Source organism: Balaenoptera ricei, chromosome 7 (assembly GCF_028023285.1).
Source record: "Balaenoptera ricei isolate mBalRic1 chromosome 7, mBalRic1.hap2, whole genome shotgun sequence".
Taxonomy (NCBI): Eukaryota; Metazoa; Chordata; class Mammalia; order Artiodactyla; family Balaenopteridae; genus Balaenoptera; species Balaenoptera ricei.
Window position 1 is genome coordinate 116,406,746 of NC_082645.1, and position 61,431 is coordinate 116,468,176.

The 61,431-nt window shown below is 42.1% G+C and overlaps 1 long non-coding RNA gene across 2 annotated transcripts; it reads left to right on the forward strand.

Annotated features, from left to right (window-relative positions):
* Positions 1–30,354: 30,354 nt before the first annotated feature.
* Positions 30,355–40,379, forward strand: LOC132369315 (uncharacterized). 2 transcript variants are annotated; one of them, XR_009504328.1, is made up of 3 exons: positions 30,355–30,558; positions 32,230–33,186; positions 39,133–40,379. It is a non-coding gene; the product is annotated as an uncharacterized LOC132369315 (long non-coding RNA). The 2 variants fall into 2 exon arrangements; XR_009504329.1 differs by lacking the exon at positions 39,133–40,379 and having other exon boundaries at positions 32,230–32,858; positions 33,078–34,990.
* Positions 40,380–61,431: the final 21,052 nt, after the last annotated feature.

The following is a 61,431-nucleotide window of genomic DNA, read 5'->3' on the forward strand; positions in this document are numbered from 1 at the left end:
GTGGAGGGAAGGGCTGGATTGTAAAAAGTAAATCAGGTGTCAGTCTCTTTATGGGAATTTCCCTATAAAAAATAATGGTACTTCCCTTCTGAAATCAGAAGCAAAAAGTCGTATTGGAATGTCCACACAGAAACCTGTACCTAAATGTTTGTAGCAGCTGTATTCATAATAGCCAAAAACTGGAAACAACCCAGATGTCCTTCAATGGGTGAGTGAGTAAACACACGGTAGTACATCGATACCATGGAATAGACTCAGCAATGAAAAGGAGTGAACTACTGATACACACACAGCTCGGATGGATCTCAAGGCAATTACACTGAAGAAAAAAGCCCATCTCTAACAGGATATTGCTATAGATTGAATGTTTGTGTTTCCCCCAAAATTCATATGCTGAAATCCTAACTCCCAAGGTGACAATATGAGGAGGTGGGGCATTTGGGAAGTGATTAGGTCATGGGGACAGAGCTCTGATGAATGGGATTAGTGTCCTTATAAAAGAGACCCAGGGAGCTCCCTTGCCCCCTCCACTATGTGAGGACACAGCAAGAAGACAGCCATCTGTGAACCAGGAAGAGGGTCCTCAGCAGACACCAAATCTGCCTGAGCCTTGATCTTGGACTTCCCAGCTTCTAGGACTGTTTCTGTTTTTATAAGACACCCAGTTTATGGTACTTTGTTATAGCAGCCCTAACAGACTAAGACAGGTACATACAACATAATGCTATTTACAGACTAGTGGCTGCACGGAGTTAGCGGGAGAGGATGGATGTGACTATAAAGGGACAGCAGGAGAGATCTTTGGGTGATGGAACAGCTCTGTATCTTGACTTGGGTGGTGATTACACATCTACACAGGTGATAAAGTTTTATAGAACCACACGTGCTCACACACACACACACACACACACACACAGAGGAGTGCCCGTAAAACTGATGAAATCTGAATAAGGTCTGTGGATTGTACCTAAGTCAATTTCCTGGTTTTGCTATTGTACTATAAATATATAAGATGTTACCATTGGGGGAAACTGGATGAAGGGTACAGGGGACCACTCTGTACTATTTTTGCCACTCCCTATGAATCTATAATTATTTCAAAATAAAAAGTTAAAAAGATCATATTGAAGGATTCATGGTATAGATAGGGACTATGCCTTGTTTTAAAACATTTAATTAATGAGAGATAATTTTATACCATTCAGCATGACCTAACCATGGAAGTGTTTTGATTTCTACTGTACCAAACATGTCTCTCTAAATAAGAGAGAGCAGTTGAGCCAAAAGTAATCAAGTGTCTGCTTTCACCTGGATTTAGAAGTAAGTAATCCTCATGAGGGATTAGATTCTTACTTCTCACAGCCAGTCCTGGGGCAGGGGCCTAGGAACTGCCCGCTCAGACAGAGGACAGCAGAACAGACCAAGAAGGCTGCACCTGGTTTGGGGTGCTGGGGGAGGCTGCCATTGTCCAATGGTGACTGAGACCCACTGTGAGCCCATGACTCAAGCAACAGAAAATAGCATGGTGGGCAAACATTGCCTGGTCCAAGAGGTGGGCCACCAGCTCCATCAGCAGCCCCACTCGTCCTGAGGAAGGACTACCAACTGGAGAATCTCTCCCTGGTTTAAACCATCAGTGGGAATGAGATGAGGGAGGCAACTGGCGACCTTCATTTGCCCTTTCCTTCTTTTCACGACTGAATAGAGTCTTCTCCCTCTCCTTCATCTGGATACAGAGTTCTCACTTGGGTCAAAATGTGTGTGGCTCCGAGGAAATGAATGGAAGCTCTAAAATTAACTCAAGCTATTTCTAAAGCCATTACAACAAAGGAAGGGCTTGAGAACCCAAGAGCCTGCAGGGGCGGGACAGGAAAGGGGGTGAAGTGGGCCCAGTGGGCTATGTGACGCCCGAGAGAACCAGCCCCAGCTGCCTGCCCCTCCGGGACCCTGAGCTACTGAATTGTCCAACTTCTCAAGACAAGCCAGAAACCTGGATCTTTATGTGAAATGTACTGTTTTAAGTGTAATTAAAATGTTTAAGACACCCTGTGTGCCAACATCTTGCCTGTTTCTACCAGCCCGCACCCCTGCCCCTGAGGAAGGCAAGGACCACGGGAGGGCCAAGAGGTCAGCCCGCGGCCAGGAGACACCAGCTCTACCTTTGCGGCCCTGGACACCTTCGTTCTCAAGCTTTCGGAGCAGCAGAGGCAGAGGAAATCTCGTGCCTGGGGGGAAGGAAGGCAGGGTGAGGAGCGGTGAGGGTTTGGACCAGCTCCATTCTCAAGGAAATAAAAGCAAAGTTTAGAAACAAAATGTATTAACATGTGAGCGCTTCTAACCTCCCGGGTCCCCTCATCCTTCTAGTCCAATAGGGGAGGGCCCTGCTGGCCGAGGCCCAGGATAAGGGGGCGTGGCGGGGGGAGTGTGGGCACAGCAGGATCCTCAAACTGAGAAAACTGAGGGCTTTGCAAATTGTTGTCAGAAATTAGGATGAGGTCAGCTTCACCATTTTTCAGGAAGCTCAGGTAAATCTGGAATGACTTTTGGCCACTACATTGTGTGTTCGAATTCAGTAAGGATTGCTGAGACCAGGCCAGTGGGGCTAGGCTGGGAATTAGTCTGTTTCCTGTATAGAAATTCTTTCTGTTCTATCTCAGAGTGGAAGGCAAGGGTGTTTTTCCCATAGTCTGCAAGTCTAGGGACATTTTCTATGCAATTTAAGCCTCCAGGACTTGCCCATTCTTCCCAGTAGTGACTGTCTTATAAATGACCGTGTCATTCAGAATCATCGAGGCCAAGGATGGACAGGGCAGCTGGCCCCTTCCATAAGTCTGGGGACAAGGGGAACCCCCAATTTATTGAAGGACAGAAGACTGGCGTGGGGAGAGGGCACAGTGTCAGGAAAAGCTAAATTCACAGCTGGCATGGGGCCCAATCAGGGCTGTCTAGAAAGCTGCTGGGACCGCTTGACAGGAGCCCATCCTGAGAAGGGATTGTTGGGAGAGCCTCTTGGGACAGAATTTTCCCCAAAGAGGACCAGGAGGCAAGGTCAGCCTGGAACAAAGCCTTAGTCATCAGAGTCCGCAGACTCTGTGCCCAGCCCAGGTGACCTTGATCCGGTCCATAGACATCTGACCGAAATCCGGGGGAGGAGACTTGGCCCCAAGACAGGAAGAGGGGTCCTCGTCACCATCAGTCAGACCTGGGGGCGCTGAAGAAGAGAGGGGCTTTGCTCCTCAGGGACAGCCTCCTGGGAAGGGACCACGGGGTCAGCAGAGGGAATGGAAGAGCGGAGAGGGCTGGGAAGCAGCTGGGTGCCAAGGAGGGGCCAGAGTCACGAGTTCTTAAAGTACAAATGGGGCATCTCCTGGAGACTTCCAGAATGAGCGGGTGGGGGGACAAAGCCATCAAATAGCAGGCAGGGAGAAGAAAATACATGCCTAAGTGTGAAAATTACACGCATTTTAACTTCAGTCTTGGGGCCAAGAAGGCGCAGAATGCAGGAATATCCCAGCCATGCCCCAGTGATGCCCCAGCATGACTGTCGCACTTCACTGAGGCCGCAGCTCTCGAGGGCAGGCATTCCTGTCTCTTTTGTTTAAGGCTCTCTCTCCAGAGGCTAGGAAAGTGCCTGGTATATGGTGATGTCGATATTTAACGGTTGAATATGTTTCCCAAAGAGTGTCACCACCTCAATCCCCGTGTGAAAAGAGAGGCTGACAAAGAGGACAATGTGACCTTTCCCTCAGGTGACATTTTTAAAAATAGAGATAAGAGAGGAGGCCCCTTGGGAAAGGCTTAGCGATGGCTGAGCATAGGGATGGATAGAGCACGTAACATCGGGGCATTGTCTCAGGCAGTGACAGAGGGCAGAGCTACCAACACCAGGCGTCCCCTTCCTCCTGCCAACGTGTCAGACCCTCAGGTGCTGACGCTTCATAAATATTAATGGCCTCTGGCTCAGCAGTTTCTGAATATTCCTAAATTTGAACTCTGCCTTGACGCTTCCTGGGACAAGGAGCCAGGCTGAATGCAGATGCAGCCCTTTTTGCAGTTTTAGAAAACGTTGAGCTTAATTCTATTATTATTTTAGCCTTCCCACCCAAACCTCAACGTTTGCATTTCTACTGAGTTACTCCTGACACGGTCTGGTGGCAATGTCACATGCCCGTGTCAGGCCACGTCCCCAGCACTGAGGTGACCCTCTCGCTCCCACTCACACTGGCATCTCTAACATTTGCCAAGTCTAATTCCAAGAGGAAGAAATAGCCTGAGTTCTGATGGAGAACCAGCCGGTGCGGACTCTGGACTCACGTGGACCAAATTTTAGCTCAAGTTTTTGCCCATAAATGTCGCTGATTTGGATAAGTTACTTGGTTTGACCAAGTCTCCATTCAACATCTCTAAAGTGTGGGAAATAAAATCTGGATCAGTTTCTTATTCCCACGGTAACAATGATCACAAACACGGTGGATTCAAACAACCCAAACTTATTATCTTGCCACTTAGGAGGTCAGGAGTCTAAAATGGGTCTCCTTGGGCTAAGGTCTAGGTGTTAGCAGGCCATGTTCCTCTGGAGGCTCTGGGGGAGAACCCGTGTTCTTGCCTTTTCCAGCTTCCAGAAGCCGCCCACATTCCTAACCTGGTGGTCTCATCCTCCCCCTTCAAAGCCAGTAGCTGCTGGTCTGGTCTTTCTCACATGACATCACTGACTTTACTGCCTGCTGCTTCTGTTTATAAGGACCCTGGGGATTACACTGGGCCCATCTGGATCATCTAAGACAAGCTCCCTATTTTAAGATAAATGGATTAGCAATCTTAATCCCCTTTGCCTTGTAAGGTCACATCGTCACAAGTTCTGGGCATGAGGACACAGACATCTTTAGGGGACGGTTATTCTACTGATGGCGACCCTGCCCACGGTGTGGTGGTGAGGCCTACGCGAGGGTCAGCTGTGCCGTGCTCGCCACGTGCTGAGCAGATTTCTCAGGAAATCTGGGGCACACGAACACCATGAAGATGGAGGACTCCCACCATCTTGCCTTGTCCTCATCCCAGTAAAGGCTCCCATCCAACTCTGCCCACCCAGCCTGCCAATCAGGAAAAGCAATCATCTGCCAGGTTCCAGCCAAACTCCCTTTCGCCTTTGTCTGCCTGGAATACAAACGACAAACACACTCTATGCCCAGACCCCCTATTTCATGTTCCACCCTACCCACCAGCGGCGATGACACTGACTAGGGTCCCTAAGGGACACATCAAACTGCACATCCACCAACCTCTCCTTCAACATCTGGGCGCCAAGCCCCAGGATCCCTCCTGGAGCAGACACCCGCCCTTATGTGCCTTGAAGTAACGCAGCCTCGCTCTCAGGAGCCAAGTGCATGGTCGGCCTCTTCCGTGAACAATAAGGACACAGGAAGCCCCCATGTGGACAGGAGTCAGCCCGGTGGTACAGTAATTCCCAGCTTTGACTCTCTCTGAGTCCTTCCTCCCAGTGGCTGTTCTTACAGCCCTCAGGACCTTTCCCTCAAGCCATCCTTAGTCCTTTTTCAAAGCCTGAACAATTCCTAACTACAGGACACCTTATTTCCAGGTGGCCTTTCTCTTAATATATGCACCAGTCACCATGCCAGTCTCTGCAGCCCTTATGTAACTAAAGGTTCTGCTAAAACCCTCCACTAAAGGGCTGCGGAAACGAATACATTCTGCAGTGTTCTTAATTATCATCGAGACACAACCTGAAGGACATAACAGGAAGGAAGAAGCTTGGTCATGATCACCTTAGATGGTTGACTTCAATTATTTCAGTAGACGGTGTGGCCCCAGGGGAGGGTGTGAGTCTGGACTAAGTCATCACTGGGTTTGAGTCACTGTGCTGCCACGCTCAACCTGGGGGTGACCCTGAGCTGGTTAGGCTCTCCAATCCTCATTTTTCTCATCTGTAAATTGTTGGGAATAACCCAATGTGCAGTATTAGGGTTAGAAGAAAGGAGAGAGGAGACACCTACCAAAGTTACCACATCTGGTACGAGACTCTGTTCTGATTACCTATTGCTGCATCTCCAGCTCCCCCGAAACACAGTGGACTAAACAGCAACCATTATACTGTATCTCACAGACTCTGTGAGCCAGGAACTCTGGTCTGGCTTGGCTACGAGAGTTCTCTGCTCCTCATGCTGTCGGCTGATGTCTCCTGATCAGCTGGCGGTGCCTGGTCTGGAGGGCACAGAGCAGCTTCCCTGAGAAATAGCCGAGGCTCACTATTCACGGTGGTTATGTTTTATAAAACTGCCAGGCACCCTGGATACTGATGGCTCCTGGGGGAATTTCAGGGTTAGGTCCCAACATTTCTGTCAACGGAGTAACACGTACCCTTGTTTTATAAGTATTTCTGTTTAAAGACACTATTTAATATCTAATTCTTCAAAATAATTAATTAGATTAATTATCATGATAATTTAGTGGTACATCTTTATTCTAAACACTAAAACCCTAGCTGGGGCTGGTTCAGCATCCTCAGAACGCTGGGTAATGTGACCTGAACATTCTTTGACTGCCAGCCTCACCACGAGCCGTCCGCTACACTGTTTGTGATCAGTCATTATTTCATGAGTTCACCAATTTAGCCACTTTTCCATCTTTTCTATAACTTCATACCTACTGTAACATGTTAACACTGGCGCAACTTCTGGAAAGGTGGGCAAATGTCCTCTTCCTTTGCCGAGGTGTACCATATTGTTGGTTCATTAACACTGAACTCACAGCTAACAGCACTAAACGAAATTCATCTAACATGAGTCTTTTCTCTGTAAGGCACAGCACAGCTTTCCTGCACTTAGGACACCAGATAGCACTTCAGCACAAGGCTTGGGGCTACTTTAAATGGCAAAATCCCCAACACAAAGCGCAAAAATGCCGGAAATGCAGCAACAGATGGACCACGAAAAGGGCCTTTGTTTCCCGTGTGAGATTGACTCAGCTGGGACGTGCACGTGTGTTGCCGCTCTGGACACATCCCCGAATGCCCACAAAGATGCTGCAAGTACGGACTTGGGGTTCCAAATACATTTTAGTGAGTAGGATAACTCACAAATTTGTAGTCCGCGAAAAAGGAGAATGAACCCTTTCTGGTGTTTCTGTGGGCACGGTGGACGGCTGCGCTCCGCTGGGACTGTCCACCCAGGCGTCGACACGGCGGCCTCCCCAGCATGGCGGCCTGGGGCGATTGGACCTCTTATGTGGTGGCTGCTTCCTCCAGGGGGGGTCCTAAGAGATGGAGGAGGAAGCCGCATGGTCCCCCAGGGGGGGTCCTAAGAGATGGAGGAGGAAGCCGCATGGTCCCCCAGGGGGGGTCCTAAGAGATGGAGGAGGAAGCCACATGGCCTCTCCGGACCCGGCTTTGAAAGTCACACGGAGTCACTTCTGCCACGTTCTGTTGGTTGCAAGGGAGCCCAGCTTCAAGGAGAGGGGGTTTGGACTCCACCTCTCGCGGGGGCAATGTTGTGAAGTCCATCTTTGGAAAACACAGTCTGCCAGAGGGCTGGAAAAAACCACTAGCTATTATTTGATACAAAACAACCACAACGAAAGATGTTTCAACCAAGAGCCCACAAGTGTAGAAGTAATTACTCAGAAAGCTTGCTTTCATAATCATCTCTTACCTCATAAGACTCCAGCAACTAGTGCACGCTCGGCCCCTGCTCCATCTTTAAGGGAAAGATAGATGGGAGCTAAGGGGAGTGCCCAGGAGCCAGAGAGTCCTATAATCCAGGGCTCTGAAAACCTTAGAGGTCTTTAGGTCCAATTAGGACATAGGCTGGTCCCAGCCAAGTGCCAGGAATTCACGTCTGAACCACAGTGATCTGGAACACTGGTTTACTCAGAAACAAACACCTGGAGAGTGTGTTAAAAAAAATATAGATTTGTTCAACCCTGCCTTAAATATATGAATCCAGAGGTCTGTAGTACTTTTGACAAGTACTCCCAGTAATCCTAGTGTAGCCACTAGAACAGGTATTCTTCTCCAACCTAGGAACCCAGAGGAAACTATTAGCTCCCACATCATCACCCAGCTCAGCTCCTTCGGATCATACTGATACTTCTAGATCCACCTCACTTTCCCAGGATCTCTAAAATCAATCTGAGTGATGGGCAAAGCCCATTTCCCCAGCCTCTATAAAGGGCCCTGGGTCTCCCCGGCTCTGTGACAAAGAGGAGGATGAGACAAACTCCAATGGGACAGTCTAAGTCCTCCTTTAAAGGCACCACACTATCAGACAGGGACTGTGCCCGAATGATGCCCCGGAAAAAATGTCCACGTCCTAATCCCTAGAGCTTGTGAATACGTTCCCTTATACAGCAAAGGGGAATTCAGGGTATAGATGGAATTAAAGCAAGCCCTGTGTTGGACTGTCATTATTTATCATGCTGAAAAAAAAGACAATGCAGCGTTTGGCACATAGTAGGGATTCAGTAAATGGTGTAATAAATGACAGGAGCGCTTCTTTATGTTGCTTTGCTCTCGTCTTCCAATACTTTTAAATAAGCACTCGATTTTACTTCAGTAAAGGAGTCCCTGATGCGAGAGGATTTTAGAGGCAGCGTGGAGTAAGGGAATTAACATAGGCTTCGAGGTTAACGTGGAGCTTTTCTGTAAACCTCTGTGACCAGTGTCTGTATTGACTTCATCCAGTCTCTACAATCACTGCCAGTTTGTACAACCAAAGGCAATAGCAATTTATTCAACCATATAACAGATATTTACAACCCAAATCACAGGCAAAGGGCCAATGTCCCCAACATATATTGAGCTCCTAGAAATTATTAAGAATAAGACTTTTAAAAAAAACAAGGACAAATGGCATGAAGGATGTGAATAGGTACTTCGTGGAAAAGAATACAAAGGGCGGTTGATGCAATGAAAATACACTGAACGTCACTCATAATAAGAAAAGCAAATTAAAGCTACACTGGAATTCAAAAGTGTAATAACTGTCGTCTGGCAAGGGTCTCAAGAGAGAAACACTTTCATATGCAGCTGATGGGAGTGAAGTGTGTACAGTCCCTTGGGAGAGCAATTTGACCATATCTATCAAAATTATAAATCAGTTCCCTTTGTCCATCCATTCTATTGGGGAATTTATCTGACAGAGCTATCCATGGAGGAATGAAATGATACACTGCAGCTTTGTTTGTAATAGTAAAATATTGGAAACAACCCAAACATCTATCAGTAGGGGATTGATCATATAATGATACATCCATTCTGCCACTCTGTGAAATACTACATAGCTGTAAGAAAAAAAATAGCATGCTAAAACTCTCTAGGTGCGACATGGAAACAACTCCAAGATATATTGTTAAGTGAAAAAGAGCAAGAAGAACAATGTGCATATCACGCCACCATTTTGGTAAAAAAGAGGGAATGGGAGATAAGACTTGTGTATTTCTTGTAGGTCTCTAAAAGGATCCCTGAGATTTGAAATTGATGTTGGAACGGGGCTTGATGGAGGACGTGGATCAGAGGTAATTTTCACCAGGTACCATTTGGGTTTCTGAGCGTTAACGTTTGTAAATGCATTGATCATTTAAATTTTAATTAAATCAAAAGTATTATTTAATAATTAAAATTTCTGAAGTTCCAAATTGCAAACAATAGACGTCTCCTCAGTAGGATAAGGAGCAGGACAGAATGCTCAATAGAGAAGTGTCTTCCTGCTGATATAAAACATCAGCCTGGGAAACACAGACAAGAAGCCTGTTAGAGGGGAAACAAATATAAAAGTCAGACACAGTTAACTGTAGTTTAGAAGCACAGTTTAAGTAAACTTAGCTTTAATTTCTAAGTAAAATACATTTCAGTTCTGATATTGAGACATAACCAGTTTATTGTCAGCTCTCTGTTTTCCCTTATTTTCCTCTTGCAAAATTGGAGGCAGGGAGGGCTTAAGTAACGTCTGTAAGTAAATTAATTGTGTTACTATGTATTCATAGAATTCTGTGGCATGTTTAGCAGAAAAAGCTTACCAAAAAAAGGACCATAATTTCACATTAAAGATGACTTTTTTCAAACACTTCCAATTGCACTATGTTTTGAGTATGAGGAATCTGATACCAAAAAAACATAATTGTTATCACTGGGTCAAAATTCATTAAAAGGGGCAGTTCTTGAATGTTATTATTCTGTATTGGTCCCTTGAGAAATTACCAGGTCTACAATATTTAGAACATAAGTCCAGCAGCAAATCATTGCCTTTTAGTTACACAAATCTGCATCCTACCTTTAGAAATGGTCTTTCCTACTTACTCAGTTAACAAAAGGACCAAATCATTTATCATCCACTTGGGACACTTTTCAGAGCTAAAAGGGACACTCAATATTTACATGGGGACAAAGACGTAAGCCAGGCTACCAAAGCAGACAGAGGCACTTTACCTATTGTGGCATTCATAATAAATGTGAACCACAAAATATTTATTAGGCTGTTTTGATTGCCATGAATTGTGTCTTTCCAATTATGATACAAATTGCTTCCAAGAAGCACAGTTTGAACTCTTTTCTGTAAAGACACATTGAACAGACCTGAATCGGTTCACAAACCCCTGCAAATCTGAGAGGTCTATCCACCAAAGCAGCTCACTTTTGTCAAAATTAATGATGTGTCCACGATGATTAATGACTGCCTTGATAAATGTGATGAAGCATGGCAAAAGTTACTCTTGCTATAGTTTATTTGAATTTATTGCACCCGATTCATTTCTTAATCTGGGATTCATTCGTGCATTTTAAAAATTACTGTGTTATATTACTTTCAAGGAGATTATCTTTATATTTTAATTTCTCCCCATTCATAACACAATAGATCTTCCCCAGTGTATCAAGGCAGTAGTAGTTCAGACGTTTCATTCTTAGAATTACATCTCCCAAAGTCAAGTCAACCAATGTCAGGAAAGATTCAGTCCAGTTTGCGTTATATGCACTAAAGTAATAGTTTGAATTATTTCACAGATTTTACCAATTCATTCTCTTCATATAGACATGCCCCAAATCCTTTTGTTCTGTTTTAAAATGAGAATAATACTGTTGCCATAGTTTTGTTAGTCCTCCTGACTCGGTGTCCTGGAAGTGCTTGAGGACATACGTAAATCCCTTGAAATAACTGGCAGCATGTTTTGTGTTTATGTGTATGCATTTTTTTTCTCGCAAAAAACTGTTTGTAGCATTCATCACATTCTTGGAGGGGTTACCTGAGGAGTCGGGAAGGTGAAAATAGACACTGCTGGGTCAGGAGGGCAGCTTTCCTCTGCGTGTTTGCTGGACAGAGGTGCCCACCTAAGTGGAAATTTTCTCACTAGATTTTTACATCAACAGCAACGGCCTGTGGTCATACACTCTCCCGGGCAGCGCGGCGCCCCAGGTCACGCTGCAGCTGGCCTCTCCTGGCCTGCCCCACCCTTAGGTTGTTCACATGCACCAAATATACATGGCTCATTTTCCTCCTAACTTAAGCCTTTTTTTTTTTTTTTTTTTAAACATCTTTATTGAAGTATAATTGCCTTACAACGGTGTGTTAGCTTCTGCTTTATAACAAAGTGAATCAGTTATACATATACAATATGTTCCCATTTCTCTTCCCTCTTGCATCTCCCTCCCTCCCACCCTCCCCATCCCACCCCTCTAGGTGGTCACAAAGCACCGAGCTGATCTTCCTGTGCTATGCGGCTGCTTCCCACTAGCTATCTATTTTACATTTGGTAGTGTATATATGTCCATGACACTCTCTTACCCTGTCACATCTCACCCCACCGCCTCCCCATATCCTCAAGTCCATTCTCTAGTAGGTCTGTGTCTTTATTTCCATCTTGCCACTAGGTTCTTCATGGCCTTTTTTTTTTTTTTCCTTACATTCCGTATATATGTGTTAGCATACTGTATTTGTTTTTCTCTTTCTGACTTACTTCACTCTGTATGACAGACTCTAACTCCATCCACCTCATTACAAATACCTCCATTTCGTTTCTTTTTATGGCTGAGTAATATTCCATTGTATATATGTGCCACATCTTCTTTATCCATTCATCTGTCGATGGACATTTAGGTTGCTTCCATGTCCTGGCTATTGTAAATAGAGCTGCAATGAACATTGTGGTACATGACACTTTTTGACCTATGGTTTTCTCAGGGTATATGCCCAGTAGTGGGATTGCTGGGTCGTATGGTAGTTCTATTTGTAGTTTTTTAAGGAACCTCCATACTGTTCTCCATAGTGGCTGTATCAATTTACATTCCCACCAACAGTGCAAGAGTGTTCCCTTTCCTCCACACCCTCTCCAGCATTTATTGTTTCTAGATTTTTTGATCTAACTTAAGCCTTTGCACAATGGACCCAGTGTACTCTTGCACTCCTGACCCAACAGCTGAGATTAGGAGAGTCAAGGGGCTTCCCTGGTAGTCCAGTGGGTAAGACTCCATGCTCCCAATGCAGGGGGCCCGGGTTCTATCCCTGGTCGGGGAACTATATCCCGCAGGCATGCCGAAACAAAGAGTCTGCATGCCACAACGAAGACCCTGAGCAGCCTAAATAAATAAATAGAAATATTCTCCTAAAAAAAATAAAGAAGAGTCAAAACCTCTTTTCAGTGACCTTCTCCTATATTCTTTTTTTTTTTTTTTTTTTTTTTATTTATTTTTGGCTGTGTTGGGTCTTCGTTTCTGTGCGAGGGCTTTCTCTAGTTGTGGCAAGCGGGGTCCACTCCTCATCACAGTGCGCAGGCCTCTCACTATTGTGGCCTCTCTTGTTGCGGAGCACAGGCTCCAGACGCGCAGGCTCAGTAATTGTGGCTCACGGGCCCAGTTGCTCCGCGGCATGTGGGATCTTCCCAGACCAGGGCTCGAACCCGTGTCCCCTGCATTGGCAGGCGGATTCTCAACCACTGCACTACCAGGGAATCCCACCTTCTCCTACACCAGAAAGGAAAGTTCTTCCTGTCCATGTCCCCCAATGTGTTGCCGATATGTTAAAATAAACGTATTCTGTGTTATAGTAAACCTAAGACTTGCTGTTCTAAATCTGTTTTGACAGAGGATATTTGGTTAAAGAGAAAAGACACTGGCCATATTACACAAGTCAAAGGAAAAAGAATTTCCAAGAAATTACTCAGGACTCTATGAAATTCTAATCTTTCTTTAAACTTTTCATGGCCTTAAGACATGGAAACAAACTAAGTGTCCATCAGCAGATGAATGGATAAAGAGGTGGTACATATATACAGTGGAATACTACTCAGCCATAAAAAAGAATGAAATAATGCCATTTGCAGCAACACGGATAGACCTAGAGATTATCATACTAAGCAAAGTAAGTCAGAAAGAGAAAGACTAGTATCATATGATATCACTTATATGTGGAATCTAAAATATGATACAAATGAACTTATCTACAAAACAGAAACAGACTCACAGAGATAGAGAACAGACTTGTGGTTGCCAAGGGGGAAGGAGGCTGGGGGAGGGATGGATTGGGAGTTTGGGATTAGCTGATACAAACTATTATATATAGAATGGATAAACAAGGTCCCACTGTATAGCACAGGGAACTGTATTCAATATCCTGTGATAAAACATAGTAGAAAAGAATATGAAAAAGAATATATATATGTATAACTGAATCACTTTGCTGCACAGCAGAAATTAACACAACATTGTAAATCAACTATACTTCAATAAAGTTTTTTAAAAAATAAGAAAACAAGCTTATGGTTACCAAAGGGGGAGGGGGGTGGGGAGGAATAAATTAGGAGTTTGGGATTAACATATACACACTACTATATATAAAATGGATAACCAACAAGGACCTATTGTATAACACAGGGAACTATACTCAGTATTTTATAATAACCTATAAGGGAAAAGAATCTGAAAAAAAAAGATATATCTGTATGCATAACTGAATCACTTTGCTGTACACCTGAAACAAATACAACATTGTAAATCAACTATACTTCCATTTAAAAATTAAATAATAATAATAAACTTTTCATGGCCTTGGATATAATAAATCTTTATGGAAGGACCTAAGGTAGCTCATTAGATGTGGTAACGGGGACAGCTGGGGACGCTGCTGCCTTGGCTGGAAAGCACTGGAGATCCTGATGAGCACTTTCCCCTTCGTTGGCAGGTTCAGAGGGTCTAAACTATGCTGCTCCTCGGCCTCCTTCTGAATGGACATCATGCAGTGTCCCCTCTCAGTTCACTGAAAAGCTCAGACTAAGTCGCTTACCTGGGGAGGGCTCCCTGCCCGTCAGCCTCAGGATGATAGTCTAAGGAACAAGCCGACGCAGGCACTGTCCTTTAACACCCACTCTTGTTCTGTGTTTCATCGTCTTACAGAGAATTCGCCCAGAACAACAAAAGACTGTTTGTAGTTCTAATGGTTTTTCCCTGGCCTGTGACCCTGGGGACAACACTGTTTTCTCTGCGCAATAAAGAAAGTGTCTGTGCATAATGGCTGTGACTTCTCCCTCTCTCTTTGAGTTGCATGGATTAGGGATTAAACGCTCAGTGAATGAGGCCCCTCTTAGGCTCTGTCTCAAATTCTCAGGAACTTGCCCCATTTTATGTCGTTAACTTTGCCTTCTTTAAAAAAAACAAAACAAAAAAGCAGAGACTATAATCAGAGCACAGCTTCAGCGCCGAGGGGCAGGGGAGGCCAATTGGTGCTGAAACTTCTTTGCGGTTTTTAGTCAAGGGCCAGCAACATCTCCATAAGAGTCAGGTCAATAGCTCAGGGCCTGACTTCACTCTGAGAGCACAGTGCATGGTATGAAGTTGTTTTCTCATGGGAGGATGTGAAGAAATTTCCACTGGAGTCTACATTGTAGCTGTTCTTTTCTTTCCAGTTTAAATTGACCATCTTCTGACTCTGCTGAGAGCCAGGAGTCAGAAATCCATCTTCATTTGCCCTCTTGTTTCTCATTTAGAGGGTCACACATCCATCCCCATGATATTTGAAAATCATTCTAGTCCCCTGCCTCTTAATAACCATCTAATGTGTCATCCTATTAAATATAACCAATTTCTGTATCTTCTTTAACTATGAAATGTTTCCAAATCAATTGCCTAGATAAACCTCACGATGTCCTATTTCAAATGGCATAAAAGGCCAGAGCAGAGTTTGCTTGCCCTCTGAATCTGATTACATAAAAATCTCAGCTAGGTAATTTTCCACTTTGGATTACCCAGGACAACACATCTCAGAAAACGCAAAAAAAAAAAAAAGAATATTTGCCAAGCACACTAAGGTAATTGTTTCTGCCTTACATGTAACAATATTTTGCAAATATATAACAGCTTCTCATCAAAGTTGATCTATGTTTAAAAATAGAGGCTGATGTCTCTGGGTCCCTTCCTGAATAGCCAGATGTGGGCTCCTGGGACTCGGCAGGGAAAGAAAGAGAAGGGGCATTTATTGAGTCTTTCCGGTGTTGTTATACTTTGACCCCATCTAATTCTCACAACAGCCCCAGAACTTGGTATTATTATTTTCCTATTACACATGAGGAAACTGAGGCTCAGAGAAGTTCCATACCTTGTTCGAGGTCATTCCAGCCAGCAGAGTCCAGATTGAAACCAGATTGGGCCATGTCCCCAGGTGAGGAATAAAGGACGGTTTCTCGGGACCCATGACCTTGAACAATAAGCCAACTTCCTGCTGGATAATCTAGCGTGTGGCCTACAAATTGGAGTATTAAGTAGTCAGAGAGAGAAAGACTCATCTACGAAACAGTGGCAAAGGCTATCTTCAGATATGACCTGAAGCCGGTCTTCAGTGGACATCTGGGTGGGCCTTGGGGACCCTGTAGTACAGCTTGAGAAGGTTTGGCCAGGAAGCACTGAGACCTCAAGATACACCTGGGGCAGAAAAGAGACACTGGAACAAGGGAGGCATCTCATCACAGGGCTGATCTGAACTGTGTCCTCGGAGGTGGGAAGATCACACTGGAACCAAGGACAGAACACGGCAGGATGTCTCTCTGGGAAAGTGCAGAGAAAGGGGGACAAGGGGGTGTCAGAGGAAAGCCCAAGACTCAGGGGAAGCCTACGGTATTGGGGAAAATCAGAGGACAAGCTCAGAGTGGACTGGACAGACCCAGTGGGAGTGGTGGGTGCCCAGCTGCTGGGCTAAGGTGGGAAGATGGGTGAGGGCGTGTTCCCAGGGCCCCCCGCATGGCCCTGCATCACCTTGGAAACTTGGCAGGACAAAGCCTTCAAGCACTGCACTTCGGCCACAGCAACTGCCCGGTTCTGGGGACACAGAGACAGACGAGGATCCTCAGGATGAGGGTGGGAAGGCACTGGAAGCCTGTTGTCAATTGGGTGGGAAACTAGAAAAGAAACAGAAATTTCCTATCACCAAAAAGCAAAGTAGGAGTCAGAGAATAAGAGTTGAGGCTTTCCCTTCGGGAAAGGTGTCCCAGCACTGGCTTTGTTTCCGACCAGGCTGGCGAGGATGCCGCTTCCAGTGATGGGCCCGCCTGGCGTGATATAAAGCACAATGGGTACCTGAAGCTTGGGTAGAATCATGATACGTCGAATTGAGAGAATGGAGTGGATGGGTGTGGAAATACAAGGAACGGAGGTGAAAAGGTTGGAAAACACAATGGGCGTTTGGGTAGACTGAGCCAAACAGCTTTTCAGGTGCAGGCTGCACCTCTGGAGGACGGGAGAGAGGTGCACGGAGAACACAGGTGAGCAGGGCTGGGGCGGGCTCTGAAAACACCGCCTCAGCCATCGCATCCTTCCCCGGGCTGCGCAGGATGGTTTCATCTGCACACTGAGAGACTGAATCTTAAGCAAGGTGAGCCAAATGGGATTCTTTCACCCTCTCTGACAAGGAGACAGCGCCTCCCCAATTAAGCATTCCATCTGCTGAGTCATCAGGTCTGAGCTTCCCTCCAAGCGAAAGTGCAGACGCTGCCCGAGCAACACCTACGTGCCCGGGGCCTTTGGAAAGCGGGGAGGAGGGGGGGCATGGGGTGCTTCCTGAGATTTTTCTGGACAGGTTGCAAAACTTCAGCATATCAACATCTGTTGTTGCTTTCAATGTATAGGCAAGCATGTTTCTGAGATTTTTCCTGATTTGCCTTAAAGGAAAATTATTGACTTGTCTTTCTGCTGTCTGGCACAGAAACATTATTCTCTCCATTTTGCTACATTTTTCTCTTTTCTGGTGTTTATGGGGGCTTTTGACTAATATTTTCATTTGCCAGAGGTGCTTTTAAATTTGCACACATGAAGAATAAACACCTTCTCACCTCTGCATTTCTAATATTCAGCTGTTCCCTTGCCTTACCTGTCCAAATGCACTGACCTTTTTCTCTAGGCAGTTATTTTTGTCTCACAATCATTTTCTCTCAGAATTCTAGTGTCACAACTCCGCTGTTGTCTAGATTTTGATGCAGATTTCTGTGGAGAAGTCTGAAGCCAGGGTTATTTTTGGTTTTTTGGGGATTACTTTTGTTGTTGTTGCTTTGTGGGGTTTTTTTTCTGTTTGTTATGAGTCCCTTCTTTATGCCTGAAATTTGAAAGTGTCAGTACACCAAGCCTAAATGTTGGGTTCTTTTAACTAATTTTTCCTTGTATTTGATTAGCCTTTTCAATCTGAAGGTCCAGTTCTTTCTGTAGCTAAAGAAAGTTTCTATTTGTTTAATGCTTCTTTTCCATTTGTTCTATGCTTTCCAACACACACATGAGGCTTCCCTGAACTGTCATCTTTGTCCCTTTTTTTCCTCTCATCATTTTCACTTCCTCATCTGTTTCATATCCTTGACTTTCATTTTTATGTACAGGAGAACTTCTCAGTGTATCCTCTCCTTAACCAATCAGATTTTCTGTTTGTTTCAACAAACATTGAACCTGTTTCTCAATGCTTCCATTTAGGATATTTTAAATTTTGCTACTTTGTTTTTCATCTTTCCTGATCTCACTGGTCTTTCTCTACCGCTGTCCACCTTTCACAGGTGCAATATCTTCCTGAATGTTTCAAGGGATGCACAGTAGAAACTGTGTCATATTTTCTCCAATTCCCTACAGACTCTCTTTCATTGGAAAACATTTGCTCTGGCTTCTTTGGAAGTAGCTTGTTGCATTGACTAGTGATTTTCTCTATAATAGTCCTTTATAAAGCTATTTTTTCTTGTCTTTATTAGTTCTTGTAAATGGTAATCCCTGATTGTTTACTATTGGGAATCAACATAGATTCTGACACGTATTGTTTTCAACCCTTCCAGATTCTCTGGGCTCAATGAAATTTAAAAACATTTACAGGGATTTAGTTACCTAGATCAGGTACTCGGCGTTGTGTAGAGACTACTGAACCAGCTGCTGTAGCAACACAGAGCATCACCTCATTACCAGAGGGCCTCTTCCCATGTTCCTTCTGCCACCCAGCAACTAATACTAGAGCACAAATCCTGAGGTTCATGCTCCCAAAGCATGAATAATAATAATAATAAATAATAATTGTGACTTTTCCAAAAATATCTTGATTTATGAATACAAATTAAATAGCACAATACTATAATCCACCGCATCAACAGACTAAAGAAAAATCACATGATTATGTCAACAGATGCAGAAAAAGCATTTGACAAAATCTAACACCCATTCATGATTAGAACGGTCAGTAAACTAGGAATAGAGGGGAACCTTCTCAACTTGACAAAAACTGTCTACCAAAAACCTACAGCTAATATCACAATTAATGGTGAGAAACTAGAAGCTTGCCCGCTAAGATTGAAGCAAGGATATGCCCTCTCATTACTCCTTTTCAACACCATACTGGAAGTTCTTGCTAATGCAGTAAGGCAAGAAGAGGAAATAAAAGGTATACAGATTAGGAAGGAAGACATAAAACTGTGCTTGTTTGTTGATGTCTTGGTCATCTATGTAGAAAATCTGCAAGAACTGACCAAAGAACTCTTGGAACTAATATGTGATTATGGCAAGCTTGTAGGATAAAAAGTTAAGCAATAGTATAGTATACAAACTATACTATTGTACCATAAAGAGATAATACTATACATACTATTTTGTAACTTGCTTTTTTTCACTTAATGGCATACCTTAAACATCTTTATATTTCAGTACCTGGAGGTCTTCTTCATTCTTTTTTATGAATGTATAGCATTGTATACATGTATAGTATTGTAATGGATGTATAGCATTCCATCAGATAATACCAAATTCACTTGCCCAGTCCCATACTGATGGCATTTAGTTTGCTTCAAAATTCATTGCTTGGTTGGTTGGTTCTCACTTGCAGTATGATATCACGGACCCCCTTATTATTTCAGTATTCCCTTAAATCTTTCCAAAACACACACTAGGGTTTTTACAGAAATGTCTCCAATCTATTCATTTATGTAAATAAAAAATTTCAGAATAATAATGCTAACAGTGATTACCTCTGAGAGGTGAGAACAGAGCTGGGGGTCGTGTGGTAGGAATGTGCTAATATATTTCACTTTATATCCTTTTCTACTATCAGAGTCTTTACAAGTAAATGCAATGCTTTTCTAATCTTAATTAAAACATATAAATAAATAATGCTGCAATAACAGCAGCCCAAGCTGTTTTTCTTCTTTAAGGCTATGTCTCAAGGAAATTATCTAGATGTCAGATTACTGGGTTGAATGGCGTGCTTAGGAACTGTGCCAATTCCCACTGGAATTGGAGGGATTTCAGAGGTGCAGCATTCTGCAGGTGGTTCAACCATCACGGAAAAATAGAAGCAACTGTATACAACTGACTTGTGTCTAATAGTGAAAGTTTCACTCATGCAGCTAAGGTGGAGGATTTGGTCTTAAAATCCATTAGAAAAGAATCAGTTGGTGGAAATGCTGGAACGGGTGCTCTACGGTACAGCTGCATCCTTGCCTAGTGGTTGTTCTGGATCAAAACCCCAAGGAGAGAGTCAATGACTATCTCTTCTTGTGGAAGTTCGGAGAGGACGTTGGTGCATTAAAGCGGGGGCAGAACGGACATGTAACTCAAAAGTCCAGGGCAGGTTTTGTTCAGACTGGGCTCCTGCCTGTTACTTAGAGACTCTGTTCCACCTTTTTCTGTCTTTGGCTTTGTCCCACAGCAGGCTTCTCTCAAAGTCACAAGAAGCCTTCCACAGCAGCCAGGGCTTCAGCTGCTCTGCTCACATCCAGAGGGAGAAAAATACATGGCTGAGCTTTGCGCTGATTGGGCCAGTCCGTGGCCAGGTGACTGACACCTGCTGATAAATTTCGGCCAGCAGTTGTCAAAACCAATCACATGGCAGGAGGAGGAACAGGTAACTCTGATTGGCTCAGGTCAATCAAGACACGCCCCTAGAGCCCTGGAGAAGCCAATCCCAACCAAGCCTGGCTGCTGCACAGTGAGAGAGGTGGCCAGGCATGGCAGTGAGAAACTCAGTCTGTGACCCACATAGTATTTTCCACGGATGGAAAGGAGAAAATGACCGTCTTGTGCTGAGCCTGTATTGTGTACAAGGCATGGAGCAAGAGGCATTTATTATTTAATTTAATCCTCGCAACAATCCTTTAAGATTGGCATTGCTAATCTTTATTTCACAGATAAAGAAAACTTCAGCTCAGAGAGTTTGAGTCATTTGCCTAAGGTCACACAGCTAATAGGCATCGAAGCTTATCTCACCAATTTCATATGCTGCTTGGCACAGCTTGCTCATGACCCTAAAGTGCATCCAAGTTCAGCATGATAAATACCTTTTAGATCCTATTCCCTTGAGGTCTTTTTTTTTTTTAGTTGTCTAAAAGTCATGTGGATTTTTTGGAATATATACATATATAGTTAAGACTAAATCAGAAGGAAAAGCAAAAATTTGTTTTATTTTTTCCAATTAAGCATCTTCTAGCAGTTGAAATATTTGGTTTGTGTTATCAGATTCCAGCCTAGAGCCAGGTCATAGCTATGAATCATAGCTGATGTAACGTGCGTCTTAGTAGAGCTATTATGTATTTCCCAGGTGCACTGCACTTGACCGTAGGAAATCAGATCCCTGCCCTGGTCCCGGGTGAGCAATTATGACATCATGAACTGGTGCTTGGATACCCAATCACCCTGGCCTCGCAGAGCTGCTAATATTTACTCTCTGCGGAAACTGGTGGAGAAAACCTGAGTCTAGATTTGCGCTTTTCCCCTGAAAGAACAGAGGTTATTGAGAGCACTATAGCCTCTGGGTTGGTGAGTCTTCCTGAAGTTCCCGGGGAACTCCATGGGAATTCCACATTGCCTGCAAACGTGGGGCTTGCTGCTCTGTTACTACATTTGGGATTGGACCAATAGTCCCTGATTGCAGTTCTGGTTGGGGGGAGGTTAGGAGGGAGCGTGAGGGTGGACGGGTAGGCGGAGGTGGGTGCCTGGGCTAGTGCACCCTGCTGTGCATAGTCATGAGTACCAGGCAGGGGGGCACTTCTGTGCAGCAACATGAGGAAAGCAGCCAGAAAGAGGTTTATGCATCTTTAGTGATTTGTGCTCAGGAGGTACTCAAGTTAGAGCCTCCTGCTTATGAAAGAGGAGTGATGTCACAGATCTGCACATCTAAATAACAAAGACAAAAATGAAAAAACAAAAAAGACTTGAAGTCCTAAAATTTCATTAAGATCCAGTTTTCTTCAGAGAGACTACGTGGAAATTCTGTTGTTGGCGTAATTAATTGTACTGAGCATCACCTGAAATGCTTCAATACCTTCAAACCATTTCACTGTTTTTGCCTTTACTCAAAATAATTGGTTACTTTCTAATTAATGTGAAGCCTAGTACATAAAAGATGTAGTTTAGACCAATAAAAAGGGAGGGAACACCCATTTAACAGTTTCTCAGAGGCAATTAAAAAATGACACTCTTAAGTTTTACAGGCTGAGGAAACATCATGCCCCAACCTTGGCGTGATATTGTTTTAAAACATAGCAATGCAACAAGTACGCCACGGATGAGGAGAGGTAAGGGCGACTGCCAAAATATTGCAGCATTAGGACTTCCCTGGTGGCTCAGTGGTTAAGAATCCACCTGCCAATGCAGGGGACACAGGTTCGAGCCCTGGTCCTGGAAGATCCCACATGCCACAGAGCAACTAAGCCCGTGTGCCACAACTACTGAGCCTGCGCTCTAGAGCCCGCGAGCCACAGCTACTGAGCCCGCATGCCACAACTACTGAAGCCCGCGCACCTAGAGCCCGTGCTCCGCAACAAGAGACGCCACCGCAATGAGAAGCCCGCGCACCGCAACGAAGAGCAGCCCCCGCTCGCCGTGCGCAGCAAGGAAGACCCAGCGCAGACACAAATAAATAAATTAATTTATTTAAAATGTTAAAAAAAAAATTACAGCATTAAAAAATTGCCTTCCCCTATAAGAAAAACTGCCCAGAAGCAGCCATAGTTCTGTCGGGTGACCCTTGGCCCACAGTCTGATGAGACCCTGTGATGCGGCTCCCTGCAGGGGGCACTGCCAATTTGGGGGGCCCACTGCAAAACGGATTCTCTTGTTCAAAAAGCAAGTGGATGTATACATATAGGTGATTCCCTTTGTTGTACAGCAGAAACTACTACAACATTGTAAAGCAATTATACTCCAATAAAGATGAAAAGAAAAAAAAACCACAGTGAGAAACCATCTGGGGGTCATCTGGGGCTCCCTCCCCTTGCTCAGTCATAGATGCTGCAAGATGACCACCATGCATCATGGTGCCATGGGAATACCAAGATGGCTATAACTGAAAAGATGGACAACAGTAACTCATGGAAAGGATGTATAGACGTTGGAACCCTCATATACTACGTTGCTGATAGAAAGGCGAAATAGTGCAGCTGCTTTGGAAAACAGTATGACAGTTCCTCAAAAGATTAATTCACTTCTAGATATATATCCAAGAGAAATGGAAACATATATCCACACAAAAACTTGTACACACATGTTTGTAGCAGCATTATTCATAATAGCCAAGAAGTGAAAGAACTTAAATATCCATGAAATGATGAGTAGATAAATAAAACCTGGCATATGCCTCCAACGGAATATTATTTGGCCATGAAAAGAAGTAAAGCACTAATGCATACCACAACATGGATGAACCTTGAAAAATTATGTTAAGTGAAACAAACCAGTCACAAGGACCGCATATTGCAATATTCCACTCACATGAAATGCCTAAATTAGGCAAATCCAGGGTCCAAATATAATGGTGGTCACCTAGGGCTGGGAGGGCTGGGGAGGTATGGAGAGTGACTGATAATGGATACGATTTCTCTTGGGGGTGATGGAAATATTCTAAAATAGATTATGGTGATAGTTGTACCACAATACACTGAAATATACTAAATATGTATACTAAAACCATTGAAATGTACACTTTAAATAGGTAAATCGTATGTATGTGAATTACATCTCAATAAAGCTTATATAAAAATATATATATTTTTAAAAAGGAGGTGGAAAGTGCCGTTAAACATAATAAAACATAAAGCTTTTCCCTTTCTTCCACAGTCTCTCCCTCGATTTATCATGGTGTTTTTAATTTGCTCTTTTTTTTTTTTAAGAGTTTGGTTAACAGTATTTAAATTTATTTATTTATTTATTTATTATTTTTGGCTGTATTGGGTCTTCGTTTCTGTGCGAGGGCTTTCTCTAGTTGCGGCAAGCGGGGGCCACTCTTCATTGCAGTGCGTGGGCCTCTCACTATTGTGGCCTCTCTTGTTGTGGAGCACAGGCTCCAGACGCGCAGGCTCAGTAGTTGTGGGTCACGGGCCCATTTGCTCCGCGGCATGTGGGATCTTCCCAGACCAGGGCTCGAACCCGTGTCCCCTGCATTGGCAGGCAGATTCTCAACCACTGCGCCACCAGGGAAGCCCCTAATTTGCTCTTTAATGTCATGTTAAGTAAAGAAAAAATAAAATTTAAAATTTTTACCATGAATTTTACCATTTCTCTTTATATTGTGCAGTTCCTATTGAAATGCAAATATAAGAGCATTTAACTCAGATGCTGAATAGCCAAAATTACACAATTTGTATTTTGTACCTTGTACATGCATACGTATTTCCTTCTTACCAGAACACTGAAAATTGCAAAACATTAACTCAACGGTTTCTATTTCACTTCTTGATACTCTATATTCTACTAATGCTCTCTGCTTTTGGTTTACTGATGAGTATGGAAGGACTGAAGGTAAAAATAAAAGGCTCCCTTCTCGTGTCCTTTCCTTCGATGGCATCAATTCCAGCATAGGTTGACTAAGACAGGGAAGTAACATAAGTTAGAAAGGGTATGCATAGGATTCCCCCGTCATTTGTGCTTCTCACATCGACTTCTTCTTGGATCTGAAGCAAATATAATAAGGAAAAACAAATCTGACTCTGTATGGGATCTGTTTCTTTTACTTTAACCTTTGTAGTCAATTGCTTTTGCTTCCAGTTAAGAATGTTGCCTAGAGCCTGAAATATACAGGATAGCTCATTCTCAAGGCTCTGACCTTTAAGGATGTAACACTTTTCCATTCATATAGAGATAAAAAGTTGCAGAACAGAGATGAACATTTGTCTTGCTGGAGGTTTACAGGAAAGTCCTGACCTGACCTACCTGGACAGTTGCAAAAACAAAGGATGCTGACACCAAGAAATTTGCAAAGACCAACCACACCCCTCCCTCACCTAGCCTTTAAAAATGCTTTGCTGAACCGCTTTGGGGAGTTCGGAGTTTTGGGGGCACAAGCCAGCTGTCTCCTTGCATGGCACTGCAACAAACCTTTCTCTGCTCCAAACTCAGATGTTTTGGTGTGTTTGGCCTCACTGTGCATTGGGCACATGAACTTGTGTTAGGTAACACAAGTTCTAGATCTAACAGAAAGTATGGCCTCTGGGGGTCATCTGGGGGTCCCTCCCCTTGCTCAGTCATAGACGCTGCAAGATGACCACCATGCATCATGGTGCCATGGGAATTCTGTGCTCATAGGGTGTCACAAATGCAATGTGTGAATGGGGACACATATTGTGTGTGTCTCCTCTGCTCACATATGTGCTCCACCGTCCCATTGGGTTTCACCTCAAAATACAAGTTCAAACATAAAATTGCTAATTTTAGGTAACAAAGCATTAAACCAAGCATCGGGAACCCCTGAGTGCAGGTCATATGTCCACAAAGCTGGCCCTGCCCCGTGGTAACAAGAATCAGAGTAATTAGCTTGGCCAATCAGGTTCTCACTCTTGGGAGTTTAAACAGAGATGTAACAATGAGGGAAGCATCATCACTAAGTACCAAGAGAAGAATCTGAACAAGAAAATATCTGAAGCACCATAAAGACTGTTCATAAACTTCTGGGACCAAGGTATTTTCCTTAGCTTGTGATGACCTTCTGTTTCCATCTCTGTGTGGTCCGAGCTCTACTACCATTTCTGCATTTCTAATGAGGTCTGGATGTGTGGCTGAAATTTTGGTTTTTACCACACTTATCCTTGTAACATATCTCTCATTACTCAGCATATTTTGACTAATTCTGTGTTCCTTGCAGCTAAGAGTCTGATAAACAGTTAAGGCAAATGGTTGCTTGCTCTACACCTGATACAGACACAACATTGTAAATCAACTATACTCCAATATAAAATAAAATTTTTTTTTAATTTAAAGCAGTAAGTGGTTGCTCTTGGTACTATAATTTTTTAACAAGACAGGGAAAGACAGCCAGAGTTTAGATAAATGAACCCCAGGAATGAGTATGTCAATGTCCCCAGCACATTAGGTGAGATGCTACCTATTCAAATATCAAGTTCTCTTCTTAGGCAAATGGAGATGAAACTATGACAGTAGTTCTCAGATTATCTAACTGACATAAATAAATAAACATGCGTCAGGGTATTCTTCCTGAGTTATAAAAGCAAAACATTACAAACAACCTAAATGTCCAACAATGCAGGTTTGGCTAAATAGATTTTATCATTTGGATGATGGTTTTTTTCAGGCAGTAAAAAGTATGTTTTTAAAAGAATATTTAGCAGAGTACATGTCAAGATCACCATAATACAACTGAAAAAGCAGAATAAATATGTGTACTTAACATTACCAATTATGTTCTGAAAGTATGAATATATATTTATTTACTTGTTTATATGAATAGAACAAGGCCAGAAAGTTACAAGCTATTTATCTCTGGACTGTAGGATTAAGAGTTTCTTCTATTTTCCATTTAGTAATGTTTAGTTTTTAAAAATATATTTTAAGCTTTGATAAAGAATTAATAAATTTCTCCAAAAATCCAATAAATTTCCATCAATATAATTCCACACTCAAAAACTAACTTTATAATCGTGGTCTGACCTCTCATGCAGTGAAGTATGGTGATTAAGAGGATGTGTTTCTGAGGTCAAACAGCTCTTGGCTCAGAAAAGTCTACCACTTTCTAGCTATTTGACCTTGAGCAAGAAACCTCAATCCACCTGCTTCCTTATCTGTCAGATGAGGTTTTTAGTAAATGACCCCTTTCAGTTCATTCTAAGGATTAAATGAGATGATTAATTCCCTTCAATGACTATTGTTCATTCTGTTCATTTTGTATCCCAGTGAGGAGGGTGATAGCCGGCACATAGCAACTGCTCAGTAAATCTTGAGTGAATGAATGGGCAGGTCCGAACACACGTGCATGCTGAATGAATGATCATGGAGTCATAACAAGAATCAGACCAATACAATTTTATTTTTCTACATTTTGGGGCTGACATTTGTGTAGCTTGTGATATGTAAAAACGAATATCAACTTTTAAAACCTCCCACTTCCTTTTCCTAAAAATCTTTTTTTTTTTAACATCTTTATTGGAGTATAATTGCTTTACAATGGTGTGTTAGTTTCTGCTTTATAACAAAGTGAATCAGTTATACATATACATATGTCCCCATATCTCTTCCCTCTTGCATCTCCCTCCTTCCCACCCTTCTAGGTGGTCACAAACCACCGAGCTGATCTCCCTGTGCTATGCGGCTGCTTCCCACTAGCTACCTATTTTACGTTTGGTAGTGTATATATGTCCATGCCACTCTCTAACTTGTCACAGCTTACCCTTCCCCCTCCCCATATCCTCAAGTCCATCTTAACGGTGTTTTGTGTTTTGTCTTTAGGCTTTAATTGTGTTGGCAATCTAAGTTGACATCATAACTGATATTACTTCTGTTTTATCAATTTTAAATTAACTTTGGTTATTTGGGATTTAATAAGTAACCTATTTACCGGGCTGAAAAATTTAAGTGATTTGAAAATGATTTAGAGGCAAAATTCTCCCTTCCTCTCCTGTTGCCTTCTCTCCACTTTCTATCACTCTCTCCAAAGAGATAAATAGCCGTTATCAATCCCTTAGATACTTTTCCTGGGATTTTTCAATATATATATCTATAGTCAATTAAATTATGTCCAAGTCCTAATGCCCAGTACCTGTGAATGTGACCTTATTGGGAAATAGGGTCTTTGCAGATGTAATCAAGTTAAGGATCTAAAAGAGAGGTCATCCTAGATTTAGGATGACCCTTAAATCCAAAGATAGGTGCCATTTCAATAGAAGAGAAAGGTGACCATGTGAAGACACAGGCAGAGATTGGAGTGATGCTGGCATAAGCCAAGGAACACCTGGAGCCCCAGACGGAACACAGTCCTGCTGACATCTGTTTTTTCTTTTTTAAGAATTCTTTGTGTGTGTGTGTGTGTGTGTGTGTGTGTGTGTTTAAATTTATTTATTTTATTTATTTATTTTTGGCTGTGTTGGGTCTTCGTTGCTGCACACGGGCTTTCTCTAGTTGCAGCGAGCAGGGGCTGCTCTTCGTTGCAGTGTGCAGGCTTCTCATTGCAGTGGCTTCTCTTGTTGCAGAGCACGGGCTCTAGGCACTTGGGCTTCACTAGTTGTGGCTCACAGGCTCTAGAGCGCAGGCTCAGTAGTTGTGGCGCACAGGCTCAGTAGCTGTGGTGCACGGGCTTAGTTGCTCCGCGGCATGTAGGATCTTCCCGGACCAGGGCTCAAACCCGTTTCCCCTGCATTGGCAGGTGGATTCTTAACCACTGCGCCACCAGGGAAGCCCCTGGTCCTGCTGACATCTTGATTTTGGATCTCTGACCTCCAGAATTGTAAAAGAATAAAATTAGGTTGTTTTTAAGCCAGGGAGTTTTGGGTAATTTGTTACGGCAGCCCTAGGAAACTAATAAAAACATCTAAGCAGTATAAAAATATTCGTTGACCTTCGTTTACTATTTAACAGTGGTTCTTAGAGTTCTGATGTGTTATCTACACTGCTGTCATCAAAGTCAAAACCCTGAATAGCTTTTACACCACAGGAAAGTTGGAAGGAAAATATTTTCTACTTTTTGATAGTGCTGGGGCTTAATTATACGTTTCTTGAATTGCAGCTTCAGGGAATTTCCAAACGTATAATTTAGCCTTCCTCTACTGTATGAAATATTCTACTGGAACAAACAAGATTAGGGCCATTATATTCAGTTCATCTTACCCAGAAGGTAGAAGTAGTAATTCATACATTCAGAGACAGGGAGAGAGAATTTGCCTAAAGCGGCTAATTTTAATTTCTGCATTTTCTAGATTTTAGCACTGTGTTAAGCTCTAGTCAATGCTGAAAATAAATGTGTGTTGCTTGGAGCCAAATGCAGAAAATTGTGAGTCTCATGAAGAGTGCCAAGCATTCACCCTCTTGTCGCTAGATGGTGGGATGGGGAGAAAGGGGTAAATGGGATTGAGGCAGTAAGAGCAGTGAGGAGTTCCCCCGGGGTGGGGAGGGTGCTTGGGAGGGCAGCGGTTTGCAAAGTAGGACAGAAGGACTTCAACACTTTAACAACTGGTTCTGTGTTCCGGTGCCTGTCAGTTGAATACAGTACCAGTGATGTTAGCACAAACAACACACTTGCCAAATGCTTTCACACCCATCATTCTGATTCTACACAACACTCAGAGATAACTGCTATCCCATTTCACAGATGTAACCCCCGAAGCCCCAGGATATAAAATGACCCTCCCAGGATGGCCCCAGTAATAAGTTGTGCACGCAGGCCCTGAAACCATATTTTAAGATTTGAAATTCAGCCCTCTCTTCATTAAACAACAGCTACTTTTTTTTTTTGGCTGCGTTGGGTCTTCGTTGCTGCACACGGGCTTTCTCTCTAGTTGCGGCGAGCAGGGGCTACTCTTCCTTGTGGTGCACAGGCTTCTCATTGTGGTGGCTTCTCTTGTTGTGGAGCACAGGTTCTAGGCACGTGGGCTCAGTAGTTGTGGCACACGGGCTTAGTTGCTCCACGGCATGTGAGATCTTCCCAGACCAGGGCTTGAACCCGTGTCCCCTGCATTGGCAGGCGGATTCTTAATCACTGCGCCACCAGGGAAGTCCACAGCTACTTTTTAAATGACAGTAAATCTTCCTTGACCAGGCAGATGACCAAACTGGTTTCCATTTCGGATGAGAGAACCAAAGAAAGCCCCACTGAGCCAGAGAAGAACCAGAAGGGACGCCAGCATCGAGGATGCCTTGGGAGCTGTGAAAAGGGTCAGCTTCTCAAACGAAGAACCCTCGGGAATGTATTATGGATGAATCTGAAGATCATGGTGGGGGGGCGGGGTGAGGCGAGTGTACAGCACTCCTCAGCAAATTACCTGATCAACGTGGACATCAGAGTCAAGAAAATGTGTCTACTTTACCCAATACATAGCAGAACGTGATAACCCAAAATGTCAAACACAAAATTTCAAAGGGGGTTTATATTAATATATGATGACATCCAAAATAGATTATTTTACAGTAGAATAGGATTGAGAAGGGCATATCCTTGCATTTGAAACTGACCATAAAGGACACAGTTTATCTCTTTCAGGGGGGAACCATGGGGGTGACGTGACCCAAGGCTTTGGGGGAGGTAGGTCTTGTGTTCCCGTGCTGCTGGATGCTGATGAGGGCATCTCTGAAGGTCAGGTCTAAAGACAAACAATTGGCCGGTGCCCTTGTATCAGGAAATGCCCGGGCCATGACTAAGGCTTGCATCTCTTTCTATTGATTTGCAGGCAGAGGAAATGAAGCATCTTTCTCTCTCTCCCTCTCTCTCTCTCTCTCTCTCTCTCTCTCTCCCTCTCTAACTCCAGTGGGCCTAGCAGTTGCCAAAACTGAAGTATGATGTGTGCTGTGTGTGCACTTCTGCATGCTGCATTTGCATATTGTATTCCTGTTTTAAGGCTGAATAATGGATTCAGGTTCTGAGCAGTAGAAACGCTACATAAATGACTAGCCAGGCTGTGCTCAGGTTTGTGCTCAGGTGAACTTTGCCCCACTTTTGCTGCTGCTGCTGCTGCACTTGGAAAATAAACCCAAGGTGCACACATCTGAGGACGGAGACCTGGGGGCTCGGAGGAGGTAAGGAGAGGCTGGTCCAAACCACTGGATGTTTTTCCTGATGGCCAAGGAGCTCGTTGTCTGTGGAATGTGAAACAGCAGAGGAGGACGGCACCGCTCTACTAAACCTGAGAGTGAGTTTAAGGCTGCTGTGTGCTGGGAAGAACTGCCCATTGGTGTCACGTGACACTAGGGTTTAGATGACCTCCTAGGGTCACACAGCAAGTGAGAGATGTAATCATGACCATGAGTTAGGAACAAATTTATTTTTTGAACCATCCGAGTATTAATGACCTACCTTGTGTTCTGTTTCCTGTTGGGGACTAGAGAGAGAAATTGAAAAGAGTCTCCACCTAAAAAAGCAAAGTAAATTAACTACATGTTGCTAAAACTAATAATAAATTAACATGAAAGAGTCAATGATGGAAATGATGTGAAATCCAGGATTTGCTTCAAAGTAACTGTGCAGGGAGGAGGGGATGGGGTGGGGTAGAGAGGAAGTGAGACTAAGTCATGAGTTAATCATTGTTGAAGTTTGGGTTTGGGTACATAAGCGTTCTTTGTCTCAAGTTGTATGTTCTTTTGAAACTTTCCACTGTAAAAGTTTTTTTTTTAAGTATCCCATTTACAACAAGAAGCAACAAACACATTAAATTAAACCTTCCAAGAAATGTGTTGTACCTATATAAAAAAAAATCTATAACACCTAACTGAAAAACCTAAGGACTCAAATAGAGAAACAGAATATTCCTGGATGGGAATTTTTGTTATCATAATGACGTCAGTTTTCACTCTAAGTAATCTGTAAATTCAATGTCATTCCAACTGAAATTCCTGTAGGATTTATTGGAACTTGATTTTCAAATTCATATGGAAAAGAAAATATGCAAAAATAGCAATGACATTTTAAAAAGAAAAATGAAAAGGAAATTATCCTATCAAGGATCAAAACACATTACAAAGCTATAATTAAAATAGTGTGATATTGGCATAAGAAAGGACATGTATTAATAGAACAAAATAGAGAATTCAGAAATAGACACATGTAGATATGAAAATCTGGTTTAATACAGAGATAACATTTCAAATCCTTTCCCTCCTGACTGGGGACAAATTCAGGTTTTCACTTGGAAAATAACGTACTTATAAATATTTGTCTATATGTCAATATATTTATATGTTGATATATTTATGTATAGCCTATTTCTACATTTCTATATCTTGCAAAATTACATATGTATTTTAAATACTTATTTTATATTTTTATACATTTTGTTTGAAAACTAGTTTATTATATTTGTTTATATATTCTACGTAGATAAATTTTTTTTCCTTCCAGTTTTATTGAGATATTATTGACATACAGCACTGCATAAGTTTCAGGTGTACCATGTAATGATATGACTTACATATATCATGAAACAACTATCACAATAAGTTTAGTGAATATCCATTATCTCTTATAGAATATCCATTATCTCTTATAGATAATATCCATTATCTCTTATAGATATAGATCCAATATCCATTATCTCTTATAAATGAAGGAAACAAAGTTTTTCCTTGTGATGAGAGCTCTTAGGATTTACTCACTTAACAGCTTTCATATATAACATACAGCAGTGTTCATTCTATTTATCATGTGGCACACTGCATCCCTAGTACTTATTTATCTTACAGCTGTAAGTTTGTACCCTTTGACCACCTTCATCCAGTTCCCCCTCTTTCCACCCCCCACTTCTGATAACAACAAATCTGATCTCTTTCTTTTTTTTTTTCTTTTTTTCTTTTATTTTTTTATACAGCAGGTCCTTATTACTCATCCATTTTATACACAACAGTGTATACATGTCAATTCCAATCTCCCAATTCATCACACCAAAGACTAAATAAAGGTGAACAAAACATTTTCACCTGTATGGCACTTATAACTTGCACACATAAATGTAGACTATATATAGTATATATACGTGCATGTATATGCTTATATACGTGTATATGTATGTGTGTTTTGTATATATGTATGTATGCATTTGTACATGACATACATGACAATATGAGGAGATGCAAATGTCTGGTGGGGGAGGTGAGGAAGGCTCCTCGGGGGGAGACCTTACAAGGAAGAGGCTAGTCCAGCCCAAGCAGAGCAGCCCTGAAAGCCCACGTGGGAGGCCTGGAGGCTCCCCAGGGTCAAGATGTCATAACAGTTCAGTGTGACAACAGAAAGTGGTCCACGGCAGGGAGGGGCCCGCAGCAAGGGTGGAAATAAATGGTAGAGTCCAAGCTTGACTGTCAAGGGTGTACGACTAATCCTAACTTGCGAGGGAGCCAGCAAATATCATTGAAAGGAGGACAGAGTCGGGACACGACCGGGTGGATGCTAGCAGGACCCTCTGGAGGACAGCTCGGAGACACAGGAACCAGAGACAAGCAGGTACGTCTGGAAGTCATTGCAGTGACCTGATCTAGACCAGAGGCTGAGAGCTTGGAGAGGAGGGATGGAGGCCAAGTTCAGGTGAGAAGCCTGGTTACTGACGGGAAGAGGGAAGAGGAAGTCAGGATAGGACGGGGTCACAGCCGGGTGCCCATGGCAACCGCCAGGGAGTGTCTTGCTTCTTAAACAATGATGCAAGGCCATTGCTATTTCTGCCAGGAGCCCCGTGGATGATCCCACCAACCAGCTGGAGTGGAGAACCACTGAGGTTCTGGGCCAAGGTGGCTGGAGGGGTTTCTGAACTGAGACAAAGGAGGAGGAAGAAGAGGTAATTGGAGGAAGCCAGATGGGCTGAGTTTGCATCAGGTCCTCCTGGAGAGGCTGGTTCATCCACAGGTGGGGGGGAGCCACCATCAGTCACCAGGAGGAGCTTCTGTCAGGTGTGATGGCACCTGTCTTAGGGAGCTCAGGCCACTGTGACAAAATACCAGAGACCAGGTGGCTTAAACAGCAGGCGTCTATTTCCTCACAGTCCTGGAGGCTGGACGTTCAAGCTCAAGGTGTGGGCAGGGCTGGTTTCTGGTGAGACCCTCTCGTTGGTTTGCAGGTGGCGCCTTCTCGCCACACCCTCATGTGGCCTGACCTCTTCGCACACACATACCTGGCTTCTCTTTGTGTCCTAATCTCCTCTTCTTATGAGGTCACCAGTCACATCAGATTAGGGTCCATCCTGACGGGCTTGTTTTAACTTAATCACCTGGTTAAAGGCCTTATCTCTAAATACAGTCACATTCTGAGATCCTGGGGGTTGAATTTGGGGGGAACATAATTCAGCGGGTAAAAGCATCTTAGTGGTGGACAAATTAACCAGAAGGCAGCTTTGTTCCCTGAGCCCTGAAGGGACCAGCTGCCAACAGGTTCCATCTGATAAGGAGCCGGTGACCTTCTTGTTTGGAGGAGGAGGGGCTCTTGCTGGGTGTGTATAGTGAACCTGCCCTCGGTCCACCCCCACTAGACCATGGATGAAGGGGAGGCGAAGGTCTGATGACTGCATCTCACCAGGGGAATAAAGAACATGCTTTTATTTCCTCAAAGTCAAAACAAGAACAAGTGCTTGCTGTGTGTCTGAGGTACCATCTCATTTCACCCTCACATCAGCCAATAAGCGATGTGTCTACTGTCACTCTCTTTGTTTCTAAGATGAAAAGCATGCTTGGCGTGGAGGCGTGACCTGCTGGAGGTCCCTCGGCTGGAAAGTGGTGATGCCAGGCCTTGACCTCGGCCCATCTGACTCTCCAGGGCCCGTGACTTTAACCCCCATACTGCAAACAGTATTTCTTTTGCTTAGAAACATTTCTAATTCTTTTAGAACCTCTTAAAGAAGTTCTTAAGGAATTCTTGAGTCAAGGAGGTGATCTTCTGTCAAAGTTTTCAAATTGTTTCTTCTCCCTGTGACTCTGAAAGCCCTTGACAGTGTTACAGATGTGACAGTGAAGAGCATCCCAGCTTGGATGTTCCCTGCGTGGCCTTACAGCAAGAACATGTGTAGTTTTCTCAGGTGGCCTCAACAGCGAGACAGAGAAGCAGAGGAGAAGTGATGGGCCCAGAGGTGGCTCAGAAAAGAGGTGGTGATGACCGATGAAGGGCCTTTTGATTACTGTCTCCCAGCAACACCCAGGGGACTGTTCCTGAGAATGAACTGGGCTAAGTGACATGATCCAGGGGTTGCGAAGCGGTCCACACCTGGTGGTGCCAGCACAGACGTTGGGGGGAATAGAGAAGTCTCCCTGGGCATCCCAGCATGAACATGGGGGAGAACAGAGCATCGAGGGCGTCATCACAGAGTTCCGTGTCTTTGTCCACTGTCAGCCAGGGACCAGTCACTTTCAAGGATAGAATGTCACCACTTGGTGGAAGATGGCTGGTTTGCCAACGTCCTGTAAGAAACATCACTATCATCCTGTGACACTGCCTCCGTATTCCACTTGGAAAGACAGGCATACAATCAGTATATTCCAAAGAGACTAATTACCTGGGGAAGTTGTTTTTAAAAAGCAATAAAGATTATACAGAAATTGGTGCTACCCACACTGGGCCTTGTAATAATAATAATACGTACAGGATTTTAGCTGAGGGGGTGGAGTTCTTTTTTTATATATATAAATTTATTTATTTATTTATTTATTTTAAATTTTATTTATTTATTTATTTATGGCTGTGTTGGGTCTTCGTTTCTGTGTGAGGGCTTTCTCCAGTTGTGGCGAGCGGGGGCCACTCTTCATTGCAGTGCGCAGGCCTCTCACTATCGTGGTCTCTCTTGTTGCGGAGCACAGGCTCCAGACGCGCAGGCTCAGTAGTTGTGGCTCACGGGCCCAGCTGCTCCACGGCATGTGGGATCTTCCGGGACCAGGGCTCGAACCCGTGTCCCCTGCATTGGCAGGCGGATTCTTAACCACTGCGCCACCAGGGAAGCCCTATTTATTTATTTTTTTATGGCTGCATTGGGTCTTTGTTGCTGCGAGCAGGCTTTCTCTAGTTGCGGCGAGCAGGGGCTACTCTTCGTTGTGGTGCACGGGCTTCTCATTGTGGTGGCTTCTCTTGTTTGCAGAGCATGGGCTCTAGGCACACAGGCTTCAGTAGTTGTGGCACGCGGGCTCAGTAGTTGTGGCTCATGGGCTTAGTTGCTCTGCGGCATGTGGGATCTTCCTGGACCAAGGCTCGAACCCATGTCCCCTGCATTAGCAGGCGGATTCTTAACCACTGTGCCACCAGGGAAGTCCCAGGGGTGGCGTTCTTGAATTGCAAGTCTGTGACCCATAGAAGCAGAAGTGCAAAAAGCCTATAAAGTTATTTGCTGAGGAAATTTATGTTAAATATATTCTGTGAATATCCTTTTCTTATCTCCAGTGTGCAATAAGATGGAAATCATCAGGTATCTTTGGAAATCACCTCCAAGTTGGAAACATCTGGGTATTGCAGAAAATTGAATGAATTCACTGAAGGAAAAAATTACCTTATTTTTCATATATTGCCAACCAGGACAAGTATACTCAAATAAAATAAAAGTTCTTTCAGCGGCTGCCACAAGAAGCCATTAAAGAAAAATGTGGGCACCCTCATAGCAGAAACAAGTTTGTTTTTTAAGGTCAAAGTAGATGAATTGAAAAGAATAATCTTTATTGCTAAACAGATATGCTCTCAGTCCTCCCCTGACTGACATCATTTATGGATATTTTCTCCACTTGGTGGATTATCTGTGGCCAAATTACAATTGCCCTTGGACGTTCCCTGGCCACCTGTACAAGCGTGGTCAAGCACAAGTCCAGCTTCCCGTGGGCAGATGGGCGAGGCAAGAAAGATCAGAGGCTGGCACAGTCACTCCCCAATCTGGGCAGGGGGTGTGGGATGGGAGGGGAGGCATGCACCCAGCTCCATTATAAATCACTTTGAGCTCATCTCTTGTTAGAAAACACACATCTTTCCTAATGGAATGGGCAACTAAGACCTATAATAATAGATGCTGTAAATATGCATAAACATCAGTTATCTTGAATTTCAAATATTCTTATAGGACAAAAATGGATATATTTTCCTTATTATTCATTCAAATAAATTCTAGTCTGTTTGTGTGATAATGAATTTCTTCCCCTTTCTGTGCTGACTCATTCTGCTTGCTGGAGCATTTCTTATTTCTCCTCCTGAAAGGACCCAGCGAGAGCCTGGAATCAAGACTGCTGGAAGGAGGGGCAGCTGTTGAGATTGAAGACAAGTACGAACCACTGTTTTCTTTTCAAGTTACCACCAGGTCTGGGTCTCGAGCCATCAGAGGCCCTGGGGACCCAGGGAACATCCATCTTATATTCTGCACCATATATGTCCTTGTACCACATTGGGTGCTTCAACACTAATGTTTGAAAGTTTGAGATCATGAGACGAATATCATTAACCCAGACGAAATGTCTGGAGTTTCCCTGATTGAAACAAGTCAGGTGGAACCAACGAGAGGGATCACAGGAGAAGGCCCCGCAGGAAAGGGTGAGTTGACATCATACCAGGCAAACTCGGGGTGGATGAGGGGGTCTCAACACTCCAGTGCAGAGCTGCTGTAAATAATCTGTGCCTTTCTTCTTTTTAGCCTCTACAGATAACACCACCTAACATTTCAGCTTGACCATCTGCAGCATTGACAAAAAACTTGCAGAGAGCTATTATTTATTAAATATTTCAATGAGTGATATTATAATAACATTATAATATAGTTCATTGTCTCCATATGAAAAATGAGGGAAAATGAAGACAAGAAAGTCTGTCACTTCTAGGTAACACAAGGAAAAGCTGAATGCAGACTCAGCTTTTCTCCGTGATGCGCAGGCAGCTTAACCTGTTCTCTGGATAAGACCTCCCCAGAGAGCGGGCCACGTTCATGACACTCTCTGCTGTGTCCCTCCCCTACGCTTAGTATGTGCTCAATACATAATACCCAGCAAATTGCCATCAGTGTGAAAGCAACACCTTGCTTGGTCCATGGAGTCACATCCAAGGATGCAAAGAGGTGAAAGGAATTCAGATCTTTACTTCAGCGTCTCCAAAATGCCAAAGGGAAACAGACAACACGGAGAAGCCGGCTTTCTTGAATGTCCTTGCCTTTTCTCTGTCATTATTCCTCTTGCTCCAGAACCAACTAGAGCTTCCTCAGATGTCATTCTTCTCCAAATAAGCCCCTCGAAATGCTTCCTCTGCAACCTGACCACCATTACTCCTGACCTTCTCTTCTCCCTGCTATTCTACCAGAGCTTGTAGATTCTCTTCCCAATAGACACACTGTCTCTTTCAAAATCCTGACTACTTTCTCTATGCTCTGGGCTTTGAAAACACACACACACACACACACACACACAGAGTAGCCAAACTGGAAAAAAGAAAGTAGTAGGTACAGCAAGAATTTCCCCACGCAGAATGGTGGGGGTCACATGGTGGACTTGGACTCTGACATGAAGATATTCTCTATTTTGTTTCGGGTCAGCCACTACCTCTGGGCTCTCTGCCCTGGGGACACATGAAGAGGTCTCAGCCAAAAGGAGCTGCTTTAGGGAGTTAGAAGCGCCCATTATTTTATTTGTCTGTTTGTTTTGTTCTGGTTTTGTTTTCCAGAAAGGTTTGCCTTTCATTTGTTGTTTCGTCCACATGAAAGATTTCTGTTTAATATTCTAATTTTGAAAGTCTTATATTTGCCTGTTGTAGTATAGCCTACACTATGAAATCTAGCGCTCTTACTGTTTGTCTTTTAAATTATCTCTTTACTGTCCTGGTTTTATCTTTATCTTGTTTATCATTGTCATGGGTTGAATTATGTCCCATTCCCCCCAAATTCATATGTTGAAGTCCTAAACCCCAGTATGTCAGAATGTGATAGTATTTGGAAATGGGGTCGTTGCAGATGTAATTAGTTAAGAGGAGGTCATGCTGGAGTAGGGTGGGCCTTAATCTAAAATGACTGGTGTCCTTATAAAAAGGGGAAATTTTGACACAGAGATGCATGCAGGGAGAAGGCCATGTGAACATGAAGGCTGAGATCAGGATGACATTTCTGAAAGCCAAAGAACACCAAAAGTTGCCAGCAAACCACCAGAAGCAGGGGAGAGGCCTGGGACAGATTCTCTTCAGAGCCTTAGAAGAAACCAGTCCTACTGACACCTTGATCTTGGACTTCCAGCCTCCAGAACTGAAAGACAATACATTTCTGTTGTTTAAGCCCCCAGTATGTGACACTGTGTTATGACAGCCTTAGCAAACTTATGCAATCATTTTAAAGTATTTTATAGTTTCTTTTCACTTTTTTTTTAACCCTTGCATTTAGTCTTGCCATTATTACATCCCTGTTTTTTCTTAAAGTCTGATTTTATCTATCTGAACATATGAATCTTTTATTATTTCAGACTTCATCTCTCTTGGTCCCTTTATTTTGTTTATGTTATTATTGGGCCAGATGTTACCTTTTGCCTCTGGTCCTCTCAATAATTTGCACATTGGTTTTACTAAATTTGTCACCATCATCAACATGATTTCTTCTCACGCTGTACTTTGTATGATGTTCACAAGAACTGTGGCTATCACAGTGTGTACCCCACAAGTACCTGGCATGCTTGGTACTTTTTTCCCTTTCTCTCTGCTCCCCAATTTCCCTTCATGAATCTTCCATCTCCTTCAATGATGATTCTCTAAAATTTTTCACCTTGTTTATCTCGAGACTCTCAAGCCAAAAATTTTCTCCTAGGACCATTATGATTCGCCTTGCACAGATGAAACATTCGGTGATTGGAACGTGTGGTTTTCAGACGTCATACACCATCAAGGCCCTTTTGGAGGAGGAGCCACTTCACAGGCCCCGAGCTCAGGCAGCCCGCGCCAGGTTTAATGTTCTGCTCTTGCATTTTGAACTTCCTTGTTTCTGCACTAGGCCCTGCAAATTATGTAGCTAGTTTTGTTTGGAGAGGAGCCTTTTCTAAAATCCATACCCTCATATCTTTGATCACTGGATGCTGAGAAAATTGCACACACTTTGCGCCCTATGACAGCAGGTCCACCAGGAAAGGACCGTCCCTGTGGGGCTTGGACAGGATGTTGCTGAATTTCCTGCTTGGTTTTCATGGAAGGAAGCCCAATAGAGACTCTGTGATCAGGCTCTTTAAAGCGTTCCTAGGCAGCCTGCCTTGAAAGTGGTATGTTTCCAGTAGGACTGGAATGCATCAATATGCAAAAATATGTTTTTGCAATCTCCAATGCCTGAAGGAGAAGACTGAACAAAAAAGAATCCTATAGTACAGTGAAGGGCTGTTGGATGACATTTCAGCTCTCAAAGATCCCCCAGGTCTGCAGAATTGGTAAACTTCATGCCCCCAGTCCCCCAGCACCTGTGTCTCCTATACACCCTACATCACAATGCCTCTTCCCCCACTTCTGCCCACAGACCAGTCTCAGCTTCAACCACTGGTTTACGGTCCATCTTGACTAACTTCCTGCCCTAAGTCCCTCCCAGAGTCAAGGCCCATCTTGAACCTCTGGTTAGATCACTCCCTCCCTCCTGTTCTTTCCAGATCCCTTCCCTTTGTGCACAGGATGTAGCAGGACAGAATCCTAGAAACACAGCTCCTCTCTCTAAGTGGATTCCGTGCAGATCTCTCATTGTTCTGCTAGGACTGTCAGCAAGCCTCCCCACTACGCTTCTCCCTGGATTTCTCACCACTGAACAAAGCCAGCCTCACCAACCCAATGGGGGGGTCCCTCGCTGAACAAAGGGCTTGACCCCCGACACAGATTCCCAGCATGCCCCAGTAGGTGCAAAAAGCAAAGCAGAACAGTACTTGTCAATGTGGAAAATGTGTTTGCATTGTCTCCAAAGTCTGAAAGGAAACTTTTTTTTTTTTTTAAATACTGTAAGAGCTATCGGATCTTTCTCTTTCATACCCAAAATTTCATAAATATTTTGTTCTTGTTCTAACAAAGAAGAAAATTGTATTTCACATGCCAGATATTGTAAAGTTCATCTGGGAAATAAATTCTTAAGACTATCTATATCATTTTTGAAAAATAAAAATGGTGACGTGAGACATACTCTAAAGAATATTATAAAGCAAAACAATGATGACCAACAGTACAATGATGGCCCAGAAACAATTAAACAAAATAGTAATGACGAAAACACATGTTACAAATAAAGGTAACATATGATAAAGGTAATATTGCAAATTAGTAAGGAAATGAAAGATTTTTTCATCAAAATCATATTTGTACAATTGGCTAAGGTTTTGGGAGATATGATTATGTCCTTACTTTTCATGTTAAACCAAAATGAATTCCTGACAGATGAAGGATTTGTACCCTTAAAAATTTATCCAAAGCCATAAAAATAAGAGAATACTGGTGAAAGATTTATATTACATGAAACTGAAATGGGGACTTAGAAACTCAACACCAAAGACAGACAGGTAGGTCACCGGGACGGTTTCAACCAGGATTGCCAGACATTTACGAGGCCAGAAACACAGCGTACACGTGACGGCCTGCATATCACACGTGTAAATATCCGCAAGTTATAAAACAAATTAACACATTGTTAAGTTAAATATGATGTATCCTTTTAACTTGACAAATATACTATCACAGCAAACAACAAAAGCAAAAAAATTTGCATAAAGCCATGGTGTTTATATGACTGGAAGTTGACAAAATATCAAAAACCAAACTTAACCATTATTGCATTGTGTCTGGATGTTCTGTCACCAAGCCAGCAATATTTGGGGAAGTCATACAACGAATGTGTGCATAATTAACATGTTATATTTATTCAATAAAATTATTTTCTTGTTTTCACTTCTCAAAAATCACTATATTATTTTTTCTGCATAAGTTGCATTCCATTGATACTAATGATTTAAAGGATTAAAAAATAAAATTTAATTGCATTCCAAATGTACAAAATTTGAACTATTTTCTTCAAAATAGAAACTGAATGAAGATAAAACATCTAAAATTATTTTCGTGAGTTTTCAAAGAATATTTTTCTTCTAAGATCGTCAAGATTTTAATTAAAATTAAAAGACAAAGTTTCTACCATATGACTCAGCAATACCACTCCTGGGCATATACCCAGATAAAATCATAATTCAAAAAGATACATGAACCCCAATGTTCACTGGAGCACTATTTACAATCAGGACATGGAAGCAACCTAAATGTCCAACAACAGAGGAATGGGTAAAGAAGATGTGGTACATACCTACAATGGAATATATTACTCAACCATAAAAGGAACGAAATTGTACCATTTTCAGAGACGTGGATGGACCTAGAGACTGTCATACAGAGTGAAGTAAGTCAGAGAAAAACAAATATCATATAATACTGCTTATATGTGGAATCTAGAAAAATGATACAGATACACAGATGTAGAGAACAAACGTATGGATACCAAGGGGGGAAAAAGGGGGATGAATTGGGAGATTGGGATTGATATATATACACTATTGATACTATGTATAAAATAGATAACTAATGAGAACCTACTGTGTAGCACAGGGAACTCTACCCAATGCTCTGTGGTGACCTAAATGGGAAGGAAATCCAAAAAAGAGGGGATATAGGTATACGTATAGCTGATTCACTTTGCTGTACAGCAGAAACTAACACAACATTGTAAAGCAACTGTACTCCAATAAAAACTTAATTAAAAAATTAAAAGGGTTGGGGCTTCCCTGGTGGCGCAGTGGTTGAGAATCTGCCGGCCAATGCAGGGGACACGGGTCGAGCCCTGGTCTGGGAGGATCCCACATGCCGCGGAGCAACTAGGCCCGTGAGCCACAACTACTGAGCCTGCGCGTCTGGAGCCTGTGCCCCGCAACAAGAGAGGCCGTGATAGTGAGAGGCCCGCGCACCGCAATGAAGAGTGGCCCCCGCTTGCCACAACTAGAGAAAGCCCTTGCACAGAAACGAAGACCCAACACAGCAAAAAATAAATTAATTAATTAATTAATTTTTAAAAAAAATTAAAAGGCAAAGTTTAAACTCATGGTTACAAGAATTTTAAATCACTATTATCTATGAAGAACTGAAACTTCAAATTTATTTTTATTACATCTTACTAAATATTTTAATAAAAACAAAAGCATGTGCAAGTCCAACGTTCACTGTTCTTGTGAATAGAAAGAAACGGAATCATCCTTTACACCCGTTGTACTTACACGTGTGTGTGTGTGTATGTGTATGATATTAATCCTTACAGAGAGTAATGTGTGTGTGTATATATATATATATATATATATATATATATATATGGAGACAGAGAGACTATGAATTATTCAGTATTGCAACATGTTCCTTGGCCACCATGTGCAACTGTGAATAGAAAGACCTCCAGATTCAAGGATTTGCACACACAAAGAGGCAAGAAAGTGGACACTCAATCCAACCATTAAATTGTATTTTAATATGCCAGACTACATTTATTTCATACTCTCCAAGAGGCAGCGTTTGACCAGTCTGTCTTCTTTCTCCCCAAAGCACTTGTGTCACCCAGTTCTCCCCACTCGGGAGCAGCTGCTCTTCCCAACTTTAGCTGCACACAGCACACACACCATCCTAGTATGGAGACACAGTCCCCTTTGTTTTAAGGACATGAGCAAGAGGTGAGAAAGTTTTCTAGGAAGCTGAATGATGTTAGTCAAAAGAGCTGTTATTTAGGGTATGGACCCCACTGTACCAGTGCCAGGCAAACCCAGTCCCTAAGAGGCACTGCCTTTGATAACGATGAAAAATCACCTTCTCATAAAACAAACTAGAACCCATGAATAAAGTCAAAAAAACGAACTAGCAAACTCAAATATATGTGTGTCACATACACGACAAACCAATGCTTAATAGCATTACTATGTAAAAAACCAAATTGTACAAATGGTTTCACAAGTGTTCCCAATGTAATATGTGTAAGGATAATGACACCAAACAATTCATGAGAGAAAGACTATAGAAGACAAACTATATATATAAATGCATGTATAAAATATATAAATATATTTTCAAATATATAAATAGATATATATAATTCAAACTTAACAATAGGCCTTACCTTCCTGGTAAAAGAGCCATGGCGGAGATCCTGGGCAACCTCAAGGCTACTATTTGCAGGTTTAAGAGAAGACCTGCCTTTTGAGAGAAGCAAGAATGGGAGCCCACAAGGAAGTGGGGTTGGGAGAGCTGGAAGGGCACCAAGGATGCTATTTCAGGCAGCAGAGTGGTGGCAGTGGTCAAAGGCCACAGAGCGATCCAGAAGGGGACGGGCTTCCTTACTTCACCTTTGGGGTCCAGAGAGGCAGGAAAAGACAGGCTGTCCCGGTGTTCGCTGTTGTCAAGGTGATGGAGAGTAACGATCACCAGCGTGGCTCCGAGGGCCCATGATGTGTTAGGAGCTGTGCCAGACACTTTCAGGGGGCACCTGTTTGATATCTGACAGCCTTTTCCTCATTTGCCCTGAGAAAAAATATAGTCCATGGCCCTCGGGAGGTCACCAGGGATCTCTGAAAGAGCGAGTCAGAAAACTGATGGCTTTGCCAAAAGCAGATTTGCAAATCCGGCACCCGATGCTATTTTAAATAGCCTAGGCCTCTACTAGCACAGAAATTAAACTCACCAGCTTTTGCTTAGAGTTATTGGACTCTATATCTAAAACGTCACTGCTTCTTTCATAAAACACATAGCAAGAATTTTCTGCTGCCATTATTAATTTAAACTAGCAATAAACATTTAACTAGACTCTTAGGACAAACAGCCAGTGAGACTAAAAATAAATTATTTTTATTTGCCACTAGCTGTTAAACAAAGGACTTTATAAGTCATTTCTGTTTAACAAAGGACTTTACAAGTCATTGTTAAAAAGAAATATTACAAGAGCCAAGTCTTGGAAACCATGCCCATTTTCCACTGTATCACAGAATTATGTATTAAATAATAGAGGCCCAAATAAAATCAGAACACACTTTTTTCTAAGTCATCCTTTTCATAGCCACATTCTCACTGGAATACTGTGCTAAAGACAGTGGTACTAATTTTATCCTAGATTTAACTAAACTGAGATAATTACAACCCTAAATTTTAGTTTTACAAAAGAAAGGCTGTTTTCCATTGATCCAGTAGATTCTTGCCCTCTGCTCCTCTCCTGGGCTCCCATACATATTGCCATCTCTACTCCATAGAGAAGTTCTCCCCAGTAATAGCATTTGATCCTGGAAATAACAGACAAATTGAAAACAAAAGGGTTAATTGCTTGCCTCCTTCAAAGGTGGTCTCTAAAGCAGAATTTCTGGATTACATGTGAAATTGCTTTTGTTAAATAAGCACCTTCTAGAAAAACCAGGAAGAGTGTATATTTATACCTTCTTGAGTCTGAAATAGCAGGACGTGGAGGGCATTTGCTCTAAAAAGTGCTCCCAAGCAACTAAGTGTGGCCAAGGTCAGTTTCTTCTGCCTCCCAGAAGCTTCACTGATAGAAGGTCAATGTCCCTTTTTAAGCCATGCAGATTCCAAGGCCTTAAAAGTCCTGCCTCTCTCTCTTTTTCTTTTTTTTGGGGGGGGGTGGATATCACTTTTATTACTTTTGTTCACATAATACTTTTTTAAAAAATTTTTATTGGAGTATAGTTGCTTTACAAATCAACAGAGGAATGGATAAAGAAGATGTGGTACATATATACAATGGAATATTACTCAGCCATAAAAAGGAATGAAATTGGATCATTTGTAGAGACATGGATGGACCTAGAGACTGCCATACAGAGTGAAGTTAAGTCAGAAAGAGAAAAACAAATATTGTATATTAACACATGTATGTGGAATCTAAAAAAATGGTATAGATGATCTTATTTGCAAAGCAGAAATAGAGACACAGATGTAGAGAACAAACGTATGGACACCTGTCTCTCTCTCCATTGCTCCTCTCCAAGGACTCATCTAAGTTTTGATTACTAATATTGTTATTGTTGCTGTTGTTGTTATTTGCACTGTGTGATCTACCATGGAGTTAGAGAGATTGAAGAATTTTTGTAAGAACAGCTGACACGGTGTAGGCATAACCAGACTTCCAATACACATAGACAAATGCATAATTTTAATCACATGAATTTTGCTAAGATTGCAAAAAAATTCTGAGACACTGTTTCCCCATGGGTCACACTGCTGGTGTTCATGTGTGGCTGTACTTCACCAATTGGTCTGAACTCACATCACACCCAACGCTTCTGTTTTCTAAGGCTTAAGAATAATAAGCCTGGTAACTGATTCACTTTGCTGTACAGCAAAACTACCGCAACATTGTAAAGCAACTCCAATAAAAATTAACAAAAAAAAAGGAGAAGAAGAAGCCTGGGAGTGCAGGCACATAGTAGGCACTCGTTAAATATCTGTTTAATGAATGTGCACAATCTATTTGTGAGATCTTGAACTGCTAACTCCTTATGGTGAATTCTGCAGGAGAGAAGCCCTTGGCTTTGGCACTAGACTCTGCACTGGGGCAAGGCAGATGCTGGGGGATCTTACAGAGATGCTCCGTTCAGTGGGAACCACCGGGTGGAAGGGATGTAAAGGTATCCAGACATGGCTCAGGAAATCTACGGCAAGATCAAAGTGGGGAGGCTTGCTGATGTGGGATGGAAAATGGTCAGCATCAGGCAGGAAGTTATCACTGGTCTGTAGAGGGAGGGAAGCACAGGGATGTGTTAGATTTCAGTTCCCGAGATGGACACAACCAGCACCCACGGGACAGGGCCATAAGTGAAGTGTGACAGACACTAGACCCATCACAGGAGGGAAAATAAGGACCAAACCCAAGGTCCAGGTGGAATTACCTGGATCTGCAATGGGTCCAGTGTCTTGGGGCTCAGAAATAAAGGATTCATTTATAACGGCCGTCTGGTCAGAGTGACGCTTGTTGTGAAAGGGAAACCTTGCTCAGCCTCTCAGGGTTGGTCTGGACAAGTTTAAGTATCTGTCCAAGAAGGAAAAGGGAGGATGGAATGTCCCTATAACCCCAGCTAAAGAAAGAAGAGGAACTTGGAGTCTGGGCTACAGAAGAAGTGGGAACTGCCCTAGAAAATACGATTAAGCAGAAATCATTCAGCCAAGGCTATAAAATCATTTCATTTGACCCAGTGATTGTAAAACCCCTATTGTAAAAACAGGGAGAAAGGGGAAGAGGCAATAATTAGTATTTGTTCCCAAACTTAATTGCTTTTAAAATCAGATTTCTGTTCAGTAAGTGAATAGGGCGTATACCAAGAGAAGAAAATCACAAAGGAACTTTGCTTAAAAACCTGTTACTGTAGACTCTCAGTTCTTAAATCACACCTATTAGTTCCTACTATTGTTAGGGAAAATTGTAAAAGACTTTAAAGTGAGGGAAAAAATTACTGTGTGTCCCATCTAGCACACCTTTCCAAGGCCCCTGTTCACTGTCTTTGAATTATTTTACAACGTTGTAAGTTTTAGAAAATCGACACTAATACAAATTATTTTTGCCCATAAAAATGTAAATTATTTGCATCTGGTGTAATGCAATTGATTACTGACCCGTTTCCATCTATCTGTAGGATCTTTTCTGCGTCTCTTACCTGCCGTTGTATGTGTGGCACTTGGAATTCTCCTTTGAACAGGTCATAACATCTCACTGGTTCCCTCATTTATTGATGAGTTAAATAGCAGGACGTGTTTCTCCTAAATCAGTATGAGTCATGTTTATGTCTCTTTTAAAAGATTCTCATTTAATACTACAAAACAGTTGAGAATACTCAGTCATACGGAAAGATAAAAGGTTGAAGTTACATGCACTGGAACATGAACGAATAAAGTAAAAAAACAAACAAAAAACAAAGGACAGCATTTGTGACAGAAGAACTGTGAACTGGTCATTTGAAGACCTGGGCTCCAGTCTCAGGGCTGGCATTGATCGTGAGGCCCTGGGCAAGTCCGTGTAAAGGGGACTCTGGGACTCAGTCTCCCCTTGGGGGCAATGAAGGTGAACTACACTAGCTCTGATTTCTGTGATTCCACACCATTAAATTCAACTTGATTTGTCTTTGAACATGTGGCTTATAATCAATTACAAGGTAAAATCCTAAAGCATGGATCTCAATCATCAAATATTGGGTTAAAAAGTTTTCTCAATATAAAGCAAAAATCTCTGTTTACCCATCACTAAACAGGAGTGCGGGCTGCTCTCAGCAGGCAGGCTACAGTCTGAACACACCTGAGAAAGAGCTGCCAGGATGACCAACAGGGCTCTGGTCACTTAAAAGGGGCACACGGGAAGGAGGGGCATGGCTGTGCCCACAGCCCAGGCTTCAGTGACCAGCAGTGAAGATGTCCAGCAGAGAGGTTTCAATGGAATTACCCTACAGTAGAAACAGCAGCCATCCTGACCTACAAATTATCATTGGTCAACCAAATAATCAACAGACATGACAGCCCTTGCACATTTCAATTTGAAATCAAGGAATAATAAAGGTATAACTGAATTGATGAATTGAAGCACATTAGCTTTGAATATATACATTTGTATATATGCATGTATACATATAGGTCCAGCCACCTCACTACAAATAACTCAATTTCGTTTCTTTTTATGGCTGAGTAATATTCCATTGTATATACGTGCCACATCTTCTTTATCCATTCATCTGTCGATGGACACTTAGGTTGCTTCCATGTCCTGGCTATTGTAAATAGAGCTGCAGTGAACATTGTGGTACATGACTTTTTTTGAAATATGGTTTTCTCAGGGTATATGCCCAGTAGTGGGATTGCTGGGTCGTATGGTAGTTCTATTTTTAGTTTTTTAAGGAACATCCATACTGTCCTCCATAGTGGCTGTATCAATTTACATTCCCACCAACAGTGCAAGAGGGTTCCTTTTTCTCCACACCCTCTCCAGCATTTATTGTTTGTAGATTTTTTGATGATGGCCATTCTGACCGGTGTGAGGTGATACCTCATTGTAGTTTTGATTTGCATTTCTCTAATAATTAGTGATGTTGAGCATCCTTTCATGTGTTTGTTGGCAATCTGTATATCTTCTTTGGAGAAATGTCTGTTTAGGTCTTCTGCCCATTTTGGATTGGGTTGTTTGTCTTTTTGATATTGAGCTGCATGAGCTGCTTGTATATTTTGGAGATTAATCCTTTGTCAATTGCTTCTTTTGCAAATATTTTCTCCCATTCTGAGTGTTGGCTTTTTGTCTTGTTTATGGTTTCCTTTGCTGTGCAAAAGCTTTTAAGTTTCATTAGGTCCCATTTGTTTATTTGTGTTTTTATTTCTATTTCTCTAGGAGGTGGGCCAAAAAGGATCTTGCTGTGATTTATGTCATGGAGTGTTCTGCCTATGTTTTCCTCTAAGAGTTTGATAGTGTCTGGCCTTACACTTAGGTCTTTAATCCATTTTGAGTTTATTTTTGTAAATGGTGTTAGAGAGTGTTCTAATTTCATTCTTTTACATGTAGCTGTCCAGTTTTCCCAGCACCACTTACTGAAGAGTCTGTCTTTTCTCTATTGTATATTCTTGCCTCCTTTATCAAAGATAAGGTGACCATATGTGTGTGGGTTTATCTCTGGGCTTTCTATCCTGTTCCATTGATCTATATTTCTGTTTTTATGCCAGTACCGTACTGTCTTGATTACTGTAGCTCTGTAGTATAGTCTGAAGTCCGGGAGCCTGATTCCTCCAGCTCCATTTTTCTTTCTCAAGATTGCTTTGGCTATTCAGGGTCTTTTGTGTTTCCATACAAATTGTGAAATTTTTGTTCTAGTTCTGTGAAAATGCCATTGGTAGTTTGATAGGGATTGCATTGAATCTGTAGATTGCTTTGGGTAGCATAGTCATTTTCACAATGTTGATTCTTCCAATCCAAGAACATGGTATATCTCTCCATCTGTTTGTATCATCTTTAATTTCTTTCATCATTGTCTTATAGTTTTCTGCATACAGGTCTTTTGTCTCCTTAGGTAGGTTTATTCCTGGGTATTTTATTCTTTTTGTTGCAGTGGTAACTGGGAGTGTTTCCTTAATTTCTCTTTCAGATTTTTCATCGTTAGTGTATAGGAATGCAAGAGATTTCTGTGCATTAATTTTGTATGCTGCTACTTTACCAAATTCATTGATTAGCTCTAGTAGTTTTCTGGTAGCATCTTTAGGATTCTCTATGTGTAGTATCATGTCATCTGCAAACAGTGACAGTTTTACTTCTTCTTTTCTGATTTGGATTCTTTTTATTTCTTTTTCTTCTCTGATTGCTGTGGCTAAAACTTCCAAAACTATGTTGAATAACAGTGGTGAGAGTGGGCAACCTTATCTTGTTCCTGATCTTAGTGGAAATGGTTTCAGTTTTTCACCACTGAGAACAATGTTAGCTGTGGGTTTGTCATATATGGCCTTTATTATGTTGAGGTAAGTTCCCTCTTTGCCTACTTTCTGGAGGGTTTTTACCATAAATGGGTGTTGAATTTTGTCAAAAGCTTTTTCTGCATCTGTTGAGATGATCATATGGTTTTTCTCCTTCAATTTGTTAATATGGTTTATCACATTGATTGACTTGCGTATACTGAAGAATCCTTGCATTCCCGGGATAAACCCCACTTGATCATGGTGTATGATCCTTTTAATGTGCTGTTGGATTCTGTTTGCTAGTATTTTGTTGAGGATTTTTGCATCTAGGTTCATCAGTGATATTGGCCTGTAGTTTTCTTTTTTTGTGGCATCTTTGTCTGGTTTTGGTATCAGGGTGATGGTGGCCTTGTAGAATGAATTTGGCATAGGGTGTCCAGCACTGTAGCTTGCTGGTCGTTGAGTGGAGCTGGGTCTTAGTGTTGAGATGGAGATCTCTAGGAGAGCTTTCGCCATTTGATATTGCATTGGGCCAGGAGGTCTCTGGTGGACCAATGTCCTGAACTCGGCTCTCCCACCTCAGAGGCTCAGGCCTGACACAAGCCAGAGCACCAAGACCCTGTCTGCCACACAGCTCAGTAGAAAAGGGAGGAAAAAGAAAGAAAATAAATAAATAAAATAAAATAAAGTAGTTATTAAAATACAAAAAAATTTATTAAAAATAAAAAAATTAAAGAGTAATAAAAAAAGGAGAGAAAGAAGAGAGCAACCTAACCAAAAAACAAATCCACCAATGATAAAAAGTGCTAAAAACTATACTAAAAAAAAACCCCAGAAAACAAAAAACAGACAGACAGAACCCTAGAACAAATGGCAAAAGCAAAGCTATACAGACAAAATCACGCAAAGAAGCATACACATACACACTCACAAAAAGAGCAAAAAGAAAAAATATATATATATAAAAAATTTTAAAAGGAAGAGAGCAACCAAATTAATAAACAAATCTACCAATGATAATAAACTCTAAATACTAAACTAAGATAAACATAAAACTAGAAACAAGTTAGATGCAGAAAGCAAACCCCAAGTCTACGCTCCCAAAGTCCACCGCCTCAATTTTGGGATGATTTGTTGTCTATTCAGATATTCCACAGATGCAGGGTACATCAAGTTGATTGTGGAGATTTAATCCATTGCTCCTGAGGCTGCTGGGAGAGATTTCCCTTTCTCTTCTTTGTTCACACAGCTCCTGGGCTTCAGCTTTGGATTTGGCCCGCCTCTGCGTGTAGGTCGCCTGAGGGCGTCTTGTGGGACGTCTGAGGTCTTCTGCCAGCATTCAGTAAGTGTTCTGTAGGAGCTGTTCCACATGTAGATGTAGTTTTGATGTACTGGTGGGGAGGAAAGTGATCTCCACGTCTTACTCCTCCACCATCTTGAAGGCACCCCCTACGAAATTTTTTCAAGTTATTTATTTTCAAATCTTTGTTGAGTACTTAGAGGCCCAGATTTAACTTGGCAGAGAAGGGGGGCCGTGGGTGTAAAGATCGTGTTACCCAGCTGGCCACCGCTCTGGGACAAGCTGACTGAGTGTCTCACGGGACAGTTTTAGAGAGACTCTTTTTTTTTTATTGGAGTATATTTGCTTTACAATGTTGTGTTAGTTTCTGCTGTACAACAAAATGAATCAGCTATATGTACTCTTAAGAGTGACTGTGGATCCAAACTGTCCAACCAGAGGGAGGAGTGGAGAAAAATGGATCCTCCAGCCTCCACCCCTGTTGGCCAAAGTTTGTTCATCAGAGCATCATGGCCCTGAACTTTCGGGTTGGGGCATGCATGACACTGGTGGTTCCCCCATGGTCCATCCTTGGTGACAACAGGGATGCCCAGAGACAGGAGATGAGACCTTGGGTGTGACAAGGGGCACTGTCCAATCCTGCCCTCAGGCCACACGAAGGACTGGAGCAGCCGCCTCAGTGGTCCCTAAGGTGACAGTGGCCTGGACCCCCTCATTGCCAGGGCCACTCTCGTCAGAAAGCACGGCAAGCACACAGACCTGCAGAGGTGCGTAACCACATCCCAAACACACAGCAAAGTTCTCAGAGTCTTTATGCATAATTCTATCTTGGCTTCATTTACTATCTTCCTTTTTTTTCCCATGAGAAAAATGTCTAGTCACTTCTGTATTCATGGTTCAAATGAGCAGCCTCCATTTTTTTATTCCTTTCCCTTTGCCTCATGAATCAACATGAAATATACTTTCAAACAAGTCTTTAAGGAGAGTCATATTTTCAGCATGTTCACTAACCTAATCTAGGAAAAATCACATCTTATAGAGGAAAGTTTACTGTCATAAGTTTAAATTGTCCCTCGAGCCCAAAAAATCCTGGTCCTAGAACCTGTGTATCTTTTACGGCTCGCTTCTTAACAGGCCTTAAATCTTCCATAAAGGAGTCATTAAATAGAGAAATGCTAACCAGCAGATGGGTCTCATTTTCCCTTGTCTGGTGCAGTGCATATTTCTACCTGGATTAATGGCAGTCCCTCTAACCCAGAGCTGTCTTTCCAAGTTCTGTTTGACATACGTTTACAGCCACATCCAGGGGAAGCCATGACGTCGGGGTCCTTCTCCTTTCTGCTTCTTTTGCTGTTCCTTTTGATCTCTAATTGTAGGTGTCACACTTAGAGTACTCTTCACTGACGCAAAAATGTGGTGAAGAGCAAATAAGAGCTTCTGGCACATGTCCACTGTAGTATGGCGAATGACTCAGCATCATGAATGACAAAGAGCTACACAGGTAAGGGATCCAGATAACACCACCCTGGAGAGAAGTTTCTGATCCCAATAATGATCATTCATAGAACTTGTTGCTGTTCTGGCCACCGTCTGCTATGTCAGCTCCCAGCCCACCTCATCCCCAGTCGTTGCTGGGAACCCCCCAAGGGAAACGTCGTGGAGACCACATACAGAGTCTGGTCTCCATGGTGATGTGCAGCTAAGTGTCCAGCCATGGGTAGACAAAGCTCACATTCAAGTTGAGATTCCATGGTTCCCCTTCCTGAGTAAAACTTTGCTGTCCTTTGCCAATGCTTCTTTCCTTGCCCAAGGATCCTTTTTTGCTTGGAGAGAAGGGATAAGGGGCAATCGTTGCAATGGGCTCTCAGTAGCCCTCCTGGCATCGGCTCCCAGGTTTCCTAACTCTTCAACAAGGTTTGGCTGAGCAGGCGATTCCCTTAAGAGACATCACTGGGGCCTCATGAGACTCCTTGCATCAGCCATGGTCTGTGCAAAAAGCTAGCTCCTTGCCATGGAGCTCAGCTCCACCCAGTTGTAAAGAACCTCAAGCGTGGAGTATCCTGAGTCACGGATGGGTGGTCAACAGGTCCGAGGATCCCTAGGAGAGGACTGTGCCTCAGGGGAAACGGAGGTTCAGCCCATAGCCTGGATCTGCTCCCAGAGTGACCAGCTGGTCCTGGTTTGCCCAGGACGTGTCCTGAGAACTGACTTAGTTTTGGGCAAACAAGACAACTAGTCACCATACCTGCATTTTTTTGGTCCTTCTTACCTGCCTTAGAGACCCTGGGTTGATGGTGGGAGGCCTTTCCTAGCTTTTTTTCCAAAGGCCTCAGAGTATTCCAAAGAGGAAGTATCTCCTTCACGGAACAGCCTTACCCCTCATTCAAAATCAGTATGTATGCCCCACCACCATGAGAACTCCATCCTCATCTTCTCTTGCAACCTCTAACAGGACACAGAAGTTTCCCTCTTCTGGTGGTATTGCAATAACCAAACTATAACTCCCCTTCAAGCAAGCTGCCACCTCAGGCCCTTTGCACTAGCTGCTCTTTCTGAAATAGTCTCTCTGCTTTCAAACCTTCACATGGTCTATGTTCAGACCTCCACACAACGTTACCTCCTTAGAGTGGTCTTCCACAATTACACGTCTAAAAGTACATGTGCCCATGACTCTCCATATTCATATTCTGCTTCATTTGTCTTCACAGGTTTATTATCACCTGTACTTTATACATCTAATTATTTGCTTAATAGATGTCTTCTCCACTAAAATGTAATCTGTACTAGGAAAGGGAGTAACTACTCTCTTCACTACTGTGACTCAAAGCCCAGAATAGTATTTGCAACATAGTAAGTGCGCAATTAAAAAATACCAGCTTAATGTATAGACGTTAGTGTCACTCAGTCTCTTGGATTCCAGATAGAGTTGCTTTAAATTACTCTCCATATATTATATAATAGTCCAATGACCCCTCCTCCCCCAAGCCTTCTCCAGGTTTTCTAGGGAGGTCTAGATATTCCATGGATACTTCTAGTTCTTACCATCTGGGATTTCTAACAATTCAATTTTGGTACCTTGTCTCCATGCTCCTTGGGCTGTCTCTCTTCTGATTGCATTGAAATTCAGCCTTTTAAATTGGATTAGTCTATAAAACATTTAGAAGAGGTATTTGTGTTAAGGAAGATGGAAATAGTTATATTGTGGCAGTGCTAGCAACTTAAAAAGTGATACTGATAGAACAAATAGACAGAAAATGAGTAAAGATATAGGAGATCTGAACAACACTGTAAACCAACATAACATAGTTGACTTTGCTAGAAAAGTCCACCCAAAAAATGCAGTTCTTTACATTCTTTACAATTATTTACAAAACATTCTTTACAAATGCATACAGACCATTCACCAAGAAAAACCTTGTGCTGTCCATAAAGCAAGCCTTAATAAATATAGAAGGACTGAAATCACACAGAGTATGTTCTCTAAACATGATGGAATTAAATTAGAAATCCATAAGAAAAAGAAATCTGGAAAACTTCCAAACATGTGGAAGTTAAATAACACATTTTTAAATAACCCATTGGTTTAAGAAAAAAGAAGAGATACAAGAAAATATTTCCAAATGAATGAAAATAAAAATACAATATGTCAAAACTGCACTTATAAAGGAATTTATAGCTTAAATGCTTATATTAGAAGAGTTTAAGTCTAATAACAATTATTTAATCTTCCACCTTAAGGTAAAAATTAAGAGCTTTAGAACCAAAGTAAGTAGAAGAAATTTAAAAATGAGTAAAAATGAATAAAATTGCAAACAGATAAATAACAGGGAATACTGATAAAACCAAAAGCTGATTTTTTGAAAAAGAATTATTAAAATAGATAAACCTTAGCTAAAGTCATTAAGAAAACAGAAACATACAAATTAATATCAGAAATAACAAAGAAGACATTGCTATAGATATTAGAGATATTAGAATAATAAGGAAATATTATGAACATTTTCATGCCAATAATAACTTAGATAAATTCCTTGAAAAACACAAATAACCAAAACTGACAAAACAAAAAATATAAAATATGAGTAGCTCTATACCTATTAAAGAGATTGAGTTCAAAGCAATAAAAATTATTTCCATAAAGAAAACACCAGACAAATGGCCTTATTGCTGAATGCTAGAAAAACTTTAGGAAAGAAATAAGACCAGCTCTATACATTTGTTTGGAAAATAGAAAAATAGTAAACATTCCCCAACTCACTTTGTGAGGCTTGTGTTACCCTCATACCAAAACCAAAAAAGACATTACAAAAAAGGAAAATTACAGACATATATCCTTTAGGAACATAGATACAACCATCTTTGCTAGCAAATTGAACCCAGTAACAAGGAAACTACATCATGATCAGTTGGGTTTATTCCAGGAATGAAAGGTTGATTTAACATTTAAAAATCAATCAAGATAATTTATTAACAGAATAAATTATTCTGAATAAATTCAGAATAAATTGAAGAGAGGCAAAAAAATAAAAAGAATTTAACACAATCCAATACTCATTCATGGTTTTTAAAAAATACCTTCAACAAACTGAGAATAAAAGCATCCCTCCCCAAGCTGATAAAGGGCATCTATTAAAAAACTACAGCTTACATTGTACTTAATGGTGAGAAACTGGATGCTTTCCCCTAATACTGGGAACAAGGCAAGTGTTTTCACTCTCACCAATCTTGTTCAATTTTGTCCTTGAGTTTCTAGCCAGTTCAACAAGAAAATAAAATGAAATAAAAGTATAAACTTGGAAAAGAAGAAGTAAAGCTGTTTTGTTTGCAGATCATTCATAGGGAAAATCCAAAGGATCTGATGATAACAAAGCTATTAAAACTACTAAGTGAATTTAGCAAGATCACAGGATAAAGTAACAATCCGTATATGAAAAACAATTGAGTTTCTATATACTAGCAACAAATAATTGGAAAATAAAATTTGAAACAAAAACAACACCATTTACAACAGCATCAAAAAACTATGGAATATTGAGGGAGAAATTTAACAAACTACGTGCAAGACCTCTACGCTGGAAATTACAAAGTGCTGCTGCAAATAATCAAAAGAGACCGAAATAAATAAAGAGGTATATCAAGTTAATGAATTGGATAATCCAATATTGTTAAAATGTCAAACGTCCCCAAAGTGATCTATAGATTTAATGCAATCCCAACCAAAATCCCAACAAGCATTTTGGTAGTTGGGATTCTACAAGCCGATTCTACAATTTATTTGGAAATGCAAAGAATCTAGAATAGCCAAAACAATATTGAAAAAGAAGAATGGGTTGAAGAGCTAAGACTACCTGATTTCAAGACTTACTATAAATATTTATGTTTGTATATTTTTATAATATTAAATTAGTTTTTAAAAATATAATGGCCAATGTGCCAATTCTTAGAAGTCCTCTACCTATTTTTACAACTTAGATTCTAGGTTGCCTACATCACTCATCTCCCCTTAGGCCTCTCATCCATTTTTTCCTGCATATCGTTTTAAAATGAAGCAGATTAGCTAACTTTTTGTCTCTCTGTACTTTACCATCCAATACTCTCAGGGTTTTAGATTTTCATCAAGTGGCTTATCACAGTATTTTCTTCAATAGACAGCTTTTTTCCCAAGAAAAATTCTAGTTCTAATTCTTAAGCTAGTAAAATTTACACCTTCCTACAGGTATGGAGAATGATAGATAGATAGATGATTGATAGATAGATAGATAGATAGATAAATAGATGATAGATAGATAGATAGATGGAAATGTAAACTTTCCTTAACAATACTGCATTTTCAAGATTTCAGGAAAACATGATGCTAATTATTTCACTCTGTTAGAAGCTTCCAGTTTCTATGGTGATATAGTACCTCCAGCCATACCTGCCTGTTTGAGATCCCTTATAATTGGACTAAGACATTTGATATCAAATCTTTGACACACACACAGCTCAGTGAACAGTACATCATTTTGACCATGCATTTTACAGTGAAAGGTAAATGGTTACGCATTCAGATGGTACATTAAACACATTTGTGGGATGTTAAATATTCAGAAAATAGGAATGCGGGGTTAGCACTCTTCAGAGCTCACTCAGAGTCAACCACAGTAAAACAGGGTGGTGGAAGGAGCCTCCATCTCCAAGTCCATTTTATTCATTATTATTATTTTATTTTTTGTTTTTGGCCACGCCACGTGGCCTATGGGATCTCAGTTCCCCGACCAGGGATGGAACCGGAGACCCCTGCATTGGAAGGGCCAAGTCTTAACCACTGGACCACCTGGGAAGTCCCTCAAGTCCATTTTAGAGGGCAAATTCCTGGAAATACCAGGGGAAACATATTTAAAACTTGCTTCTCAACATAATCCCGAATCATAAATTCTGTTACTAGAACAGCAAGCCTCCAATATACATCGTTTTATATTCAGTCTATTTTAGGAAACAAAGTAGGAGGAATCATGAGCATTTTGTAATTTGTTCCTGATGTGCTTTCCATTTTTCTAGAAAATGCATTCATCTGTATGAATTTTGTCATGGGGGGATTACAAAGAAGACAAGAAAAGTAGATCTCAAGTGCCCACAGGTGGCCTCAGGAGCTCTCCAGCTAGTCCTTCACGACCGAGCTGGGCACACTGGGAAACGTGTTCGAGTCCCATGCCAGACTGGGGCACAAAAGACACGCTCCCCATGATCTGCAGGAAAACCTGTAATTCCCAGGGAAAACTCAAGGAGCCAGCTCTTCCATCAGTGAGAGCTGCCCCGTCTGTCTGGCCTGCCCGTAGCAGATCCTGGATGTACAGCTGGGTCAAGAGCACATCACCGTGACAAAGCATTTACAGTGAAACTCCACGGCTCACCGTTGTTCAGAGGCAAAGGCAGTGAAGGAAGAGAACTGAGCTGCTGGTGGGCACCCACAAGGAGCTCAGCTCTAGGGCCCAGCAATGGAGGGCAGCGGGTGGTGCTCAACCCCCCACGGGGCTGCGAGACGGAGAATCATCCAGGTTTCTCAACAACATCCTCAAAGTGGCCGAAGCTAAAAACAGGATCAACCACACAGCTGCTCCATTAACCCAGCACACCCTGTGGTCCGCTCTCCAGCCCTGAGGTGATGCTTTCTGAACCCCACATCTGGGGTGAGTCCTGTCTGTGTAAAGAGATGGTATTTAACATTCTCTGTGAACATGTGACCTTGAAAGGAAAGGAGACCTTGTGCTCTGAGAGGAGAGAAGCAAATCGAATTAAAATTGGCTGGAACTAGGGCTTCCCTGGTGGTGCAGTGGTTGAGAATCTGCCTGCCAATGCAGGGGACACGGGTTCGAGCCCTGGTCTGGGAGGATCCCATATGCCGTGGAGCAACTGGGCCCGTGAGCCACAACTACTGAGCCTGCGCGTCTGGAGCCTGTGCTGCGCAACAAGAGAGGCCGCAACAGTGAGAGGCCCGCGCACCGCGATGAAGAGTGGCCCCCGCTCGCCACAACTGGAGAAAGCCCTCGCACAGAAACAAAGACCCAACGCAGCAAGAAAGAAAGGAAGGAAGGAAGGAAGGAAGGAAGGAAGGAAGGAAGAAAGAAAGAAAGAAAGAAAGAAAGAAAGAAAGGGAGAAAGAAAGAAAAATTGGCTGGAACTTTACCCCGTATAGACATTGTTCTCGGCCCTTCAGAGGGTTCTGGTTACTAAAATAATCCCTAATACTGAACAGATGAAAAGAAAGCATGAGAAAAGTTGAATAATTAAAATTCTAAATAGCAGCTAAACAATTGGGTGGATACCCTATGGCAGTTGAGGAATAATTGCTAGGTGAATTTTAAAGATAAAATTGCTATTTGAAGAATACTGAATTTTAGACATACTCCCATAGACATCTAGAAGACATATTTTTCAGCAGAATGAGTAAGTAGGATAAATTCGTTAAGTGGTCAGTTTCACTAGATCTTGATGACATCACTCATTATTAGAGCCTTCATAAATTATTACATTTCCATTTACTTGGACACAGTGCTGGTTTCTGTTTGTCTGTTTTTTTTGTTTTTAATTGAAGTAGAGTTGATTTACAATGTTGTGTTAGCTTCAGGTGTACAGCAAAGTGATGCAGTTTTATATACATATATATTCTTTTGCAGATTCTTTTCCATTACAGGTTATTACAAGATATTGAATATAGTCTCTGTGCCATACAGTAGGTCTTTGTTGTTTATCTATTTCATATATAGTGGTGTGTATCTGTTAATCCCAAGCTCCTAATTTATCCTTCCCAGCCCCCCACCCCTGTCTGTTTGTTTTTAACTAACACGCAACTAAGGGAGTGCAGAGTATCCAATTTGTGGATTTCTATAATCAACATTAAGTTCTAGGTTTTCTCATTTAGCCATTTTGGACACATTTCTTGTGATTGGCTACAGCTTGCTCACCACAAATGGGAATGCCGTTCAGTGTAACACTGACCTAAGAAAATAGAATTGGGCAGGACAATTGGTTGGAGACACACAGAGGCACAATCTAAAGCTAAAAATAAAGACCATTAGGTTTTGCACCCATTTTGCATCGTCTTCTCATTACCTCCTCCATTAGCACAAATAATATAGTTGTATAAAGTACATCGAAACTATTACGACTCTTGTAATAAACGATTTCCTTAGCTCTGCTTAAAGGTTTCCATTTCCAATCAGACATCCAGCACCTTTCCCAGAGCTGCCTCCTTCACCTCAGAGAGAAAGAAAAGAGCTGGAAGCGTTTTTGGAAAACAAGTGACATAATGTGGGAGTCCTCAAGCTTGGCTCCCCCCCAGTTACACTGACCACATGATGCTCACAGGCGTGACACAGTCCCGGGGCTTTGCCCGGGTGCAGGAGCAAGACCCTGCTTGCTGGCTGTCATTCCGATCCTCCTCCCCTTCCAATAAAGCAAAACACATGTGAGTCAGTGAGGATTCCATCCCGGAAGTAGCATCTCTGACTTGTTGTAAAGTAAGTCATTCGCCAGCTTTAGTCCTTCACATGTTGCCAGTAACAAATTACTTGGAGTACACCAGTCATGCAGGCTACCGCCGCGTGTAGCAACAGCCCAGATGAAACGAGCTGGCACAGAGTATAGAATAAAACAACCTCGTCATCTTAAGTGACACACTCCAAAAAAAAAAAAAAAAATGGCAGTTATTTTGCAAGCAACTAAACACATTAAATCTAAGCCCAAAGTCTCCTAGGGAGTTGGGGATAGGCACACTGAAGAATATCCATTCTCTTTTACCAAGTAAAGTACTGAAAGGCACCCAGCTCTGGGAAGATCACATTTTCCAAGCCCCAAATTGGAACAAATCTGCTGCAGATGGTCAAAAAACAGACTAAATATTTAAATTCAAGATGGTCCTGTAAAATCTAAGATGTCGTGAAGTCAGGCAAGGGAAGCACTGAGATGCTCAGCCCAAATGGGGACAGAGGTGGACAGTTAGGGATGGAAAAAGATCCAGAGGGCAGAGAGGAGTGGGGGGAGCTGCCCGATCCATGTGAGCATGAGGTGGGCGTGGTGGGCGTGTCTTTGTGCCTGGCGAGGCAGCACGGGGCTGTGTCCACCAGCCTGCACTGCTGTGAACCAAAAATTAGAGTCCCCAGTCCTGAGTCTCACGTTTCACTCTCCTCTTTGGGACTAACAGGAGAGCCCCTCCAGAGAATCTGCATGCATCTATTCTTGGATAAGTATTTCTAAACATTAGAACAACTGCACAAAACACGACAGCATCAGATCTACTCAGAAAATAGCAGCGAAGCCAAGAGCCAAACAAACTTTCACCTCGGATGTCAAAATCACTCCAGTCCCGTGAAGGCAGAGCTGCTCTCGCCTGTTCCGAGCACTTTTCTAAACAGAGCATTGTAAGAGGATTCCTAAGAAGTAAATATTTAGAAGGCATGTTGGCCGATAAAAATATTTCATTAATAAATATTTAGGGAAGTGAAAGTGTTTCTGTAAATGGTACCAAGATGAGCAATTCTTACGTCAAGAGGAAAATCTTTAGTTGGTAATAAGCAGTGAATCTATTTTAATTCTTGATTTTGGGAATCCGAACTTACTCAACAAAGCGGAAGAAATTCCAAAATCTTAGGAAACTAGAATGCCTGCAAAAGTTAAGCTTTGGGGAAGCAAAACAAAGGGATGCAGACAATTGAAGGGCAGGGAATGGGTTTTGTGGAGACAGAAGTGTTCCAGAATGATCTCTGTGAGAGAAGATGGCCAAATGGAGTACACACACACACACACACACACACACACACACACACGCAGTTACGTTTTGTCATTTTGTACTGTTTTTTAGAAATGTATTTAAATGAG